Source organism: Chiroxiphia lanceolata, chromosome 5 (assembly GCF_009829145.1).
Source record: "Chiroxiphia lanceolata isolate bChiLan1 chromosome 5, bChiLan1.pri, whole genome shotgun sequence".
NCBI lineage: Eukaryota > Metazoa > Chordata > Aves > Passeriformes > Pipridae > Chiroxiphia > Chiroxiphia lanceolata.
This window is the reverse complement of record NC_045641.1, coordinates 61,567,997-61,633,306: the sequence shown is the minus strand read 5'-3', so window position 1 is coordinate 61,633,306 and position 65,310 is coordinate 61,567,997. Positions and strand designations below refer to the sequence as shown.

At 42.9% G+C, this 65,310-nt stretch overlaps 1 protein-coding gene across 1 annotated transcript; it reads left to right on the top strand.

The window, feature by feature from the left end:
* Window positions 1-17,082: 17,082 nt before the first annotated feature.
* NINJ2 (ninjurin 2) lies at window positions 17,083-64,945 on the top strand. The gene is made up of 4 exons (XM_032688754.1): window positions 17,083-17,194; window positions 61,238-61,469; window positions 62,856-63,039; window positions 63,911-64,945. The coding sequence occupies exons 1-3, from the start codon at window positions 17,168-17,170 to the stop codon at window positions 63,017-63,019; spliced, it is 423 nt and encodes a 140-aa protein (XP_032544645.1). The 5' UTR covers window positions 17,083-17,167; the 3' UTR covers window positions 63,020-63,039; window positions 63,911-64,945.
* The last annotated feature ends 365 nt before the right edge of the window (window positions 64,946-65,310 follow it).

Here is a 65,310-nt window from a genome sequence, read left to right as displayed (position 1 = left end):
AAAGAGCTGAGAAGTATGCTGTCAGGAAAATGTTTCCAGGCCTACCTTCCCTCCCACATCCAACTGTGATGAAATAATCAAACGCTATACCACTTGTACTTGGGAAGAGGATGACTAACAGCAGCTAATTACTGCTCAATCTGTTGCCCTCAGCAGCTGTTGGTCTGAATCACACCCCCTGGCACCAAGGGGCACGGTTTGTGGTGCAAGTGCTCTGGAGGGAGCTTAATTTTCAGGGTCTTCCTAGCGAGGCAGCAACTGGGACAAGAACTTCACGTATTAAGATCCTGTCACAGAAGCTGCTACCACCGTGCCTGACTCAGCAGGTGAGCCTCTCCAGGTCAGCCCTCTCCTGCTGAGGGCCCTGGACAAGCCCATGTCCCACCACACGGAAAGGAGAAGGTGGTTACTGATCTCTTCCTGCTCCGTCCTTCTGCAGCAGAGACTGAACCTAGCTCGTGGTACCAGATATAAGTTTCTGCTTTTTTCCCAGTTTGCTGCTGCAGTAGCACAGAGTTGGCAGAGGGCCTTCTGTATCATATTTGATCTGTTGACACTTGCAGCAGTGCTGGACTCTAACACTGTAGGAGTTTCCGTTTGGAGAAATATGGTAGCCCTTCCTGCCTCCTCATTCCACTCCCTACGGAAAACCTCCCTCTTGTTTTCCCAAATTCTGGGCCAAATAAAATATACCAAAATAACACTGGAGACAGAGAAGGAATCTCTTGCCTCAAACTTGGCCACAGAGCAATACACGCAACCATTACTCGTCTCACAAGTGAAGTCACGTGGGTGGAAGAATCCAGGCAGGGTTTCATCGGCAGGGACTGCAGGTTCAACCTGGCTGCTCTGCAAACCTTGTTTGTGGTGGCCAGAATGACCACTTCTTCTGTTTTTGTGGTGGAAGAATCCAGGCATTATACTCTTCAGCTGGCTAACTTAAAACTTTCTAGGAAAAAAAGGGACAGAAGTTCTTGAACTGTGGTGGTGTAGCTGCTGGCTGCCCAACACGCTGTGACATTTCAGCCTTGCATGGAGAAGAGGCAGGAAAGCAATATTTTTTATCAGAGTTGTTAGAGATCCTGCTTCACTCCTGAAGCTTTTTAGTATTTCAGGGATGTTCTCCTGAGTGATCATGTCATTTTGCTGCATTCATATAATGTATTCAATACCAGACACCTGAGCCAGAGGGTGACTTTCTATAACATAACCTGCCTCCCATGAAGCCACCAGTATCATCCTGTCCATGCAGAGCACAGCTCTCTTATAGGAAGCCTCTTACATGTGGGACAGCAAGGCCCTGCACAGACATTCTACAGGGCCTCCTTTCTTACTTACAGTTCCTCAGTGTCATTCCAGGCTTGAGCCATTTCACCACCAAAGAATCCGGAATTTGGCCTAGAACTGATGATATAGCACAGTACTGTTCTTTACTTAAAGTAAGATAAGCAGTATTATCAGGCTACTGTCTCACCTGGGGCATCTCTAGTGTGTCACACTCCAGCACAGTCAGGTTAATGGTGCAGTCCCTTTGAGACCAGGGACAGAGAGAGGGTTTCTCCAAAATGCAACTTCTCTGTTTTTGCTGAGATTTGTGTTTGAAAAGCCTATTACTGAGTAAAATCCTGTTCATTTTTCCCTATCTTATACAGGTTTTCATCCCTCTGTGCAATCACTGTCGAGAAAATATGTCTGGTGATAATGAATAGCTACATACTGTGTGCTGTAAACTTCAGTTCTTTTTATGGAGTTTTAATCTCTTCCCAATTCCATCTGCCTCCTGTTCCAACAAAGGCCATATGGCTCTTCAGAGCCACCTATGCGCCAGTTAGGTGGGGTGGGAGTGTTTGAAGTGGCACTCGTTCTTCTGAGGAAATTTCCATTTCAGGTGTAGGCTGAGAATGGGGTCACCAACTGGTTGTGGACATTTCTAAGACAAGTGGACTTAAAGACCAAAAGATATCGCCACAGAGTATCATCACCAGTCTGACTGGACACCCTATTTAACCTGAGCTGTAGAATGACACCTGTTCTCCTCTCACATATGGGATAAGCCTAACTGGCTGAACAACACTGGAATTGTAGAGGTATTCAGTATCTAAACAGGGTCGTGAGGATGCCCTTCTGCAACCTGTCTCCAAGCTTGCATGGTTATTGTCAAGTCATCTAGTACAGAGAGCAAGCTAATTTATACCAGGTAAAGTGCTCGGCCTCCATTTTCTCCTCCTTTCTCTTACATCCTTCTCATCTGGTACTGGTCCACTGTTTTCAGATGCAAATTGCTTGTAAAAATGTATATATCTGTATATCAAAATTATTGTTTTAGAAAAAAGTTTTCCCTAATGGTCTAGCAGATTCTCAGTGGCAGCATCACTTGACAGATGTGCAGGAAAGAACCTCATGTCTCTAGCTAGGATTTCACATTTGACTGCAATATGCTCTCACCTTTTTACAGAAGCACTTCAGTGTTGATGATGAGACCCTTACTCATGGATCTAGCAGTTACTGCAGCCACCTCTAGATCACAGCAATTCATCAAGTATGCTCTGGGTATCCAGAGAGACTTCAAGAAAGTTCATGGAATAATTGGTTAAGCAACAAGAAGAATAACATTTTAAAAAAATAATTGAATAATAAAATGTGTAGGGAATCCAGCATTAGTCCATCTTTCCTGCTACACGAGTCCTACTTCTCTTACCTAACTTCCTCTTGTGTGAACTCCAGGTTTCCTCAATTAATTCCTGACAAACCGCCTTGCTCTGGCTTTTGTATCCTATGCTCCACATTCTTCGGATTTTTCTTATATGTGTTATGGCTGAAATTTGTTCACTTTTTTTTCCTTCTTTTGATCACATTCCCTTGCTCTTGCACCAGCTCCTCCTGGTTAACTGGTTCTCCACCTCTGTCTGCCTTTCCATCTTGCCATCCCACCTTGGGTGTCATCACCACCTGCCCTCTCCTCTGAGCCTGCAAAGTCTCCGTCAGTGGAGACCTTTAAGAACAGGTTAGATACACATTTACCAGAAATAGCATAAGTACAGTTCATTCTGCCTTCGGGCAGGAAACCAATTAAAGGACTTACTGAGGCCCCTTCCAGCCCTGCATCCTTCTGATTCTATTATCCTTTGCATTAGTGGGAGAGCAGTAATGGAACCACACTTCTTGGCACAAATGTTTCCAAGCGATTGTTATCTTGGACTCTTGGGCTTGCAGCTGGAGCTCCCCTTTAGGTTGTCTGCAGGGTAGCACAGGCTGCAGCTAAAGCCAGGGCTCAGGCTTGCCATTTTGGCTTCAGTGATGACTTAAACATCTGAGCTTCTTCTTTCCATACAGTTATCAAATTACTTTCATTTTCAATTACTCTATGTTTTCCAAATACAACGGTCATAGATACTTCTTATTAAAATAAGGGTCTTTCCCCATTCTGATTATATTTGTATTTGTCTTTTTGGGTTATTCTGCAGATAACACAGGCAGCATACAACACTCCACATCCTGCAACCATTTTGAGTACAGCTACTCTTTCAATCAGTAGATGAATTTGCTGTCAGGGGTGCAGGTAGGATATCCCAGTCAAGGAATTCAGCCTTTTCAAAATTATTAATTTTCTCTTGTATTAAATTCCTTGGTAAGTAGGTTTATAATGAGTAAAAAAAATTGCTTTACCGCATGTAACAACATTATAGAATGAATACCCCATTATACCCATCCAGCTGCAATTGCTGTTATCTCTTCGGAACAATTAGCCTATTATACATCCTCTTAAAACCTGATACCAGCCCATCATCTTGGAGCCCGAAGTATAAAGCCATCCATTAACTTCCTTATACTTTGGATCAGCCCACAAAAACAGCTTAGTGTTCCAACATCCTTCGCCATAGGGTTGCTCATTATCAGCTATCAGCTTTTGTGCTAACAGTTCCACACCGAGTACAAAAAAGAAGCCAAAGGGTTCGCCTGTGGTTTTCTATTATTTTAAGTGCTCTGGACTGAACTTACATCAATATTGTTACTGGTGTACTTAAAATAATAGTCAAAAGAATAGATGACTGGAAAAAGGTGAGGTGGTTTGGGGAGGAGGAGGAAATACCAATGCTGCTGGAAAAACAATTTTTAAAAAAACCCCAGTGTTTCAGCGAGGCAGGTTTCACAACAAGCACCACTGAATTCTGTGGAGTTGCTTCTAAATTGTACTAAAAGAACTGAAGAGAGAGTAGAAATTTTATAGAGGTAGAAAACAGTTAAGGTATACAAAACATTTCAAACAAAATGGATCTTTGAAACAGTCAGGAAAAGGTTTCAGAACTCTGGTACAGACAGTCCAAAGGTCAAAAGCTTTCAGGCTTGTGTAACCCTCTGAAGTAAATCCACGCAGCCCACTGAGCAGAGAACTCAAAAAAGACATTTTAAAAAAAAAAAGGTCTGACTAATATACAGTTTCTTCAGAAAATTAGGTTGTCCCTGTGCAGTTGGCCAGTCTTTGGTCACCTTTTAAATTACACCATGATGTGTACTTGTGTGTCAGAGCAATTAATTTAATTTCTTTTTGCCTGTTCCTTGAGAGTAATCCTGGCTAGCCTTTAGTCTGAGAGGGAATTGGTAAGTGTAAAATACGATTTGTTTTCTTTAGTTGTGTTCTGTTTTGTTTCCTTACATTCCTTTTCTGTGGTTCAGTTTTCTCATTGCTTTTATTATCCCTTGGATCTCTGTTTTGCTAGAGTACAGGAGCACCTCAGACAGATACAGTTAGGCAGGGACAAAAAAACCCTGAAAATAAAATCTTGTGATGTGACTGGAATTCCTCTTTTTCTTCCCAGTGCTTCTAAGGAAAAGCTAATTGTTGTACACCCTGAGCTGCACATGAGACAGCACACCGTTCTTACCAACAAAGGTGCTCGTCTCCCAGTGCTACTGGTGACATTATCCCTCTCTGGGCACGAAATCCCCATCCCTGTCTAACTTTAGCGTTGTTGAAAAGTAAATTGCAGCTCTCTGGTTTAGGTGGGGGCTGGCAGAAGGACACACTGTCCTTTTTCCCTGGCTGCTGCTCTTAGAAAGGCATGCTGGCCCTCTAAGATGCCGGTAGAAGCAGCTGGTCCAGCTCTGTAATGAAAAGTGCACAGGTGTTGGGAATCTGCCCGAGGGCATGGGTCCCAGATGAGAGATGCAAATAGGGAAGAGGAGATGCAATGCTTCAGCAGGGGATGGACACAGAGACTGTCAACAGTCCTACACAAAGGCAGCCCTTCCCCTAGGGTATCCAACAGGGACTTGCTCCTGCCTGGGCAGAAGCACAACAGGGATTTTTCGTATTTGGTGGGTTGAATTGTTCTTTTGCTTTGATTCATTATGGAGGAAAAAAGCTTAAATTGAGATGCTCTCAGGCGAGTGCCTGTGGTGTTCATTATCATAAGCTGGCAGGAGGCAAGACTGTCCTGTGAGGGTAAAGAGCAGGAACTTTCCTCTATCAGCATCTTTCTATCCAAGCTGCTTGTAAAGCTATTCCACTTTTTTCCCCTCACTTTTCACCTTCCTGACTGAGAGATACTCGCTGCCAGCATCCCTCAGTGATGAGGGAAAACATCTGGTGGTGATGTTTCAAATCAGGGAACAGGTAGCGAAGGCTCAGAGCCACTGTCTGCAGGTGAGCAGGATAAAATACCGCTTTCCAAGGATGCTGTTTTCATTCAGATGGCAGGTGCTGCTTTCTTTCTAAACCAGTTTTCAAGGAAGAAGATCTGCTCTTTGAACAGTAATGCTACTATAATGAGACAAAAAAACCCCAAGTGAGTCAGGATGAAGTTTGATAGTTATAAATAGAGGATTTTGGAAGTCCCATTTCAGGCATCTATAAGCGAGATGGTTGCATTATCATGCTAACTCAAAATTCCCAATATGCTTTGCATTTGCTATGGGTCATGTACTGGGAAAGACTATGATTCTCCTCTGCCTGTTTAGATTGACGTAACCTTGTAACTCCTACACAATGGGCAGTCCAGATGCCTGATATAATCCGGTATCGTGGTCAGCATTTCCACAAGGCTGGTGAAGTTTGTGAGAAATGCTTTTGTTATCATATTTCTTGGCTTCCACAGCCAAGTGTCTTTTTGTAAAAACTATAACAAACCAAGCCACCCTTCACATTAGTTAATGGGCACAGAAAAAAATACCTCCTCTGGGAGCCATTTTTTTCCTAGTATAATGATAGATTTCACTAGGAAAAAATTCCGTTTATTCCAAAATAAACTGTTAGCATTCTAAGCCATTTCTGTGGGGTTTTATCTGTCATAATCTCATCAGAACTATTTTTAGAATACCACTGCATAATAATATTAGGCAGCACTGATCTCTGAGACAATTTGAGACTCCCAGTCGAGTTTCTGCTAGAGACTCCTACCATAAAAAGCCCCATCACAAATTTGCCCCTTTGTTCCAGAGGCTGCCAGACAGATCAAGGACTTAAAGGGCCTGCCATTTGAAGTCTCTTCAGTTTGAAGATGTACTGTCAGGGATCAGTATGGAGAAGGCTTTTGTTCTGCTGCTGGAGTAAGTGTTTGTAGATGAAAGGAGAACGCCTGCTCCTGGGCCATCAACCTGACACTTTTCAAGACATGAAATTCACTTAGAACTAAGCACGGGACGGGGGAATGAAAAATAACATATATTTATTCTACCTTTGCTTACTACCTTGAGGAGCATCCCAATCACTTTGTAAAGGAATACTGATACATAAATAACCTAGTAGAATGGAAAATTTACAGCATAAAGAGCAAACTTTTGAAATTGCACAAGCAGGGGAGTGAAGTTCTGCGGCTACATTACAGTCGTTGGAGATGTTTCCATTGCTTTCCATTACTTGATCAAGTCCATAACACTTCTGGAGCACAGGTATTTGGTCACTTGTCACTGAGATCTGTGTCACAGAAACATCAGTTTTTTTAAACGTGAACATAGGTATGATGTTGCCTCTTATTCCCTGAACAACTCCTTGAGGTCTCTTGTTCCTTGAACAACCCCTTCAGATCACAGGTGAAATACACTGGGTAAATGAAAACAGAAAGTATTTTTAAAGCCATGGAGATTACCTTAGTATTTTATTGGTTTTGACACCTTTTACTTATGGAAGTGTGTGTAGTAATGTACTTTCTTCTGTAACCCTGCAAAACTGAGCATGAAAAAAGGAGAAAGGGTGTGTCACTGTAAGTCTTTAGCTGATGTTGTTAGATTCACTCCTGGTTTTTTCATTTTACCTGTCATCCATGGCCCCCATATACTCCTACCAAGGAGTGCCTGACTTTATGCTGCATCCTCCCTTCAAAGATTTCCAAACACCTAATGGAGTTTACCACCTCATTATTTACTGTAGACACAAAGAGCATTTTGCCATGGTAATTCAGCCTCCTCTGGGATGAAAAACAGTGTTTTAAGCAGAGGGAGAGTACTCTTAACATGTTCTTAATAAAAGTAAGAAGGAATTTTAGACAGAAATAAATTAATTTCCCACTGAAGATGTTATCTGGATAAGAGAGGTTTACAAAGAAAATTATACAGAATTTTAATTGACACAATTATTTAAATCTCTGATTTTACTTCTGAGCTGAAAACATCACTATATAAAACACTGCCTGTTAAATAATGTTGGAGATTCCCTGGAGAACCTCAGGGAAAGGTTCTGCCAACAGTGTTTTCTATCATTTTTTAGGAGAAGAGGGGCTGACCCTGTCTGTATTTTAAGTACCTCGTAAGAAGAATTTGTGCCTGGAGGAACAGACATAATGGATGACTATACAGATGTAATCCCACCAGTTGGTGTCTGCCACAAGGTCTCTGCTTTCTGCCAGAGGATGAGTCAGTTATGGATCCCTGAGAAGCAAGGCTGGTATCAAGCATAGCACCTTTTCCTCCTCTCTTCTGCCTTGGCAGCCCTCGCTTCATGGCTTAACCAGGATGGACACACTTAGAAATACCGACACTTTTATTCATGCACATGCAGTGAAGGGTTTGATCTTGCTCCCCTTGCTAGACTTCCGTGTGATTTAGTGGGTGTAGTGGATATTCACTGGAGAAGATTCTGGCCTTACTTGTACCAGCATTAATTTGAGGTAAATTTCTGACATCGAGAGCCCTACTCCAAACATAGTGTGTTATAAATGAGAACAAAACATAACTCCGAAGTGCAAAATTTACAGTTGCTGCCTGCATGAGGAAACAACTCTCAGTAACTTTTGTAATCAGTGAAGATGCCTCAGCCCTTTGAAATAGGTGACTTTGCCAGTAACTTGTTATGGCCTGGCTACAGTTACCAAGTCTCATGTTCAAGCACAAAGTAAGGCAGGTGATTCCAGGCAGCCTCGGCTCCCCTGTTCCCACAGGGCTTGGCTGTGCAAGCTGAGGAGCAGATGGGTCTGTTGGTCACATTACTCATTCAGCTAAAGCTCAGCACTTTGTTTAATGCTTTGCTCTTTAAGATTGGAGCGGCCAGTGCTCGCAGATTTGAACCTGTTCTTCCCACCACATCAAAGGAATCTGGATACTGGGGCAGATTTGGATCTCCCACCAGTTTTAACTGGTATAAACTATGTGATAACTGGTATGAACCGTGTGTAATAACTATGTTACTTAAGGTCTCCAAGCACCTAATATGAGCACTGAGTGGTGAAAGAGTGACAAAGCCTGTAATACTTTGAAAACATCAAGTAATGTAGTGATTGAAATATTATAAAAATCATTGGAAATCCAGAATTTTCACAAAAGCTGTGGCCAGTGCCTCATATTAAGCATCAGTCATTGTGCAAGCTAATTCTGAGCATAGTGCAACTATCCTGTTAAGCACTTAGATTAGGAAGGATTTACAACTTCATTTCCCAATGGTAATCAGAAGCAGTCTTCTAGAAATAAATGCAACTATATTGGTGTAAAAGCCCAGAACTCAGACTACAGGGCAAAAGAAGATCATGTGTTGTTTAGTGAATCCCTGCAATCTATTTTTTTGCTGTATTCCCTCATCCCACAAGCACATCTGGTGTTTTAGGAACATTGTATTCAACACTGGTGAAAGGACACCAGGGCCAAGAATAACAAATGAAAAATGAAAACACTGGGGCCTAATGCTGATCTCATATGGGTGTAAATCAGAGGGATTCCAGCAAAGCCTTTGGAACCACCCCAGTGAAATACTTGTGTCTGATTCAGGATCAAAACTGTACAGACCAGTGATTTTTACTATCAGGCCTGAAATTCTCCCATTCCACTGGGAAATTTCACTGCAAAATATCTTTCAGAGGGCTTCTCACAAATATCACAAATGCTGAGAAAGTGACAAAGTAAATCAAAAAGGCTTTAGTAGCTCTTGTGTCTGCACCAACTAATGTAAAATACCTGTCAAACCAGATTAGGCACAAGTATTTGATTTGCAATTTGCAGCCCAAAAAGGGAGTTTGACTGCAAATAAATATATATTTTGCACTTAGTTACTGGATTAGTACATTTTCTCTTAAGCCCTCTAGAGACAGAGAAAGTCTTTCCACTGGCTGCAGGGTGGGTTGTCCTCAGTAACATAACCTTCCGAATAATATATATTATTGCACTTTGTATTTCTGGTCTTGACCTGAGGCATGGCCATAACCATAACACTTCTAACAGCTTGGCAATTTAACTAAATCGACTGTCTTTAAAATGTAAATAAATCCCAGCTGTTTGTCGACAAAATTGTTTGAAGACACTAGATATTAAAACTTCTCAGTCCCCATTTATTGTAGGGAGATCCTAGCAGGGATGAAAAATGTGTGCATAAATGTCATGTACAGAAACCATTTTTGAGCCTGAAAATTCTGTTTTCCCTTGGAGCCCTACAGCAAAAAAAACCAAAAGTACATTCAGGACCAAATCCAATAACTGCACTGAATTTTCTAATCTCACCTTCCACCATAAAAAAACATTAGAACCATTGTAAAAACACAGGTCTTCCTCTTCCTGGAGACATGATCCAAAACATCAATAAGTTTTCTGTGATTGTCAGGTGCTGCTGTTTTTATTTCACCCCATTGTACTTGTATTTTTACCTTGTTAAATAACTTCCCTCCTGTTTCAAATATTGGTGGAATCTCCCCCTCCCCTGCTGTCTCCCTTCAGGGCTGCTGTAAAGCTAACTGTAGTCAAGAGGGCTTTTTGTGGATTTAAAGGGGCTTTGTAGGAGGTACTGACTTTAGCTACCCTTTACATGCTTTTCTTCTAAAACACTTCTTTGCAAATTATGTCTTTCACTGTCTTGCAGCCATTGTTGCTTCAGTTGTCTGCAGTTTGTCAGTACTCGGGGACAAAGCAGCCCACTGAGAATGATGCTCTAGGTCCTGCTATACAAAATCTCTCCCTATTTTTCTCCACAGCCCTTTAGGTGAGGATACCCTTTTAAAGTTACTTTGCCAGAAGTCAGTAGCTTGCTTTGTAAACAGAGGAATAACCTGCTCAGGGTTGCCCCTTGTTTGACTTTGCATTCAATGAACATCAAGCCAAACAGCAGCCAGAATGCCTGACCTTAAAGACTGAAGTTCAGAAAGAAACACTAGAGATCTTGAGGCAAAGGGTTTCATATTACTGACTCCTGTGTCTTTCATTGATTAGACATTTTACAACTGATAGTGGCTTTCAAGGTTTATTTGGAAACTTTGTCAGGAGGGCAGAGATGGGGAAAGGGAGAGAGCAAGCAAGGCTGAGGCTTTCTTTTCTATTTAGTGTGTGGAATTAAGCTGGGAATAAACAAAGGTGGCAGAAGGGAATGCCATTAACATACCATTTTCAGATTTACCCCTCGGCTTATCATTGGGTCACTTCTCTCAAGCTGTAGGTGGAGAGACAGCGGTGAACACTGGAAGGAGGGAGAGTAGAAGAGAAGGAATCTGGGAGTTGTTCACTGTAGAGAATTTGTTCCCTTCCTGCAAAATACTTTCAACTCTAGCTGAAGCACATGGGAGGGATCCAAATACTCTGAATTAGTCTGTATGATTAAACCCCAATTTTGTTTGAGCTTCTAATTCCGGGTCTCTGGGAAAATGTCATACAGGTGAAATACCACATAGGGAACTGGGGAGCATTTGTTCACAGCATGCAAAACGTGCTCATGGCAAGATCTGCTGCCAGGGTCAGAGCCAGGGAAGACTATGTTCAAGCAGAGGAATGGCAGGACAGGTATCAATACAGAAAGGGGCAAGAGGGGAAGGAAAATCCTTATTTTACCTAGTGCCCAAGGGTCAGATTCAGAGTCTTTCAGAAGAAAAAAGGAGCTTATAAGGGGGAGTCTTATTTAGATGAGCTTTCCAAGATTTACCCTGGAAAATGGTTCTCAAAGCTGCCAGGCACAGCAAGGCTGGGAAATGCTGCCTAGGTCAAACAGATATGGACCAAGGCCATAAGCACTGAAGTCAGTAGAAATACCCACAAGGAAATTCAGATATCAGCAAGTTTTACATTCAGAAGTATCATGAAAGATGTTTTGGTAATCACTTGAGGACTCAGAAAAAAAGTATGTAGTATGGCTCACTAAAAAACCATGCAATGTTAACAACCATCATGTAATGGGGGGTGTGCCTCTGTGTGTGTGTGTGTGTGTGTGTGTGTGTGTGTGTGTGTGTGTGTGTGTGTGTAGGCACACACGTGTGTGCCTTCTGACCCACTGGTGTTGAAAAAGTTTCAAGTATGAGACTGTCTAGAGCTAAGAAGACGAAAAGAGAGCATGAAGCAACCTGTAATTTCTGTAGGCTGTGGCTGAGCTGCTAAAGGGAGGGGGTGTATGCTGGAATGCACATAACCCTTTTCTAACCTCTCACACCTTCCCGTGTCGAAGATAAGGACTGACATGGGAGTTATTTGTCCACTTGAGCTCTCAAAGAGCTCAAGGAACTACCAGTCAGGCTGTAGTCTGACTGAGCTCCCTGTTTCTTGTGTGATATCTTCTGCCAGTGTGAATTAATATTCTTAGTTTATATTTCTAGTGCAAATTTTTGGCTAAGGAAGACAAAATCTAGCAGTGAGAAAAAGCAAGTCTGGGCTGCTAGGATTTCTGGGAATTATCAATAGCCAGTTACGTGACCTTGGACTCCCTACAGCCTGACCCACCTTTACTATCTTCTCACTGACTGTGACTTACCACAACGTTTTAAAAAGTTGAGGAGTGCTAAAAGAATTTTTTTTTCTAGCATCTGTCCTGGCCTTCTGGAGGAAAATAGTGATTTTTTTCTCTCAAGGACAGACAGAAATCTTGTACTCAGTCAGATCCCACAGAAATTACAGTCTGTGCTCCAGACTCCCATTATCAATCCAAATACACAGAAGATTATTCCTCTATTATTTCTCTCACTTGCACCCCTATGACCATTTTCACCTGTGCAGACTGCAAACAGTGCAAAACTCTCCAATAATTCAGCAGGAAAGGGTTCAGAGAGGAACAACAGCACTCAGAGACCTATGAAATATAACCTATGAGAAGACAGCAAAGGAATTTTTGTTTTCTTAAATATAGAGAAAACTGAACAGAGACATGATAACAGTCCTCAAAAATGTAAACGACTGCAGCAAAGAGGAAGGAAATAATCTCTCCTCTCCCACGTGGAGAGGATAAGAATAACAGGCTAAAATTGCATCAGGGCCTTTTTTTTTTTTTATTAAATATTAGCAAAACCATTTGTAACTGTTAGGATGGCGTTACTGGGATTGGTTGCCTTGGAAATTGACCCCTCTGGAGCACTTTCAAAGCAGGCTGGATCTACCTCTGTGCTAATGGGACAGGTACCACTGACCTGCTGTACTCTTGGAGCAGGAGAAGGAGTTGGTGATTCCTCAAAATCCCTTCTAGCCTTGCTTTCATATAACCTAATCATTCATTGGATAAGTACATGTTCATTTATCACCCTCTAGGGAGAATTTTAGAAGAACTACTTGCATGTGTGTATTCTTTGTCTCTAGAGCTTTTCTTAAGATTATTACTCTTCCAAACACTGACCTATGCTCTGTGGTTCGCTCCCATAAAAGGTGAAGCTAGTCCTGACAACCAGGAGCTATAACCCTACCAATAACTGGAAGGACTAATATTCTTAAAGAAATTACAAAAAATGGGCCTTTGCCTGTCTAGTCCCTTGCCTTCATTTTGCAGTAGCATGCACTACAGCATTGCTGAGTTTTGCTCTTCCAAGTCAACCACCAGTGAAACACAGAAATAGGACCTGGGACAAGAATGGTTAGCAGGGTCAGTCCCTGGCTGTCACAGGCAGCCGTATCAGGCAATCTTTTTGGCAAACTCAGCAAACTCCATCTCCAGTCTGGTTGGGTTTCTTGTCCTTGCTGCTCTCACTGGCTGTCTTCTTCACCACATCAGCACCTAGGCAGCCAAGAACTTTCCTCTAGTTTGTAACCTAGCATTTTCTCTTGGCCAGTTTATTAATTAGTTGCAGTGCTAATGCTGCACTTCCGTCTCTCTAGACTTTTCCAGTTTAGTGGATTTACAGCTGGCATCAGTATCGCTCTTGGTTTTCATTTTGTAAGGATAAGCATGTCAAGCTGTATTCATATCCTCTCAGGGAGTCAGGTGAATGTATCCATAATTGATCAGTAGTGCACTTGTCTCCTGATATAGAGAGGAGTTTGCCCAAAATTGCAGGGTGGAGAGAGAGAGTGTCTTAAAACCAAAACCAAACCACTTTTGTAATACAAGATCAAGGCCTTGGAAGAGTTAAGAAGTGGAGTCGGCCTGCTAGAAGTGCAGTTGTCCTACAGAAATTCTTGTGATCTTGGATACTCTCTTAAGTTCTGCAACAAATCTGAGAGCGGAGGGGAAGAGCAGTTCTTAGATCAGTCTCCACACAGCATGCCCTGCTTTCTGCTGCCAGCTGTCTCTACTGGATAGAGCTGAAACCCAGGAACCTCAGCTCTTCTTCCCATGTCCCCTTTCAGAGGCCAGCCCTACTGGTGGCACCAGCACTGCAGCACCGAGCTTACACATCCAGCAGCAATGCTGCTTGAACCGGCTTGTCCCCACCCTCCTCCACTCCCAGCTGCTTTTTCCATTTCCCGCCGGACGCCCTCCCTCCAGCCAGTGGAAGTGTTTGTGCAGTTACGTGCAGAACCAGGTCAGGGATCTGATCCCAGCCAAAAAAACAGCCTGCAAATTTATTTATTTTTTTTTTCCAGCTGGAAGAAGCTCTTCTGTCTGGTTTCTTGGGTGGCTGCACAAGCACTTTGGCTGGCATAAGGGAGGGAAGAGGATAGAGGTGGAAATAAGCAGCTTTGCCATGCATGCTCCTCCCGAGTGAGTGTGGCTGATCCATGGAGCCTCCCCTCCACTCTCAGCCAGCGTGGGCTGATCTCGCAAGGAAAATCACACACTTGTTTTTCATCGTGCCCCAGATGCTCCCCACCCTCCTTTCAAGGAACACTGCTCTTTCCCCATCCATCTCTAGCAAGCATTAGCAGAAAGATTCTCCCTAATCAATCAACAGCCATTAGAACAACCAGGTTTTGAAGGTCTCCCACTTGTCTTATGTTATACAAAAGGCTGGAAGAGAGCTCAGGGGCTGTTTACTCTAAAACTGGTGAGTGCTACCACTCATGTGACACAAGCCCTTCTAGAAGCTGGGCTGCATTCTCTATGCCTGAATCTTTGGACCTTTACAATGGTGCATTCTTGCATCATAATTAACAGTTACTAGAAAGATAGTTTGAAAAATGTAGTTCTTTGTAGTCACATTTAGAAACAAGTATACCTAAATAAGTTCATTGAGGCACTCCTTTCCTTGGGCAGCTGTTATAATCCAGCTTAAAATAAACCCACTCCCTTCTCTTCTCCCATTTTTTGGCTCTGAGCTTTGCTATTAATGACGTAGACAAAAATCACTTCCAAGAGAAATTTTATTATTTGAAGTTTTCTCAATTTAATGTGTTTGGCTCCTGACACTTCAAGGAAGGCTGGTAAAGCTACTAATACGCTTTGCAGAAAGACTCCTTCATGTTGTCCTGAGAGAGGGCAATGAGAACTGAAATACCTACAAGGACACAAGAGTTACCATAAATTTTGGCTGGTTTCTCTAGTTATTCTGAGGACACAGTAAAAGATTACTACTCTTTGCAATACCTCTCTGGAGAGTATGTTTTAAAAAAAATAAAGTTCCTAGCATAGCATTTAGATATACTAAGAAGAAAAATAGTTTTTAAGAAGGCACATCAGTATCGCTCTTGGTTTTCATTTTGTAAGAATAAACATGTCAAGCTGTATTCAGTCCTGTCTGAAATTTGTGCACTGGTGATATTTATTTATCTGCTAAATAAAATCACGGATACTTCATTCCTGTCTGGTCGCTAGAAAATATTTTGTAGCTGTTTTCATACTTATGTCATATATAGAAACTCAAAAAACTTTGACCAGCCTTCATGGGTTGTTTGCTGGAAACCTGTTCACAAAAGACTTGCACAACATGAAGTCCTTTTAACTCCCAGGAGTGCCTCAACAAACACAGTGGGCACCCACCCAGTGTAAATAATCTATTAATAAACAATTTACAAATTGATCAACCATAACATCTTTTTATAGACTAAAAAAATGTAAATAGAAACAGGTAATTATCTACATTAACGTCTGTGCAATAGTATACTCACAGAGAGTTTTTAGTTAACATACAGGTTCCCATCAGGAGAGCAAGTCAACAAGAGCAGCAGATGGCTGCATTTTGGGTTAAATGCTCCTTAAAAAAAAAAAAAAAAAGTTAAAAGCCAACAGGTGCAGAAGAGCAGCAATGAATAGCCTCTTTCCGCTCACCTCCACTTCCCTGTAGAATTCAAACACTCACTTCAGTGATAGCAAGACACAGGGATCTTAATTTTCATTCAAAAGTAGGAACCTTGATGGTGGCTTTTGTTTGTAGAATCACCCTCATGGTCCCTGATTGGCTTTCAGCCTTAGGCCAAATCCTAAGGATGAAATGAGCTGTATCCTAGCCCTGTTTTCCTGCATACTGTTAGCCCAGTCCCTAAACATATCTCACTGCTTCATCTGTAAGTTAAAAAAAAAAAAAGCTGTTTAAGAGGAATGCAGAGAGGCAGAGAGGCTAAATTCATCAGTTCTTTGAAATGAACTTGTAGAACTAAGCACTGGTATTTTCACTGCAAAATGAGGTGTTTTGCTGGGAAGTATCAATGCAACAGGATTGTCTACTGACAGACTTGTCAGCACTTTTAGGCAGGCTGGAGTATAGGAACATGCATTTGGCTGAACTGTTTAAACAGAATATATTACTTACCATAAATTTTCTATGCTACTGTAATTACAGAAATTCTCCTTCAAAAGCCAGACATGGCCACCTGATCTGCAGATAGTATGGAATAGCAGTTTCTCTAAAATCTAGAGAATTGTTTCTGATTTTTCTGCCTGAGGAATCCACCTAATAATATTAGCAACATATTTTTCTACGCTGCGACTTGATTCTGGCTGCACACGTTTCCATTCCAGCGTCATTCGTAGTTGTTTTCAACTTCAGCAAAAAGCAAGATTCAGTTTCAGCTGAGACCAGACATATCAAATTCAACTAAAAAAAAAAGTGTTGGGGAGGGGAAAGGAAGGGCATTTTGGCTGGGGAGAAAAACGAGAAAAAGGCACTGTAAAAAAGGCGAAGTGCAAACTTTCTCTGAGATGTAACCGTGCCTTTGCTGCGGCAGCAGCCAAAAGCAGGCACAACTTTGTGGAGCTCATCTCTTCATCCCTTAGTTTTCCATCCGTACTCTCCGCTGTGCGCTGGCAGGAGACAGAGAGATTGGGATCGCTGCTGTGGCCGCAGAGCCCATGCCAGGAACCTCTTGGTACACTGGCTGCATCACCACGTCCCTGCCCAAGTGAGCTCATGGGGCTCAGCTGGGCTCGCCGAGGTAGCGCAGACGTGTAATGAACACAACTGTCATGGAAAGTCTAAGAGGGGCACTTGTTCCAGGGGCCGCCCGGACAATGAAGAATTGGCGTGCCACCCCCGCTCTCGCCCCCCAGCCGATGCCAAGGCGGGCGGCCGCCGGCAGATGAATAGCAGGTCTGTTCCAGCAGCTGCGCGTCCTGGTCCAGTGGGGAGAGAGTCTCCGGGAGCACGGAGTGCTCCGCTCCCTGCTCCGTCTGCAGAGGGAGAGACCTGGGGGCAAAAGGATGGCCTCGGAAGGGGAGAACATTCAAGTGAGTCCATCTGGGGGAAATACCCATGGGAGGGAGAAGCGGGAGGGAAGATCCCCAGTCTGGGGGGAATATCCACCGCTCCTGTCATTTGTTCCTCAGCTTTGACAGCCAATTTCCCTTGAAAACTCAGTTCTGCTTTTTTCCGCTGTTCCCCTTTGAAGAAAAAGTAGTGGCAGGACCTCTGTTGTGTTCTGCCAAGAGCAGTTACAAGTCTTTTTCAAAAAGAAATGAAGGTAAGAAGGGGGATATTACTAAAAAGAGATGTTTTTTGGGGAAGGAGGGGCAGCAGGGAAAGAAATTAACTTTCAGGTCTCAGAAGGAAGGCAGAACATACTCTACAAGCTGCAAAAATCTGATCTGCTCCGCATCTCACAAAGCCTTTCTCTGTTTGGCAGAAAGTGCTCTCAATCTGGAGAGGAGGAAAAGAAATAAATACAGCAAATACTGAGGGACTGCAGAGGCCAGGATTTCCTATGTAGGGTTTATAGAGAAACACAACTTCTTGGTGAAGCTCTTTCAGTTCTCTGTCTTCCTATTCTGAGTGTTTGTGTTTTTTAAGGAGGGTGTTTCTTGTGCTCAGCGTGTGTTCTCATAAAGGGCAACTACCCAAGGGTTTGGAAAAAAGAAACTGTTAGAGATGAAATGGAATCAAAAGCCCAGATCACAAACACCCATCAAACCTCAGAAGTTCAAGTCCAGATCTGCACTTCAGACAACTGTGGAGAAGGGGAGAATACAAAGCATTGCCTAGGGCACAGCTTCCAGCCCTGAATAGGCTGGCATCAGGGTCCAAATTTTGCAGCAAATTTTTCTGTCTGGAATGGTCTCAGCCATCCTTAGACTTGACAGTGGGCAATTCTGTCTGGGGTCATGATTTTTATTTCTTTGGCCCGTGTCAAAGCAATTAAAATGGAAAGATTTTTGTCCTTGGAAATAATCAGGATGATTGTCCTTAACCAGATAGAAGGACTGAGACTCCCCAGATCTGCAGAATGTATCTCCACTGAATGTGAGGTGCAGAGCAGTTTTTGAAGACTTGGGAAAACTATGCTCAATAAGAGACACGATAAGTGAGGAAGATACACAAGTAGCTGTGACAGTTGGTAAACATGTACTCTATTTAGGATTGAGAAAGAGAGAGTTTAGTCTTTCCTGGAACTAAATAATGAGGGGGAAAATATAGCAAACCAGGAACTGGGGACAAAGGCAAAGAGGTCAAGAAAATTATGCTAAATAAAAAGTCAAATTAACTCCTTGTATGTTAAATCATACACCCAATGGAAAGTTTCAGGTCTACTGTGGATTTGAAATCCAGGTTCCATAGATGAAAAAATCAGCTTCACTGATTAAAATTCTCCTAAACTTCTGAAAAATTCAGGGTTTTTGTCTTTCAACCTATCTTGAGGTTAAGCAAAGAGTCAAAAGTGATCCTCAGCGTCTTCAGTCTTTACAATACTCAAAAAAGTAAGTCCAGAAAGTCAAAGGTTCCTTGGGTTGCAAAACTGAAAGGAGCATACCTGTCTGTTTCTAGAACAGGAAGGTGTGAAGTATTTCCATCCACCTCTACTCAGGTTGCCACAAGAATAACCACTCTACAAAGAATCCTTTGTGACACCTTACAAGGAAGCCACCAGGCAGTACAAAATGTAGGTGAATGCACACAGATCCTCACATGCTTATAATACACAGTGCTAGCAGGGGAGGGAAAGAGTCTCACATACTGTGTCACATATGATGGATGCAACCCCTTAACCAAACTAGCAGCAGTTTGGTTCAGGCTCTGAAGGATGTGAAGGAATAAGCTCTAAATGGATGAAGGACTCATCTGGTTTCAATCTGCTTTCTGAAAACCCACAAAGAAGCAGAGTTGACCCAGTGAGCATCGATGCATATGATCTTGGAACACCAATCATGCGATTAACACATGAATAGCAGGTGGCTTTTCCAAGACTCATTTATCAAGGAACAAAGAAAGTTGTGGGTACAAGGAGTCTCGTGCATACCTTTACTATCACATGTAATTTGACTACAAGCCAGCCACTTTATTCCATAAATAAGACAGCCTGAGTGAGCCTTCTTTGAGCTGCTGGCTAAGCAGCCTGACTGCATGGCAGTGACCTCCCCTTGCACTCTCAAGTTTGCTCCTCAAAGCAGAGAAACCTTTTATCAGCAGCATATCTTTGGTAAGTGATTGATATTGCACATAATCTTGTAGTATGGTAAGCTTGATTTGTGCCTTGGTAACCTTGATTTTTTTCTTGGTAACTTCAACTTGTGCCTTGGTAGCTTTGAACCATTGTTCAAATGACTGTGCTGCACAGTAGCAGAGTGAACCTCGCCATCGAACTTTGCTAAGTCACACTTTTACAACATCATATTAAAACCACTTTCCCAAATATCTCTGATGGTGACTCGTTAAGGGATCTAAATCACCCATTCATGACAAACTGGCATAGTTGGCAGGGTCCGAATCAGGATTCGTGACACAGAGCTGAGACAAGCAGAGGGTCCTGGCAATGACGTGACTTGACCGGTGAGAGGTGAGGGGAGGAGTGATCAGTGGCAGAGAAAAAAAACGTTTTTCAGTTGAAAGTACATTTAAAAGCCTCTTTTGAGTCCCTGCTCTGAGCAGTGAATGCAGAGCAGGTGTCTTCTCGGAAGTTTCCAGCTGTGGGCTTATGAAGAGCTTGTGGGAATGTGCACTGCATGCTCTGGGGTGGTAAAGTATGACTCACTCCTCCTCAAAGAGCTCCTGGATGGAGTAGCAGAAACAGTCATGAAAGTTAACTATGACCCAATACAGAAGTAGGAATTTTTGTTTATAGGGAAAGGGTCCTGTGCCTGAAGTAGCTGCAGACTACCTACAAGCACTTCTTATACAACATTTACATGGCCCAGCTGGACAGGTAACTATAGAATTAAAACAATGTAAACCCCTGGCCTCATGCAGGAGAGAGCTAGAAAAGGCAATCAAGATTTAAGAGGGCTCTTAAGAGGACTGATCAGTCCCCAACAATTTTTGCTTATTCTGAAGCATGAGAACAGGAGCTCACTCAGCAAAATTGAAAGCCTCTGTAACAGGAGACACTCCCTCATCCAGCGTGACATCAGCCTGTGGAATTTGCCATCTCCTGGAGCAGGTTAGAAGGTCAAATATTGGAGCAAGCATTGAGAAGAGGTCAGGAGGTCCAGTAACAATATTTACAGTTATGCAAGCTAAAAAAGGTACCTTCAAATCCCATAAGCCAATAGCAGGATAAAAATAAATATGCTTTTCAGTTCCCTAAAGGCAATGGCACAATTGCTGACCAGACTGCAAGTGGTATTTACATTAGAGAAGTTATACACCAGGTCTCCATAAATGAGACCCAAGACTGCTTCTTAGCAGCAAGAGGTATCTCCCACTAATCCACTTTCTCCCTTACAAAAATTCTCTTGTTCTGTGTGTTTCAAAGAGGTCTTTTTTCCCATTCTGACTTCTAGGAAGACCAGTAAAACCTCGAAGTGTGCACAGAGAGACGCTAAAAGGAAATTGTGCTGAAATGGAAAAAAAGCCACAGGGCTGTAGAGCAGCCTCACCAGATCTGTGCCAGCCAGTCAAGTGCTAAGAAAATATGTAAACTGGAATGAAACTATTTTAATTAAAAATAGTAATTTACCTATTAAAAGATGAAACTTTGACATTAATTAGTTTGAATGATGCATTTTTCTCACCAGACATCTCTATCTGTGGCTTCTAAGTGAAACTTTCACCTTCCTCTATTAAACACCTGCCACTGATGAAAAGCCAGACAGAGACCAGCAGACGAGATACTACAGAGTACATCCTGAGATAGCTGGGATCAGAAAAATACTTTTGGGATAGAAACAAATAAAGCAACCCAACAAGATCCCATCACCACTTTCCTTTTACTTTGGGAAACAAAGGTTTATAAATTAGAAGTATGGCATTGATAGAAACACTCTGGCTGATTTATCTGCACTTCTTTATGCTACTATTCCCACTGACTCTTGCCTCCAGCCCATCCATGGAGATTTGCAGTGGGGGAGAGAGGAGGAGGGAGCCATAGAAGACGGTTCTTTTCAGCAGCAAAAGACCTGTTAAATCTGTTTAGCTGTGTACCTCAGCTGCTGCAGTTCACGATCTGGCATCTTAACACAACCCTGTTTCATTGGTGATTTAAACCAACGTGCCAGACTTTGAATGGGAGCGACTGAGACAACATCCGCTCCACCACTCCCACCACAGCAGCAGTAACCAGGGGAAAGTCTGTGGACAGCTGAACTCAGTAACACTCACACATATTGCCACAGCTAAGTCTGTCAGAGCCCCAGATGGATATTGCAGAACAGAGCAAAGATTGAGGCTGGTATTAAGTGGTTGTACAGTTTTATCAGGTTTATGTTTTTATGTTTTCCTATTCATGAATGGGTGTTATGTTCTGTACAAACGACCGTAAGGGATGTGCGCCGGACGAAATGTCATCCATATTTGTATTGCAAAAGAGGCTATATATTGTATGTTGTGTCTTTCTTTTTATAGTTTCTTACTCTCTGGATAAAAAAAAAATTTACAGTCCTCTGGGATAAGAAGCAGAAGTAATACCTCACCATTTAGGGAATCATTTGTACTTCAAAAGTAAAAAGAGTAAACAGCTAAAATAATCATTCTGGAAAACAGACCCTACACTGAAATTTTTTGGCAGAAGCTGCTTGGTGAATACCTTGAATGGGAAATACATCTGTGGAAATAAAGACAGGTTTACAAGCAACTTGCAAGGAAAAAAGATTTTAAATAATTGCATAGTTTACTTCCAGTGCTCAGTTTTTGACCAGATCTCCAGCAGGCAGATTTTAGACAGGCAGATAAATAGAGTTAGCTTCAGGCATAACAGTGCGGACTTTTCCAAAATGCCCATAAGACAGTTGGAAAGTTCCCCTTACCACTGTAAATTCCATCTCCCACATCCCACTTTCAGTGTAGACCTGATGAGGGGATACGAGGAGCGTGTTCACAACTGGATTAGACTTTCGGTTTTTCGGGGGTTTTTTTTGTGGCTTTAACTTGTGCCTCAAGGCTATGATGCACTGCACAAGTTCCTGATTTGGGCATGTATTTGCCTGTTTCTGCAGCAACAGCTAGCTCATACTTTCTAGTGCTCTAGGACCTCTACTGTCCTTCAGTAATTTCCTAGAATGGTGGCAGTCTCATATGACCAGCGAAGCAATGTCCCTGCCCCAGTGGGCTTCAACAGAGTTATTTGAGTTCTGTAGTTTGGGCTTGGATAGTCTGCACCAAGAGAGAGAAAGAGCCTTTCAGGAAAAAAGCCTAAAATGCTTCAGAAAAATCCATTCCTGTGACACCCCTGTATGATATGTAATACAACTCAGTCATCAAGAATCTGAGGAGCTTATCTCACTTTTTTTAGTTTGTTTTTAACTAAACTAACTCAGTTACTACAGCCCTTCCAACAGGATTCCACTTCCCACTCCCAGGGGTGCACTCCATCCCCTTTGCTATTCACTTGACCCTGATAAAGCTGGTTCAGAGACCTAAGCTCGAAGAAAACTAATCACTTTTTGGCAGAGTTAATGTTCTGGTTTGCTGTCCTGCAGTGGTTCCTGGGAATATCAGACCATGCCAATGACTGGGACTTCATGGCCATGAGAGCATGTAGAGGCAACAGAATCTCTGCTTTCAGTGGCAGCCACCCCTCACTTCAGAGCAGTAATCCTAAATCTGCGTGTAACCAACAGAAGCAGAGAAGGTCCTAACAGTAGCAATGATTTCAGGCTGCTACTTCAGAGTAAAGCCTTTACAGGGTTACCCAGAGGCTTGTGCCCTAGATGGTCAAAAGACAGGTGTGAAATAGGTTCTCACACTTAGGAGCAAGAGTGATCCTATGCTTTTCTCCCCCAGCTGCAGGGACTTGTAAGTCTGTGTAGCATTACCTGCGTTGCTCCCAGAAACCAGCAGCACTCAGAGTAGAAGACAGACAAGTGTGACCACAGCATGCTGAGAAGAAGCAGACTGTTTCTTACAGCCAATGCTAATCAGTCCTTTGTTATACAGTCAGATGTGGCATTTCTGCTGTCCCCTATAAGTTCCTTTCCCACTTAGGGTGAGTGTTTGCTCATACCCCTTTCCAAACATGGGGATAGTATTTTTCATCTTGAGGAACTGAACCCCAGGTTTTAAGGTATCTGGGTAAAGCGAGGCACATATGGAGTTAAATATACTCTTGGAGTTAGTCCATGGAAATCAGCATCCTTACACCAGCGGTTGAGCTGGTCCCTCACACTCCACCTCATTGAGGGGCGGTAAAAGACAAGTATCAATGTCTTTCTGAGGGAAGGAGCCTGGTCCTATGTTGTACACTGGACATGTCTGATAACCACAGCACAGCCAGAGTTCAGGTCACAGCTGGGAGCAAGGCCCAGGAGGTTTAGGGTCTCCCTAAGTGGGTAGGAAGGGGGTGACGTGGCACAGGACCAAGGTGATAAGATGGTGCCTGTGCAGCACAAGGGGTTGAGGGGTCGCTCGTGCCCCACTGAGAGTGACAGCAGGTCAGCATGGCTACACCCTGTTTGGAGGACAAGGTCAGCCAGTAGCCACACCAAACCATCCTGAGATAACCCTCCTGCTGCCCCTGTGCTGTACCACCACCTTGGCCTGGCCTGCTCATCGGCCACCAGTGGGACTTCCCTTGTTCCACCACCTCCTCCTCAGCCACAACCTTCAGGGGCACCATCTCTTGCCATGTACCCGTTTCACACATTGGGATACAGATACATCTCACTCACACTTGCACCTTGCAGATTTGAGAGCACAAGGAGTGGATTATAATAAGTGATCATAAACCTGGTTAGGTCGTGGCAACACACTGTTCTTCTGGCTGGCCAACAGTAAAACCTCCCACTGACACGTCTTTGTGAATGGGAGTCCTCTGCAACATGAAATACCTGTTAAACCACACCCAAATAAATTTTTACATCTTTTGACAAGCAGTCCCCCCCTCAGCTTCGTTCCAGCCTGTGACTGAGAGCTGAACCATGCACCTGCTTCTCTCGACCCTCAGCTGACGCACAGGTACAGCATCTCTGCTCATTTGGCTTCCACTAAAAATGGAAGTCTTCAGTCCAAGTCACCATTTCTCAGCTCTTCCTGTAAAATATGTAATAATTTGTTATGTTTCACACAGAAGTGTGAGCTTCTCCAAGTACAAGAGGGCAAATGGGCATTTTCACTGCCATTTCCCCATCCTTGGCTTGTAAGTCAAATGTTTATAAAACTGCCTCTGAGAAAAGGCAATACAAGAAATGAGCTCTACTACTGTAATCTAGACTGCCTCAGGTATGTAAACACACAAGAGACATTTGAATTGGACACCAGAATGAGGGAAGAGCCCATGTGCAGATGCTGCAAGATTCACATCACCAGTTACCATACACCTTGACACACTCCTTTGAACTAGGCAAGCTGTAATTCCTTGTCAAATTACATGAATCAGATATGTGACTCTGTAATTACAGCTGTGAAAACCATTATACTCAGGATCTTAGAACTTTCTAGCCAAAATAACCCTTGGGGAAGAAATTTCTCGTGAAGCTGCTTGGGTCAAGGTTCAGTGAGTGCTGGAAATTCTCGGGGAATCTTGCTGGCAGGTTTAGAGAAACGAGAACAAGAAAAAGAGATGATGTACTGTTTTGTGGATTGTTTGGGCTTTCTTTTTTTTTTCTTCTTTATTCCCCCCCCCCCCATATTTATTCTTATTTGCTGGAGTTTTCTCTTGTAGTCATTTATCTCCAAATAATATTTTGTGAGATTTAAAAAAAGACCCAGATTCACCACAGACCTTCATTCTGTGAGAAAAATAACTGCTCCTACCAATCTAAGAAGAGCCAAAGGGCAACCAAGCATTATTCTGCAACCTATGTTTCACTAAAGGAATGTTTCTGCAGAAAATAACAACACAACAATACTCTACTAGAACTTGTGTGAGAACCAAGTTCTGCTGCCCCTAATTTCCAAGCATGTTATAAATATCAGTGAATTTAATTTCACAATCTCTACGTGGAGCAAGAGGTGTTTTCCTGCCTATTTTACAGATATTAAATCAAGGCAGAGACAGATAAATGACCACTGACGTACCGCAGATAACACAGGTAGAAAGTGACAGAAGCAGGAAGGAAGGACTGAGCATCTCTGGATGGGTGGATTGATTCTTCATCCATTATATTTTGAAGAAACCATTAAAGATTGATTTAGTCATCAGAGACCACTCTGTTACTTCACAAAATGTAAAGAAGAGCATTAACTGAAGCTGTCAATAAGAGACCACACACAATTCCTTCCCTGCTGAATGTTAACTTCAGCATCAATTTGGGAACAAATTTTGACACACTTTGAAGAGCTTAGGCACACAGCTGTGTTTGCACCTCGTTCTTGGTGGAGCCAGAGTCATCCTCAACCACCTTGGTGCAGGACACAAACCCCAAAGCCAAAGTGAAACAAGCTAAGCCACGTTACACACAAATTCTGACTCAGAATGACCATAGAGGCTCTTGATGCAACTCTTCAACTTGAACTTTGCACCTCCTTCTGGTTGAATCAAGATGAAATGTTCCTGCATGTCCCTGTGTGATTTCAGGCTGTGGTCACACGTTTTTTGCTGACTGAAGCTGAAGCAGGGAGGTTTGTCCTCGTGACCACCATCAGTTATTATTACTGCCTCAATGCAACTGCTCGAAGTAATCACTCCATCAAGACCGTCTGGGCTAGGAAACCTCCATTACTGAGTGTCTAAGCTAACCCAGATCATTGTGAAAGAACTTGTTTAGGGAATATGTCTGGACAGAGACAGAAATAGCAGCTCCTTTAGACAGGCCTTCACCCATCTTATTGCAATGGGATAATTGTTTGGATCCTTGTATATTTCTTGGCTAGTTATGTTAGCTGAGGATCTAGTTATCCTGTGATTATCAGAAGACCATGAGATACACAATCTGGATTCTTCTTAGTTGCAAAAAATAAGGAGAACAACTATCAAATACAAATACAATAAAAACTATTCCTGCATAATGTAAGCATCCAATAGTTTTTTTTCATCTTTTGCCTATGGTGATGCTTTGACTGACAATCCACACTGATCAGAGAGACATCCAGCAAAGTAATAATACGCTACAAGAAAATATAATATGCTGCTGTTTTCTTTGAACAGAAACAGATTTGAACTCCATCTTCATCTTCATGTACTAGATTCTTGGGAGCTGACTCTGGAACAATTCCTTAGCCAGCTCCCATTTTTGGCATGTGGTTGTGAAAAGGTTGCCGAAGGGAGTTGTGTCAAAGGGCTTTTACTTTGCTCTTAATGGCTCCACATACAGTCTGAAGGAATCTGAAGCGCTCACAAAATGTGGTTTCCCCTCTGGTGTTTGCTGTTCAGCTGGCTCAGCAGCTCAACCATTTAAAACCATTGTGAGTGGATTTAGCACTTGTGAAATAATGTTGGCCTATTCACATCCAGAGAGGGATGGGCAAAGTCCACCAGTACAACAAAAGCCCCTCTTACCTCCTTCTCACATGAGGAGCCAGGGTGCAATGGACTTTGAGGGAGAAAACTACTCATACACAGGTGCAGCTACACAGATCTTGCAGGCAAGAGTTACGGGCCTATCGAAATAAAAAAAGTTAATGTACATTCAGAAGAAGCATGCCATAAGTAGGAAAAAAAGAAAAAAAGAAATAAGAAAAAATTGCAACAAAGAAGCACACCAAAACCAATTTATCTGAGTATAGGGAGCAAATCATGAAGGAGAGAAAAAAAAAAAAAGATGAGCACAGTACCAGAAGAGAACTCCGGTGGGTTGTGTTTCACAAAATCACAGACTATGCTAGTAAGTCAAATGGGGAGAACAGATGTAGAGAACTGAGAGTCCTGGAGGTCTCTGTCCCCAGAACCTAGAGAAGACGGAGCTCCTGACTTCACCCAGTCCAAGCTAAGTATAGCAAGAGGTGTCTTTCGTCTCTGAGCTGATTTAATGCTCAGCTATTCTGCTGAGACCACGGAAAAAAGGAGATAACTAAAGCCATCTCTGATGTGGACAGCGTTGCAGGCACGCTGTAGATCCGTATCTTTGAGCATAGATTTGAACTCGGGACCAAGTTCAGACAGGCAACTCAAGAGCAGATGGCAACAGGTGTTGGTGGCTACCAATTTAATTAGCTTTTGGTTAGTGATGTTGGGTTGAGTAGCCCTCTGATTCATTTCCAAACCCCTCTGCACTACCTTCAGCCACAAGCCTCCAGCCATCGCCCTGAGTTACCGAACCGGGTCAGTCTTATGGGGGTCACTTTTTTGGGCCACGGCAAAATGGCAGTTCTCTTACGGGTCCCCGGGAGGGGGAACGGGCTCAGGATTCAAATGCAGGCCAGTGTGGTGGCAAACTCAGGTGTTTACAGCCAGGGTGGAGCAGGGTCGTGCTAAAGCGCTTCCTCTTGCCTCACTCACACCACGTACAAACAGGGACGTTATATCTCCTGTGGGAGCAACTGGCTCAGATTCTTGGCCAGCTGCAGAGAAAGGTGTCCCTGTAGTCACCAACAGCAAAGAATAGCTAAAAAATAAAAAGATGAGTCGCTCTGTGGCTGCAGATGATAACAATACATTCCTCTTTGTTCTGTTCCAAAAGCAATTTTTTTCTTCCTCTGTTCCCCTCCCTGTTTTTTCCTATCTGATGAGAACTTGTTTCTCAACTAGGAGCCCAGTCAGTTGGTTATTGGTGTGCCTAACATAATTTTTGTATTCCTCCCTTTTTTTTGTTTTATATATTATTAAATGACTTACGAAAAGTAAAGTTCAGCCAACTGAACCTCAAAGGAGTTATGCAAGAGCGAGTAGCACTGAGCTTTACCACAAACCCTGTACATCAAACATGTGTGTCCATGGATTGATAAATCTGTTTATGAAGTACATGGTGGGTTTAAACTGATGCAAATATGACTGGAGGATGCTGTTCCCAGTGGCCATCCTTACATCAGAAGACACTGTCTCTGCTCATATTCTTGACCTCTATGAGAATTGAGGGACAGTATTTAGACAAGTAACTCCTCCAGCTCTATCAGTCAATTCCATACAGATGATACATTTGTACTCTGCACACTGACAAAGTACTTCTTCACTTGTTATCATCTGCTCAGTGGGTGTAACTGTAAGGCTGATTCAGCAGAAATGAGAGCAATTCTTGTGGGAAGTTTGTGTCAGGACCAGCAAAATACACAGGGTAAGAGAAGGCTGTGATTTACTGATCATAATCTTCATATGGAAAGATCTATGTCCTTTAAAGGCTCTCTTCTCCTTCTGGTGCACTGTGAAGGGCAGGCAGGACTCTGTGACTCCTCCTGGTTGGGCTGCAGATAATATTTTGTCGACCCAAAATTGTGAGAATATTGTATTTGTTACAAAGCAGCATTCAGTCTCCCTTTTGCCCAAGGCACACGTATTACATACACAATCAACCCTAACATGTTGATACATGTGAGCAGAGGGAAATTCACATTCTGTACTCAAGTGCTGCAGAAGCTGAGGTGCTGGATGATGCATGAAATTGAGGTAGGGAGGGCAGAAGATAGATTACAAGGTAAAAGGTCTTCAAAAGGCTCAAAGAAAACAAGATTGTTTGTTGTCAGGGTCAAGAAGTGAGTAAAACAGTTGCAATGATTACACTAAATATTTATCTCCCTGTCAGGTAGAAATAAACATATATTAAGAGTCACTGGTCATAATAATCATATTATTAGATGGAAAGATGTTTCTTTTGCCCACCTTCCCTGGTCATGTCAGCAGCAGCACTAAATAGAGTATCAGGGTGCCCAAATAGAATATGAGAAACTGTGAATAAGAAAAAAAAGCAGGCAAACTGGCATTTCTTTTTGCTGGGTTTTGTTTTGTTTTCAGGAAAAAAAAAAAAGGCTGTAGTGAGCACACAGAAAATTACCACAAACCCCCAGAACTACTGCACAACATGTAGTTGTGCAACAGTAAAGCTGAGCTGCTCCCACAGGGCTGAGCTGTGCTAGGGAAGGCAGAAACCAAGAAAGAAGTGTGATCAGAAGTGAGTAAGCTGTAGGGATAAACTCCTCTGTCACTTTGTGCTAGGTGTGTGTAAGTGTTTCAATGCACAACTAAAACTGGGAGCTAATATGACCTATTTCTCTGAGCCCATGCCAAGTAAAGACCATCTCAACTGCTCTCCAAACACAGGCATCCAGTGCCTACTCTACCCCTCATGGTTCAGGGTTTTTCTTCCCCCTTCCTAACTCTTTCATCCCTCCTCAAACATTCAGGAGTTTTTTTGGACACAGCTTTTTGGCAACCCCTTTATAAGAATCCAGCTCTGGTACACAACGTGTACTGAGTGAACTCCACTTGAAATCCAGGGAATTTGTTCTGCATCACTGGTTCCCACTTCTTTTGTCCCTTGGTCATCTTGAAGGGAGAAACTACAGGTTAAACTACAGTGACAAAGGAATCATAAAAAACTTCAGGTCCTGCAAGATTTTGTTTCCCACCACAGAAATTTACCACATTTGGCAGCTGAATGTGAACATCTTCTTCAGAACAAGACTATATTTGTAGAATCTGGGCATTCAATTGTCAGAGAAATGGTTATTCTGCTTTAACCTCCTCCCATTCCTATTCTGGCCCCAAGGTATTTGCTTCCCCAATAGAGTCTCCTAGGAAGGCCTCATTTGCTACATCCCTTCCCAAAGGTCTCTCAGGAGATCTCTGAAAAACACAACTGGGGATTTGGGCCTCCCTTTAATTTCTGCCATGCTGTACTATAGCTCCTTATTATAGAGTTAGGTCTTAAAGGTCCTTTGTCTCTGCAGGGTTGAAAGTTGCTGACTGAATGTCTGGGTCCAGTTTTCCACCAGTCTTCCTTTAACTGGCCATTCTCAGCTATGCAAAGTGCTTGCATAATGCTACAGGATCATTCAACCTTATTTTACATTTTGAACATGTTTTGCAAAGGAGTTAATGAGAAAACAAAACATAACCTGAATAATAAGTCACCAGAAAAAAAATACTACCCTAATCCTTTAATATAGAGCCTGAACAGCAGTTCTTTTCACAGAGGGAAGAGGGCTGACGTTTTTTCTAATCTGAGAATGTAATTCCCAGGGACAGTGTATGAGAAAACAGCAGTAATCTACAGAACACCCAGGAACAGTTGTTGAAAGATTCCCAGGGTGTTACTTTTGGCAGGACACCACGTTCCAATAAAACCCACTGAAAACACTAGCCTAACAACAATAATAATAATAATATTTCACACAGATGAAGTGTCTTTTATCTGAGGGTCACAAAAGGCTTCTGCAAGAGAGGAATAAGCTCCTTGAGGAGGGGTAAATGAAATCGATGATCTGTAGCTGTTGCCACTGGTTCACTGATTTAGAAGGTGGGTGATTGTGTATGGAGTGCGAGAGGGTACAGAGAAAAGAGTTCACATGTATTGACAAGTTTAGGAGCATTCCTTATAGTGAACTTACACAGCCATTGTAACGCATTTTTTAATGTTTTCAGTAAATCAACTGCTGACATTCCGCATACACAGTTAGAGCACCTGTACACAAACCAGGTAACCAGAGATTACGCTGTGCAAATACACAAAGTACTGGGTGAGTTCGTTCACAGATACTTGACTCTAATCTGAAATTCCATATACCATGCTTCAATTCCTTCTTGGCATGCTCTTGTATGTTTTCTGAGTCTAGTCTGGACTTCAAAAAATATATATATAACCATATATAAGTATATGAAAAATTATGGACTAGAAGTAAGAGACTGGCGTAGGCTGCTTGTGAATGACTGGAAGTTTTGGATCCAGACTTTCTCTTTGTGCTGTGAGTCCACTCCTGCAGGGGAACCATTCCACAGTGTGGCTACCTTTCACAAAACCTGAAGTTCTGCATCACTCTGGGCCACATACAAATCTCAGGCTATACTTCATATACCATACTGTGAAAATGTTGCTTGTGGTGTTGTAGTGGCAAAACTTGCAGTGGAAATACAGCTTCTACTGCATCATTAACAGCTTTTATGGTTGAATTGGTTTGCTTATGACTTTTTGGCACAAGTATATCATCAAATGTTGTTGCCTTGACCTTACCTAAGCGACCTTAAGAGGACAACATCTATTGAGATAAGTGGTCCCTTCCCTCGGGGTCTCTCAGTGTATACTTCACACAAGGATCACATCTTGCTCTTTGTACCCATTTCCAGAGTCATCATCTCTCTTATTTCCCAGCCCAGCAACCTCCTCAGACAGCAAAAGCTGTTGAGAAGTCATTGTCTATGTCTGGAGCACACAGACACATGAAACTCCTACTCACTGTTCACATGGAGGGAATTATGCGAAACAAGTCATGTTTCCTCTGTGTCATTAGGATAAAAACAATAGCAACGGAGGTTTAGTCAAGACACCCCTGGTCTAAGGCAATGACTAACAACCAGAAAGATTAGATATAACAATGGTCTAATAGCCTAATAGCCTGCTGTTCCCAAAAGGGGGAAGCCCTGCTCCACTTTAGCCTATGACCCTTTGCTCCCTCCTTATCTCCTGCTCCCAGAGACACATCCCACCTTGTCCTTGTGCTGGCATTTGCCAAACCCTTCTCACAGACAATTCAGCTCATTAAAGCCAGAGAAAATGGTCTTTTTTTTTTTTTTTTTTTTTTTTAATTTAGCTTAGCTTAATGAGCTGGACTGGCTCAGAACAGGGTCTCAGGGAAGCCAGAATACAAGGGAGCACAAGACTCATAGCAGGAGCAATTGGTCTGGACTCTTAGGTATAGCTAAGAGTCCAGAGCAAATGGCCACACCCATAGCTACAAGGTGTGACCCTCAGTCATGCAGAAGATACTCTATTGGTGGTAGTTTCACTTTTTCTTATGGGTGACCATAGCTACCTTCTGAGATAATTCAGTCAAGTCAGGAAGGGGATTAGCAGAATAATTGATGTAATTCAGAAGCTGTATTTGGCTACAAATGCAGAAGAGAGAATAATTCTGGCCTCTAAGAGCTGTACCATACAATACCACAGAAGAATGGAGAGGGGCAATTAGAACTGATGACACACAACTGGAATAGCCTTTATGGGTTGAACATACCATGACAGCAAGGCATCACAGCCACTAAGAGCTGCATAACGCTTTACTCACTATCAGATATACCCACATGGCTTCCCTCTGGCTTGAAACAGCAACTATCACTAGGCCAAAACATACAGAAGCTCACCAAGTATCATGAGTCACTGCAGCATTCAAGTCCATTTTCTCTGTCCAGTTTTGCTTACCCTAGGCCTGGAGGGTACCTTGTCAGAATCCTAAAAGAAGCTTCAGTGCCACCACTACTGAAGTGTCTTTGTCCCCCCCCCCCCAACAGCGTCTGCACTTGTTCCTTTTGGCACTCAGTTTCTGTCAGAGATGAGAGATGTGTAACTGCTGTTGTTAGACACAGGTTAAAAGCTTACAAACTGGTCTCAGCAGCTGTATTTGGAAGCCAACTCCTGAGAAACTGAACTGCTCCCATCTTTTCAGATTTTGGTTTTAAATGGCCCTGTAGTTACGGTCAGAGATTAGAGAGGTTTTCGTGGTGTTAAAAGAATGTTTTGGAATTGCTGGTCCAGCCATCTGCCCTCAAAACTTAGCAGATGACTCACTAGCACTCACCTCCATTTGTCACTGAGCTAAAACTTTTATCTCCTCGGCTTCTTGTGAAGTTCCACTCTGTATCCTTTCAGAAGCAGAGCCTGTTCTAATATGAAAGAACAAACAACGTGGGAAGCGCAACCCAGAGTTCAAGTTTTCCAGAGCTCTCGTGTTAAATTCCGGCTGAGCTAACGTGCACGTATTCATAGAGGCATTTGCACACATAAATCACAGCTTGCTTACATCTGGCACACGCAAAGAGCACACTGCTTGGCACACTGTTTAAATGTGCTGCAGCTACTGGACTGCATCAGGCCTGCAGATAATTTTAAAGAAGTTCCTTTGTAGTCAGAAGACACAAAACCTTGCTGAGTATTTTGCTGATATTCTTCACGTATCAGGCTCACTGTTGCCTACCATTTCCTAATGATTGTCAAAAAGGGGCTTTTCACTCTTGGGAAGTAGGAAAGGTATTTCCATATCCCAAATGTTATTTGTTTACCTTCCACAGGTTTGAAGCAGTACTTACAAGTGATCACAATTTGACTGAGGTTCAATGTCAAGTAAAGCAGCTTCTAAAGCAGCAAGTGCCATCTTACCCAGACTGAATAGTTTATTGCAGTCTTACAGAAGCAGCTCACTATTTTGCTTACATATTCAGCCCTAAATATAAGAGATATAGACAGGGAAATTCAAGCTAAAAATACCAATCTGGTGCCACACCCAGATTACTTTTACTACCTTGTACCAGAATAAGTGCATATCAAGTGAATTTTTCAGAGCGGTTTGTGAAAAATTCCTTAGTCAGTACAACATCGGCCATTGCTCTTTCAACTACAATTTTTTTTCCCCTGCAAGTGGGTCAAATTCCTTCTGGGTCCTAAATGATAGCTTCTGAGAAAGGAATATTTCTTTCATTCTTAACCTGTAAATTTCCAATCTGGTCACAACTGTTTTTGAGTTATGCAAGTCCAGATCTGTACTTCTTTCATAATTATCTACCATGGTAACGAAGAGGGCAGCACCATGTCTGGTCCCTCGAGCTCTGTACTTGTGCCAAAGATAACCAGTTATACTGGCATAATTAATTTTGATGCATTAATAGCACAACAGTTTTTGTATTCACCAGCCAGAATATTTGCCAGTAGGATTCAGCAAACGTAATTTAACAAAGTCCTTTCCTCTGTTAAGAAGAACCATCCCTGAGTTTAGAGAACAGGGGAGGAATGTTAATTTAGGGATTAATCATCACTTTTTAACTCCTGCAAAATTCACACTCCAGGCTCTGATTTAGTTATACATGATAACTGTGGCTTGCTAATTAAGAAAAACATAGGTATGAGCCGCCTTCTTTTAGGTTTTTAAACTGCTGATTTAAAACTTCTCTCAGTGTGAGAAGCATTTCTAAATATCCGAAGTGTGATGTAGCAAGGACATTTGCATCTCCAGCCAAACCCACAAAGGGTGGAAAGAAAGGTATGATTTACATTTAATACCTCCACCTATAACCTGGAGGACATCTGGAACTCTTCAACTCCAACCTCCACTCTATGAGAAAGGGACTTCTCCCTATGGTTACAAAGCAGATTCACATTTTGACTTTATTTGTTGTCACTGAGGGGGGCTTTAGCTTGAAATTATAAATTCCCTTCTCTGACTTGTATATGAGACAAAGCAAGAAGTATTCCAGAGACATATGAAGCTGACACTTACAAGGCCTTTCTGAACTCTTTTAAAATTTTGCCCTGGTCTTTCACTTGAGTTCCTAACAGGTACCCTGCCTTTCAGTTCACACAGGTTTTCTGCAAATACCGAGACACACTCTGCTTATTGTGAACTGAGATGAAAATGGTTTCTCCCTCTTACTTAAGATAGACAAAAAAAGTACTTCACTTTCTAACTCCAAAATAGATTTCAATGAGTCCTACTGAAAGAAGATAATTTACAAGGGTCAGTCTGCCACATCTGCTGGATACTAGTCTAGTCCACGAATGGTGCATGGCTAGGGCGATAGCTCATCTTAGCTTGATTAAGACAACATTTCTTCTAATAACTTGTTATTAAGAAATATGTCATTAACTTTGACTTCAGTATTCTGTAGAAATTTATTTTCCTGATTCTCTTCAGCCTGAACTGGATTTGATAGCAGTTCTGAATTATGAAATTTGATGCCAACTTTGACTTGGTTGCACCAATAGCCTTTTTCTTCCCCCAGAATTTTGTTCAATGCTTTATGCTACCAAGCCTTGCTAATCCCTTTGTACCTGCAGAATTTCCTTGTAAAAAAGAGAAGAAAAAAATTAAAAGCACACGTGATCGTAAAAAGCGCGCGTGGCTGTACCAAACCCAAAGCTTTCAAGAATACTTGGCAGCATGGAAAACATTCAGAGATGTTGAGTAAGAGGAGATGGATGATAAGCCTGGAGGCAGTGGCAGCATGGGCACAGGAGCACAGCACGAGCAGGGGCAGGCCTGGAGGCAGCCATTAGGCAAATAAGGTGCACGCAGCCGTGTCCCCATCCTGAGGGGTTCCACAGGGAGCCACGTGAGGCTTTTCCGATTGACTTTGATGAAGGGATGCTGAAAGTAGATAGTTAAATCATTTCAGCTGGGGCATCCTCAAGACACAGTAAACATTCACAGAGGAATGGTCGACTCCTTCTGTGTCCTCAGTGTCGAGACGCAACAACTCGCTGGCTGAAAACTCGTTCTAAAGATGATTGTGGTATGTAGGGGTGACTGGGAGGGGAAATGGTGGTGGGGCAGCAGCAACTTTACTACTCAGGAACTTTCAAACACATCTGTAAGACCTGCACATTGCATAATCTCCTGCCACGGTAGCAGAAACGGTTTGGGGGGGTCTTTGGAATGGAAAGAAGTGAATAGAATGAAAGCCATTTGTACTGGACGTTACTACTAGATTTCATTATGGTCTGTCTTTCTCTGGGATCCTGGATTCCCAAAGGAAAAGAATTGCCAGGAAGGTCCTTTATGTGCATTTCTCCAGGTAGCTGCAATAACTTCTTTCATATGGAGATGTCATTTCCGCAAGGCAGTGATTTCTCGGTCAATTCAAGGATATATCCCAGAGAGTACAGACTTGCAAGCTCTCCAGAAACACTAGGAAGTCCAAATGGGGCTGCTTGTTCATTTAACTGTCAAATATATAGCTGATGTAAGAAGTGCCTTCTCCATTTTCCTCTCCATTTCTAGGTGTACTCCAAGGGATTAAATGCAGTTTTAAAAGCACTTATTTAAAAGCATTGCTCTGCTTGCAGTAGTAGCCACCTCTTACCCTAGCTGTAGCTGGAAAAGCTGAGATCCACTGAAGTGATTTTGCTAACATTCCAGTGACCTGCCTATCCACAGGGACAGGGTATTTTTGATAGCAAGCCCTTAATTCTTCTTTCTGTAGATCCAGCTGGTCCACAGAGCCTGACATCATTTGACCACAAAATATAAGATGCTAACCACCAAATTTTTGCCAGAGCATAATTTTGTATCTGAACACATTAAAATTTCTTTTGGAATCAGAGTCCACTATATATGCTATTATTCATCAGTGGCATGCATTCAATGTCTCTATACAATCAGCCAGTAGGGTTTTTTTTTTCTGTGGATATATTTGCCAAGATGAAAACCCAGAAAAAATTTAAACCATTTCCAATGTGTTTCCAATTCCTGGACTATGTTTTCTGAACTACATTGTTGAGTTGTGATGTAAATTAATGAATATTCTCCTGAGCAGCTGCTATTCAAACAGTTATTCTCCATTTTCTTTTTTGATTATGATCTGTAAACCATTGCACATGAGCATGATTAAGTGGGACTACACATATAGACAGTCTGGGTTCATTACAAAGCAAGTCAAATGGGCAATTCTTTCTTTCTTTCTAGAATGATTTTATAGTCTTTTTCGGAATGAAGAGTATTCTTGAAACAAAAAAAGTCCATCTTTTCAAATATATGCTGGTGTTGCTATGGCCAATTTGACAACTGTGACATATGCATATTTCACAGGAAATCTGGGGGTTTTTTGATTTTGTATTTTTTTCCCCTGGGCAGCTCAGTGTTCTGAAAGAGCTGCTGATGAAATATTGAATAAGCATTGTTAACATTTACTTGCAGCAATATAACAGCTCAGCTATAATTTTTTGTCAGAATAAAATCTTGATATAGAACCATTTTCCGCTGGAAAAAGACAGTTCTGATAAATCTGTTTGAAACTGTGTTGAGAACACCAAAATTTGTGAAAGTTTTCCACCTAAATGTTTCAGAATGAAACACCTAATCTTTTCACTTTGAAATAGCTCTTTATTTTGTATTTGATTGTCCCGGTATTTTATGTTACAAAACATTTAAAATATTGCTGGAGTGGTTGAAACATTTTCTCTCAACATAATATAGATATTTTCCAGTTTAACTTTTCTTTCCCAGACAATTTTGAAGCACTTAGCACCATCCTTCCAGATCAGAACAAAATAAAGAGAATGTAACTAAATAATGAGTGCATATTACGCACTCTCCTCTGGATCCCAGCCACACAAGGTCTGGACCAGTTACAGCTTTCTGCTGAAAAGCTTGGCTCTTCACCTCAGGCTGCAGGGACTCAAATGCTCAGCTTTGGACATTCTGTAGTTAAGATTTCAGAGTAAAAGCATTGGCTATCACAACGCTATCTATCTATACTCACTGGATTCTGTAATTCTAGTACTGTAAAACCCACTGAGTGTGTGGTCTTAGTAAACACAGAGAAAATTCCAAACTCTGTAGCAAGATATCTTGAACAAACAATTTGCACCTACAATACACTGATTAATAAAATAGAAGAATTCAGATTTTATGAGGTTGTTGTGTGGAGGACTGAGATTTTCTGCATAAAATGTTTCCCTTTCTTGATCTTGGAAAGGCAGAGGAAGATCTAAAAGCAGTCATGCAATTATTAATTATATGTAACTATTGGTTGAGATGCCAGTTTTTTCCAGCTGAACAGTACAGTTTTAACTACACTACAAGAAATTCAGTGAAGGTTGCTAGGACATGTAATTGAGGTTGTTCCTTGTTGCTGGCAAGAGTTGGATATTTACCAGCCAAAACCAGCTACAGCTCACACTGTTCCAACATACACTAAGAATCAACCCCCTTCTAATCTGTTCTCAAAAGGTTTATGTCTTCATAGAATGATTAGTTAGGGTTGGAACCCTCCCTGCCATGCACAGGAACACCTTCCACTAGACCAGGTTATATCCAGCCTGGCCTTGAACACTTCCAGGGATGGGAAGTCCACAACTCCTCTGGGCAACTTTTCCAGTGCCTCACTGCCCTTATAGTAAAGAATTTCTTCCAAATATCTCATCTAAACCTACCATCCTTTACCTTAAGGCCATTCCCCCTTGCCCTATCACTGCATGCCCTTGTGAAATGTCCCTCTTCAGTTCTTTTGTGGCCCTCTTTAGGTACTGGAAGGTGCTCTGAGGCCTCCCCAGAGCCTGCTCTTCTCCAGGCTGAACAATCCCAACTCTCTCAGCCTGTCTCCATAGGAGAGGAGCTCCAGCCCTGTGATCAACTTAGTTGCCTCCTCTGGAGCCATCCAAACAGGTCAAGACCTTTCTTGTGTTGGGGACCCCGGAACTCCAGGTGGAGTCTCACAAGAGCATTGATGCACTGCTTCAGCTGGCTTCAGCAGAGAAAAGTGAAGCAGAGGACTGTTTAGGGTCAGGATTTGACTGATAGTGACCATATATCTGCTACTGTGTTTTTATGCAGATATCTCTGTAGATGTTTGTAATCTACAGTTTGGCAGGGCAGGCTCAGCTGCAGCACAGCAGCCAGATGGATTTTGCATGCTGAAGTCTGACCTCCAAAAGATGTCACTTGTACTGGTATGCAGTGGGCTCTCAAGTAGTTATTCAAATCTTCGTAATTCATCACTCTTTTCAATTTATGAAGAACTTATTATGTTCATGGAGCCACACTTATGACATTGCTCTGGTGTTCTTGGTTATTCACACACTTGAGAGATCCTACAGAAGGTCATGTAATGCCAAGGCCAAGAGCTGGACATAACACCTTCAGGTGCTGCTACACAGTTGTGTTCCCTTGTGGTAACCATGACAGGGAAAGACAAATCAAGGAGATCCTTCAGGTGGTTCAGTACCCATCCAGCCCGTCATGCAACTGCAATAGCATTAGTATAGTTCCACAGCCTTTTCAAGGGACATAAACCTATTTAGGCTTTGCATAATCCTGCTGACAAACCATTTACACCTTTGGGCTTTCATTATAGCCAGGTGAATCAATTCAACAAAAGAAACTTCTGATGTCAGGACATAACCAGATCTGAATGATGCACTGCCTTTGTTTAACTCCGCAATTTGTTGTCTTTTAAAGCCATGCTGGATTATTTATAGAGAGGAAACCAATAAAAGATACAGCTATGTGGGAGAGATTTTAGAATGTGTGCTGTTCTCTGGCAGGAAGCTAAGCAAAATCAGAGAAGTCACTTCAGGGAAAATACAGCTTCCTTAAAAAAAAAAAAAAATCCAGGAGTAAGAGAAATGTACTTTGTCATCATCACATGGCAAGGTCCTTATAAGCACCCTTGGTTTTGGAATCTCTTAAATTTACGCTTTTTGGCATCAATATCCTGATCCTACAGAGCTGTTTGTACAAAGATGTTACACAGGCTACTTGATTAAATTCAAGAATTGACTAAGTCTAACTTTACCTGCAGTGTCATGGGTTGATAGAATAACTGCTATATCAGCACCAAAGCTGACTCAAGTTTACCAGTGTACAGCAATACATTTGAAAAGTTTAGGAAGAGAAACAGACACTTATGAGTCCTTGGGGATCACTGAATTATTCAGTGTCACCTTCTGTGTAAGGCTGATGCTGTATCACTTCTCTGTTTCTATACTGAATGCAGTAACTGGTATATGACTAGAGCACATAAAGGTGTCACATCTCAACTAAAAGATTTCAAGAGATGGAGAATTTACCCCCTTTCTTGGCAAGTTATCTTGCTGTCTTCATTTTCAATTTAAACTTACCTCAATTCAGCTTCCTGTTACGGGGGGTTTATATACTTTCTCCAGCAATAATACAAAGTTGGTTTATTACCAGATAGACTCCATGCTCCTTATTAAATCTGAATAAGGCTTTCTTTTAAATAGGATAGCTGGATCTCTTTCATTCACATTGGAAGGTATTTTTTAGTATTTTCATATTTTGTATGGCTTTTTTCTGTGTACTCTCCAGATTTTATGGGTTTCTCAGCTGTGAGCAAGTTTCTCATCTTAATGTGATATTAAACAATCTTATGAACACAGCTCTGCTCCCACCATCGCTGTAGAACTGCCATGTCTCACAGCAAGCTCATGTTCGGCTCCATTTCCATTAGGATCCTTAAATCCATTTCTGAAACACTGCCTTCCAGTTGTATCATTCTTAGTGCTCATAAGCTGTATTTCACTTGTATTGTACTTAGCAATTAATAAAAAGACTAGCTATGAAAATGGTTACAGTAACCTTGATCTATTATTTCATGCCATATCAATGCAAACTGGCCTGGCAAAGTTCCCTGGCATGTGACCATGCTGATTAGAATTTAATTACTCATACTGCTTAAACTGAGGCTGGTTTCACTTTGTGACACACAAAGTTAAATGAACTCTTGCCTTCCCTGTCTCCACAAACAAATATGAATAAATTTTTGTTAAAAAGTATTAGTCTTAGTTGCTGCCTTAGCCATATTTGTAGCCTCATGGCCCCCATGCTGTCCCTCACGGGCTGCCTCTTACATATTCTATTCTCCAGGCCTACAAGGGTCTTTTGTAACACTTATTTTAAGCCTGCTTTGGGCTCAAGAAAAGGCACAGATAAAAATACCGAACTGCCTCAGCAGCAGTCAACAGGTCAATCCTAGTTTGGATGGTTCCAGCTCTAGCACTCAACATCTGTGCCAAATCCAGCTATAGCACCAACTAATTCTGGCCAACAGAGCACATCCCTGGGGCTGATAAAGAGCTGCAAAGGGCAACAAATCTGGCAGGGTATCATATATCACAATGAATATTTTCAAATAATATTTTCTGAAAGAAAAAAATAACGCCAAAGAATCCAAGCCTCACTTCACACAGGGCACAATATTGTCTAGTCCCTTTACTGCCCTGCTAGTTGAATCCATATTGAGCTTTCTCAATATTCACTCTCTGCTATCAAAGAAGCTGGGCCAGGATTATCCTGGTCATCTGGTTTTGCCTCTCTCTGAGTTAACTCTCCTCTAGACTCAAAAGTTTCCTTATTTCTCAAAGACTTATTACAAGTTAACAAGAGAAAGCTATGCACCTCATGCAGCTCTTCTGCTTATTTGGTGCTGTTTAGGCATGCTGGGGTTTAGTTTATAAGCCTTTATGGTTGTTGTTTTTCATCTTTCATAGCTACTTGGGAGACTTGGGAGGTACTTCTGCATTCCCATGACGCCTGATTACATCATCCTAATTCTTTCTAAACACAGAAGGGAACTATTGAGTATTTCTGCTGTTCCTGAATCATTAAGACTTTCACCATCTTCTGCTAAGCAAGTGAGACATACTATTGTTAGAAATGATTTTATTGCTGTCATCCTTCAAAACGCCTTACTGTCCTTAGGCTGCGAGGTAGAGGTTTCTTTTGCTCCCTTTCAAGTCTTTCCCCTCTTTATATTTCCACAGGCTCTAATTTACATAATTGCTGCCTCCTTCCTCTTTCTTCTCCTCTTCCCCATTTATCTGATATATTTTTAATAGCTGCCTTTACTTCCTCACTTATTAAGGAGGTGCCGCTAACCAAAGATGTCCTTATTCATGATTATGAAATTGTGGGTTTTAGTCATCTAGTAAACTTTCCTAGAACAATTTCCAGTTTTCATTCACATTTTCCCGTCTAAGTCTCACAACTTCTGTCTGAGTTTCTCGTCCCAACCACTTTCATTCATTGTTTTTCTGGTTCCTTTGCGAAATAAGCCAATGGGAGCATCAAACACAAGGCTAGACAGAGACGTAGAAAACAGACTAGAAAGAAAATCTTGTGTCTTTCCTTGGGCAAGTTAGAAGCAAGATGGAAAGCTCTTGGTTTAACATCCTAACAAGAAAAAAGGAGATTCTTTTCAATGTCTCTTCAGAATATGCTGGGCTATGGTTCAGTTCCTGTTCTCATTTAGTCTAATTACACAGTCATTACCAGGAGTTACTAAGCTTGCACTGGCAGTCTCTTTTCTAGGAATTAACCAGCTCTACTCAGTTCAAAAATTATTGGAAATATGTTTTAGACATCATTACCAAAGAAATGAGAGGCTACTGGGAAAATCAGATTAAAAAGACTAGAAGTTCAAAGAAGCTCAAAAATATTGAATACTTCCTCATTCCTATTAAACCTTTCAGAAGCTTTTGCTTTATGAACAGCAGTGATGGTTAAATGTGCTGTCAGTGAGCTGTGTTGGACTGGGGAGTGCTGGGGTGAAAACACCAAGGCAAGGTATTAGCTTGCCAGATATTTAGGAGTACCTCAGTGAAAGATGCAAAATGTGTAGTGTCCCTGAAAAAACTAAAGAAAGATGAATGAAGTTGGCTGGTTGATGGTCCTCCTTCCTGTTATATGCTGTAGTTTGGGAATTATAAGGAAACAAAGAGCAAGTGTTCCTGACGATACAGAAGTTTATTAGAACCGAAAGGGCTAATGATTATAAGATTAGTCTTGATTACAGTTGAGCACTGGTTGACCAAAAATGTGGTAGGAATACAAAGCTAATTCTTGGTAGACTTTTTTTTATTTGAGGGTAGGTATGATAACACATAACAAAAGGAGTATCTAACTATGTTTAAGCACAACTCCTAAAGAGTTTTTCTGGTTTTGTTTCTTTAGGTGGTGGGGGTTTTTTTTGTTGTTGTTTTTGGTTTTCCCCTCCTTTTTTTCCTCCTTAAATAAAATCTACTACAATAGCATGAGGGAAGAGGAGAAAACAGAAAAAAGTTTTGGGAATATAGTCTTCCTAATAAACATTATACAAACTTGGCTCCAACATTATAGCTGCTTACTTGATTATAGTACTGCTACTTGTGAGGAAATCAAATAGTTAGAGCAGAAAACAGGTAAAAATGTCTAGTAGCTGGGAAAAATTAAATCAGAGGGAATGAGGGATTTGGGGTATGCAGCAAACAGGGATCTATTGTGAGGAAAATGACAGTTGTCAACCTTAGGAAAAGATTTCTTCATTCTAGGCATGTTACTGTTACTTCAGGCCATATAACTGATGCAAGGGCTGAGATTTGTGTTTCACATATAATATTACAACAGAAGTAATTCCAGTGCAGGAATAAAAAAAGTCAATTTTTTTCCATCAAACCAGCCTCCTCTATTAGTTCATTTTAAAGTTTTAAATCTCTTTCCAAACTAAAATAAACCCCATACAGTTCTGTCTCCACTGGAGTTCAATTTAGTTACCCTGAAAACACGATGATGAAATGATATTGCAACTACTTCTCAGTTATAGTGAACCAAGAAAGTTTTTTGAAAAAAAAGTTGTTTAACTGGGGCAGAGAAGAGAAGCAGCTACTAAATATTTTACTACAGAAAAAGATCTGGAACATACACAATTTGGTGCAGCAGATTTGGTTTTCTGTGCTATTGGCAATTCTTTTTTAAAAATTAGGTCATTTCTTTTTTTTTTAAAAGAAACATTACTAAGTAGCATTTGTGGAGATTATGCTACTGTTAAAAAGTGCATTGCTTTCAAGCTGCAGCGTATTTCACATCCTACATGTATTGTTTTTTCAACATACAACAGATTTGTCAAACTGGAGTGGCTCTATTTAGTCTCATGTTTACAGTTCTCTGTCGTTGAATGTGAAATTAGAGCCATCACCTTGTCATAATTCTCTAAGACACTGTTGCTTGGCCTTTTTTTTTTTCTTCCCCACTTTCTGTTCCTTTACACATTCCTTCAAATCATGGAAAAATGTATCTAAACATAAGTATTTGACCTTTTTTTTCTGGGAAAGACTCTCTTCTACTTCAGAAATCTTATATCTTTATATTTCCATCTCTCTATATATATCTTCACAAGGTATATATATTGCTTATTATATACCAAAAACCCAAGAACAGGTACTGTGGGTGACTATACAACACTTGTTCTCTGTCCTGACTAATAGTGATTCATCCTTGCTTAGCCTTTGACATTCATCTTTAAAACACACCTTTGAGATCTCTAAGATAAAAATAAATCTCTGATGGTGGTCAAACATTGCAGCAGGTTGCTCAGAGGGGTCTTAGAGACTCCATTCAGTGATATGATCCCAAGGCACATCAGCTGTCTTCACAACTGGCCTAGTCTTGAGCAGAGGATTGGACCAGATGACCTCTAAAGACTTTCTACAACTTCATTCTCTCTTATGCGTGAAAATAAGCAAAATATGTTCCAAAGTATTCTCTTTTCCACTCTTAAGAATCGAGAGAGATATTTTTTAATGCTCTCCTGTTCAACATACACTCCCTGATATAATGTTCCTGTCAGGACCACTGGCTTCCCCAACCGTGCCAGGGAAAGGTGACTGTTTGCTTTAGTACCAGGAGCAACAACGCATCACAGCTGGGCTTGAGTTCCATTGGCAAACGGAAAGCCGTGCGCTCCCGTGCTGGGGTCGTGCACTCGGGGTCGACTGGCGCTGACATCTGGGGTGACTGTGGGGCCAGGCAAGGTGAGGACTAAGAGCAGACGTGCAATGAGAGCTCATGTGGAAGGCAGTGCTGATGGACCCCGGCGCTGAAAGCCTCAAATATGCATGCTGCTGCTTTGAGTGGAGGATTGCCCTTCCACGAGACTGGCCACAGAGGCATCCTCCCCTTGACAGAAATACCGTTCTTGAGTACGTGAAATAATTATGAGATGAATATGAATTGAAAGTGCACTTCCTCTTGACCTACTTCTCAGGCAGGGAATCACAGCTTGATACCCTCCTGTTTGGAGAGGTAAAATTATCTCTACATTCCCTGGGCTCCGCACAAGCCTCTATTGTTTGGTACCAACCACATGGCTAATTATCGTGCCTACGATGCAGTCTCTTATAATGATTTCCTTCCACCTCCTGTCAACACCCAGGCTGACTAACCAAACTGGTTTCTTGGGAGGGAAGTGTACCTGTTTATCCCATCAATAAATACACCTCTGTTTTGTTTGTACAGTGAAGGTAAACATGCAGAATGATAGTGTAAGCTGGCTTTGGGAAAGTGGCTGATCATTTCTGGGGTGCTCCAGGTCTGTGTGCATCATATTCCTTCCTTGTTAAGTGAGTAGACCTTTCTTTACTCACTAGGCTGTAGGATGCATCTTTTTATTTCACCACAAAAATCAATTACATGTTGCATTAATACCAGTGGAGTCTGGCTGGGTCCCAAGCCTTCATAAGTCCCACAGCAGCTCAAGGAACAGGAAAGTGATGCCACTTGTGTGACAATCTCCTTGCTTGAAGGATGTAAGCTCCAGAAATAGAGCTTTTGACATAGGGGCCTTCCTATCCCTTTAGAGAGGCCTGTGGCTCTTTTTCTGGTGTCTGTAAGAAAGTACAGAGGATGCCCCAGCACAGCTCTTGCTGGCATTTCAAAGCCACCAGCTGTGCTGGCATTCTGGGAACTTTACTGCAGGTCATTTCCTTCTCCTGAGGAATCAATCCACAGTTCTTCCCTCAAAAGTAACTGTTTGAAAAGGGAGAAGCTGCTGGGATTTTCTGCCCTAGATAAGCACCCCACCAAAAAAAAAAAAAAAAGAAAAAAAAAGAAAAAGTATAACAGAAAAATCTGTTTGCTGATACCTAAAAAAATCATGAACTGAGTGTAACTGTCGTAACTGATGACTTGCTGTTGTAGGGTATGAGCACAAGCACCAAACGTATAGAGAAAAGGAAGTTAAGCGAAACAGCAGACAGCAGGCTGTGGAAATCCCTCAATTAGCAAGTCAGTAAGTCTGTGTCAGTAAGTCTGGCATCATGCAGCTGTACCAAGTTGGACTAGAAACAGTAGAGAGCAGGGTGTCGCCAAATGATTGCTCAGTTAATCCATAACCTGAATAAACCACACAGAGATAAGTGATATGATGAGGCATAAATTGACAGAACAAAATCTCAATTCCAACTTCACAGGCAGAGGTCTGTAGGTCACAGCAAAGAAAATTTATGCCAGGAAAGAATCTGATCATGGGTTGCGTTGTTTTTTTCCCACGTGTATACAACACCAAAGATAATGGCTTTTGCTGCAGACTTCACCCAGGATGAATTGTGAATCAGTGCACATGAATCACCTGCCAAACCCTCCAGTGCGTCAGCGATAAGAGAATACAAATTCAAAAGTGCAGGTGCCATATCAGCAGCTGGAGTGGAGCTGACAGCACAGCCAGAGACAATGACCATTCCTGAATTCCTTCCTGGCCATGGTTTCAATGTTTCATCTCACTTTCCACACTAACATATGACACATCTGAGTGATGTGACCTCTGTAACAGATCCGAATGTCCATCTGAGCTCTCTTGGCTTGTCAGTGGCAATTTCATTCAGTTTGAACATCCACAGTTGCTGCTATAGTCTTAGACATCACTAACTAAACTGCTCACAACTACCAGGTGTGTCCAGTGACCAATTTATAGTTCCAGAGTTGTCTAATCTCAGAAGGGTTTGGGGGGGATTTTTTTTCCCCTCCCATGTACTGATTTAACACCCTCCCTCCAGAAGACAATTCTGTTATCAGCAAGGATACTGAACAGGGAAACTCCTTGACCGAGATTAGCTCACAGGAAACTGATTCAAAGGTATTGTTTTGGTTGTCAAAGCAAGCACAGCTTCAGCTGAACTGGGCTCCAAATCTCTTAATTTATTTTTGCAGCCTAATTAAATTCATCTTAATTAATTAATTAATTACACTAGAGAAGATTGCCTCTCAAATCCACACAAATGCTGAAAGCATGCCAAACCCAAAGCCAATAGGAGTTATCAATCAGCACCTCTGGCCAGACACCCACACCCCGGGGCTGCCCACTGACTGCCTGCTCCCTAGGGGTCAGTGGAAGCTTTCTTCCCCACAGCTTTCAGTAGGAACACAGCTGGCCTTCGAGTCAGGTACACGGCAAACAGGTCCCTGGCTGAAGCCAGTTCCAGGCAAAAGGCCATTCCAGAGCCATTTGCTTAAATGTTGCTTTGGCTCCCCTGATGCAAAACACTTCCTGTGACACTTTAGATATATCAGCATAATGAAGCTTGGGGTTTATTTCCACCCACCTCCTTTCAAGTGACTAAAAAGACCTCAGACAGTATAATTTTCAAAGGGCAGTATTTTCCTGCACTGTGGCCCAGAACAGCTGCCTACGTGAAGTATTGTGGCTGAGAAGTTCCCACTGGTTATGCTAGAAGTTCCAGCCCTGTTGGGCTCATTAAAAGGAACAACATTTAGCTTAATGGTTAGGAGAGACCGCTATTAATTTTGAAATGGGGGATTTATAAATCAGTTATTGCTTCCATGAGCGAGACAGAATATTGAACCGGATGGGTGACAGCCACAAGGTCTGATGTCCTGCTGCTGCGATCAGAGACAAACCCATACAGGACATCTTGGCTCCACTAGCCAGGCAGGAACCAGAAAACAGCCACCTGATCTTCCTCCCCACACATCTGCTGTCTGCAGAGCCTCCTCAGAAGCACAACTTCAGCCACATAAGCTTTCTTAGTAGCCCGTGAATGCTTCATAACTCATCTGCATTCAATAACCTAGAAAGGCCTCAATACTTTTGGAAGCATCAAGCCCCTTTCTCAGACTCACCTTAACAGTCTATTTTTGAGATGTAGTTCCCCAGGCTTTTTCATCTGTGCCTTGGGGTAGAAAGTGATGGTGTACATTCCTTCTCCCACCAGATCTCAGACAAGCAGACCTTCACCATTTAAGGCTATACAGGAAGACTCCTTTCACAGCACAATTTCTCTGAATCACTGTTTTAAAATCTGAAATAAGAGAATGAAGTCTATGCTTGCTTGCATTCTGTGTGCTATCAGCAAGTGAGGTTGCACAGAATTTAGGTTAAAGCCAATTCTACTTTTAAACACACTTTAATCTGATCTTTAGTGTTCCTTTTACAAAAAACTGAACAGCCGCAGCAACAGCTGTACGAGAAACTGAGCCCAAAACATAATACTTCTCCAAGCTCTACTGTGCTGCCCTCCTTGCAGCGCAGGGAAGAGAAATTTAAGACTTCAGGAGGCTAGTACTGACATTCAGGGCATGTAGTGTTAAAGCAGGAGAGACAGTTTTAACTGAAATTTTATGGGAAGAATGTGTGTCACGCGGTTTGTAGCCACTACTCAAAAGAACACAATCTAGGGCTACAACAACCATTAAAAAAATATATCAGATTTAATAAGGACCAGTTTTACATGCACGACCAACTTCTGAAGTAGTCCTTTTTACAGAGCTTCCCTCCCAAGCTTTGTTGCAAGCACTTCTCACTGTTATCTTCCAGTCACAACTCAGTTCAGGGTCACGTGTGTTATTTCAACACAACATAAAAGCATAAAACTAACTCTAAACCAGATGATTAGTAGGAGGAAATGGAGGAAGAGAGAGCTCTACAGTTACTGCATATTTCTTTTACTGAATGGATTCTTGCAACACTCTTCTTGAATGAGTTACATCAGCATCTTTGAAGACCAAAGAACTGTGCTTTCTGAACTCTTTGCCCTTAGACTTCAATCCCTGCTGTGTAGCTGGTCAGAGAAGTTTCCAAGTTATTCAATGCGCTTTTGCAATACCTCCTAACCCAGGACTATCTAGAAAGTGTATATAACCCCTTTTACTCATAGTTACATCTAAATTTATAATCCACTGGAAGAAAAATTGCCAGTGTATCAGCAGAGGCATAGGAGAAACAATTACACTGCAAAAAGTCTTGTAAGTGTCTTAATGATTTGCCTTTATGACTGAGAACCACCTGCAGATTATCTCATCCGATTTGGCCATTCCTCCTGTCCCCATCCCCCTGTAAATCCAGAGAGCAGATCCTAGAGTTTAGGAAGATGTCCTGATATGGACTTTACAACTGGGCGCTGCAACAGGGGACTCGAGATTCCAGAGCTGAGCTCCTGAACCCTGCAGGACAGGAAGGTGGCAGCAGCTGGAGCAGACACCAGGGGGAGACAAAACTCTGAAGCTCCCTAACACGGAGGGCAGGGGGCAACAGCACTCCCACTGCATCCGCTCACCACTCGGTCTCAGAGGCCAACACAAAGTAAAAAGCAAACCCAGCAGAGGTCCTTTCCTCTCCTGCTGAATTCCTATATGCCTCATCCTCCAAATTCGACTTCTCCTGAAACATATGATTTCACCTTATTCACACCAGCATCCCCTAGACAAAATGCAACTTGCTGATTTTCTCACACAGTTACCCTGTTGTGCCAGTGACTGATGATTTCAGTTTACCATTAACTACTTAATCCAGTTTGCCAGCAGGAACAGGCCAATTACCTACTATTATGAAAAAATTCTGTTCCAGGCTCTTCAGATCTGTCACTTTGATCTTATAAAGTATCTTAATGGTGATGTGTTCAGGGCCACAGTTTTAGAGTATAATTTAATTTAATGTTGTGAACTTTAAGTGGTGATGGCCAAAGATAAGTGTTTCCATTGTTTAACTTCCACTGAACTCAGTGGAAGTTGGACAGGGAAGCCCCAGTACCATTTTTCAGAAGTGGGAGATATTACTGTCCACCAGCTGTTTCATTTCTGATCTCTGCCCAACAGCAATTCACAATTTATGTTTAACATATCGATATACCAATGACCATTTTTATAACCCATTTTATAACCCTGAACTTGGCGTGACTAGCTCTTGCAGCACCATCAAGCTGCACTGAAGGATAGGAAGAAAAAGGAAAACAATCTCATCCGATGAATTCTTCTGTCAACATAGCAAGCTATAAATGCAAACAACAGAATGACCCCACCCTTGAAATTCCTCCAGGAAGACAAGGGGAAGCCAAACTTAATATTTTTAATTACTAAGGAAAACCTTCCATTCTTCTATAACCACCTTAAACCTCCTCCCTGAGCTTTACTGTACTGTATCCTAAGGCAGGGCCTTGGCCCAGCTTTCAATTAAATTATTAATAGAAAAAATAGAGTCAAAGTTTCCCAACTCAGATCCCTCAAGTTGTTAAACTCATATAAAGCAACACAACACTAGATCCACTGCTTTCAGGTTTTCCTCCCGTACCCGAGGTTTTGGGTGCACGTTGTGTTGGATCCTTCCTTCATTCTAAATGTAAGAAGGGTTCCCTTGGTGACCCAGTTAACTGTGTCCCTGGGCCCGAGTTGTTTCTAGTGATAACAAAAACCTTGCTTGGGAATGCCAGGTCCCGCTAAGCCTCTGCAGGGGCTTAATTTCAGACCTTGGACCCCCTGTGTGACAAGGAGATCTCACTGGGCCAGGGTGGGCTTGGAAAAATCAGCACCAAGGGGGGAAAAAAAAAAATAAAATCAAAGAACAGCTCCTCGCCATCTTTTTGCTGTCCCCAACTCATTCACTCTCTCCCACTGTCAGGGTCAGCCTTCTGAAGCAGCCACCTCCAGGGACTCACATGGGACATGGGAATACCCCACAGAGTCCAATGCTGCTGCCTTTCACAATGGGACTTCCCATGTGGGCTGGTATGTGAGCCTGGGTGGGGGCAGATGGGTCTCACCCAGGGCTAGTTTCTTGAAGAATAAAATTCAGCAAACAAGCAAATGGCACAACCGCTCAGCTTGGATGCTGCCAGTTTACTGTATAGAGACTGCAATTTGCACACTCCAGTAAGAAGGGCATGGCTGGGACACACTTCCCCACATCAAGGTGGTGTAGGAGGATGGTTGCCCATTTGTTCTCTGCCAGCTCTTGTTTCCTTGGCCATCAGAAGGTGCTAGAAGAGAGAAGAGTCCCAGAGCCCACACCACGGGGCAATGCAGGGGAAAGAGGGTGAGTAACTCAGCAAGCATCAGGGAGAAGGCTCTTTCGGGGACTTTAGGGAGACCAGCAGGTTTATACATAGAAGGTAGTCCATGGAAGTTGCTGAGAGGGACACCAAGATGGAAGGAATAGACTCGCTGTGAACAGACATTTATTTATTTTTTTAAGTTAATATCTCACCCAACCATTTCTCTAATTAAAAACTCCCCCCTTTTTTTTTTTTAGCTTAACAGACTGTTCTCATATCTCCAGTTTCACAAACTAGACACTTTTTTCTTTATTTGTGTGTGCCTTTTGATGTGAGGCAATTCCATCTCAAGGTTTCGTCTAATTTGAGTTTCTGTCACATATGGCCAAAAAAACAAGTTCTGGCACAAAACTCACCCTGACCCCATCTGGATTTTCCTGTTGGTTCAGATTCACATAGCTTTAGCTAACAGCAGCGAGACTGCAGAGAAGCCTGAACATTTCCTGGGCAATATCACCCCCAAAACACTGTCTGTGTCCCCCAGATAAAAGACATTAGATGTGCCAATGAAAGAGGAAAATGGGAAAGGAAGAGCCAAAGCGTGGAATTACTTGATTCCGACAGTGAGCAAGGACTCAGCAAGGTGCAGTTTGAAGGAAGGGAGGTAATGCTGCATCTATCAGAAAACTAGATCAGATTCTGGCTTACTTCTGTTGCAGCTGCCTGTGTGCTCCTAAGCAAGTTCATGCCTGTCATAACAGGGTGCCCATGATGTGATGAGGTGCCTGAGTGTCACTTGAATCTGAAAATAGAAGCATCCCCTCCTTATGGGACATCCCCCTTGCCTCTGCAATTGAGGTAACTCCTTCTTGACTTGAACTACAGTGACAACTTTTCCTGAAAGATGAGAGGAGTAAAGAGCCATTGTGCTCAACACCTTACCTGCTTACAGGGTTCAGAGGGGCAAAAGCTCAATCTCAGCTGCTCAGAAGGGACCTCTAAGCCTCTAAGGCATTTCCCTGAGTGTATTCCATTGCTTTATAGCTCTGAACTTGTAAATGGTTCCCACCAGATAGGTCTAAGAAGGTCTGCCAATCACTTATGTGTTCAAGAGCTGTCTTGCACAGCTGAGCTCACTCTTCTTCATTACCTTTGGAGAATGCCTAAGGAGACATCCCCAATGGTCCCTGGGATACAGGTGAAAACCAGCTGCATTCCCTAGCAGGAATTTTTTTTGAGTATCTTCTTGATTCAGTCTTGCTTCATGCTGAAGCAATGCAGGCCCAAACTGCTCAGTGCTTTGTCTCTCGAAGAAGGATTGAAACTTAATCCAGTGCATATGCGTGGCATGTGCTTGAGTGTGGGAGAGACCAAAACCCCTGAGTTCCACTGTTTATGGATGCAATGTCATCAGCTCTGCCTCTGTTGAAACCCTTGGTCATGTTCTTCCTTTTTTCCACTTGGATTCCCACAGCTTTTTTTCCATGGAGAGCCCCGAGCGCTCTGAGGGTGGCCAGGGGCACATAAATGCCCAAATCTGCAGATGAACCTGAACTCCAGTGCCTTGGAGAGAGGTTTACCTGGGAAATACTGCGAGATGTAAACCATCCTGGGAAGAAAAACAAACCCAACCCTACCTAGTTTCATCAGCTTCAGTGACTTTACCTGCATGATGAATTCGGTCCATGTGTATTCTGTACACAACACAGGCACATATTGCACTTCTGCAGTAGATTTTGGCCCTCTCTCCCTACACATCACCCATATGAACATTCTTATTAATTTACAGATGGGGAAAACTATAATCCAGGGAGAGCAAGTAGGATGCCCTGAGCCACACAGCAAATGACAAATTAACCTTGGACTTCCTCATATGAAAAGCAACATCAGGCCAGGGCTGGGTCAGTTTTGAATACAGAGTTACAGGTCACCGGTTTACAGGACACAAGGGACCATTGCTATATGCTTGCCCCATTCTAAGACTTCTCTCTCCCCCCCTCCTCCAAACATCTGCTACAAACCACAGTCAGAGGGGAATTGGACCTTTGGTCTGATCCAGTACAGCTGTTACCATGTTCCCTCAGTTTTAGAAATCAACCTGACCCCTCAGCATTGGACACAAACACCCTTAGACTTGGTAGAAGTTCAATTTTAGGACCTTGCTTTATGAATGTTTTGTATTAAAATGATTTATATGAACACATTTGCTCTTTGGATCTGGCAGCAGCCTGCGATCAAGCCCAGCTTTTCTTAATATTTTGGGCCATAAGCCATCCAGCTTGGGGATTTATTCATCTTAACGTGTTTAGCTTTGTAAGCACAATGCAGTAGTTACTGTTGTGCCTCCCGGCTGCTCTTCCATTTTTTATAAACTCATTTTCTCTGCTAACCTACTTTGAATTTTTTCTTGTAAAGCTGTTTTTAGTCTTCCTCTGATTCCCTTCCTCCCCCTTTTTTTCTTCCCTCCCCCAAAACACTGGGATAAAACTGCTCTGGGCACTAAACACTAGTGACTTGAATAGGCTCCAGCTTCTATAGCCTGACTTTGGAAATAATTGTTCCCACTAATCCTTTTGAGTGCACTCCCAGTTCCATATATTCAAAGAGCTGTCCCCCCACCACCACAAATACACACCCAATTGCTTCTGTTCAACAATCAGAGATCATGCATCAGCACCTTGTAGTTGCTGGTGCCAAGCAGCTCTTGAGCCCCAAACCCACTAACTGCTTCTGAGCTACAGATGGAGGCTCCTCCACCACTGTCACTGCCTTTCCCACCTTGTCCTCATCCCAACTACCTGGAAAAGAAAAATCATCTTCTATTCCAGCTCAGCCCTGCAGCCTGCCAGTTGATTCCTGGATCCCTTCAATTCAGTATCATAAATACACTTAACGAGGGAGTTTAATATAGATTTGGTAAGACAGTTATTTGAGCGATACATAATTTATGTTGCCCTGTAGCATAGGAAGCCTTGAGTGGCGTATGAGAGTGAACAGATTCAAGAAACTCGCCAGACAGCAGAGTGCTAAAGGGGGAAAAGAGCAGGGGAGAAAAAGGAGACAGCAACCCAGGGAAGGAGGTGCATGAAGTAGGAGAAGAGCTCGATAGCAGAAAGAAGTGTGAAAGACAGACAAGGTGAAAGGCACAGGGTGAGAAAAGAATGGAGAAGGAGAGAATAGAAGAAGATGAAAAGAGAAAGGAGAAGCTGAACAGAAGATGCAGACGGGGGCAGAGAGTCTGCAGGATGAATAAGAGATGAGAAGCAGCATGGAAAGGGAGAAATAAAGAGCAGAGCATGCACACTCGATGCGACAAGCAGGTCTCTGCAGGCTGCGAGTGCCGCAGCCAGCCGGGAAGCAGAGCCGACTGCTGTGTCAGCTGGAGGGCAAGGGCAAGGAGAGGTGCCCCAGCTCTCATGGGGCTCTGCTACCTCGTGACTCACCCCTGCTCCCCCTGCCAGCCACAGCCAGGGGACTGCCTGGCTTCCCTACCCACTTCCATCCCCTCAGCTCCACGTGGTGTTAGGTTTTGCTGTTAGCCTCCTGCTCTCGTGTGGCCTCATTTCAGGAGCTGTAGGGAGAATATGATGCCAGCCTTTCAGCTGGATAAATTGGAGAGGCTCTGCTGGCACTCTCACCCAACCACACATTCATCCTTGAGCAGCTGTAGTGTCCTACTTTGGCACCCCTTGGCTCAAGGATGAGCTTAAATGCTGCACTATGGTGACACCTCTGCCAGAGGGACTTCACCACGTTTTCTTGCAGCTATGAGGTGAGACGCAGGAGGCAGACAAAGCAAATGGAGAGAGGGAGTTTGGTAGACCAGAGAACACAAACAGCGCTCGTCAAGCACACAGGATCTGTGCCTGCCATTTGCCTAGGCTCCCACTTTGGAAAAGGCACTGCCCCTCAGCTCCTGGAAGTCACATTTTGGTTGGAGAGCTTTCATCCAAAGAGTTAGTGTCAATTAGCTCTCCATTAAACTCAGCAGTGACCTGTCACAGAAGTATGGGAACACCTCAGAGACAGATCTCCATCAGGACCAGCCTGGTACATGGAAAGATACTAGAAAAGCACCCCTGATGTATTTTCTGGAATTTATGCAATATGAAGGCAATGAATTGAAGGCAACACAACCATTTGGCTCCAAACAGGACCCCTAGTGAGCAGAACAGATGGCTATATTAAAAGGAAAAAACCCTAAGCACAACTGGACTAGTCAATAGCCTCCACAGAGGCTGAAGAGGGGGCCTGACCCTGAACACTCAGTTTTCCTTTTGCCTGCAGTATCCATGACGAGGTTTACTATTACTTCTGTTCGTGGAACGCAGCCAAGATACTTGCTGTTGTGCCAAAATGGAGAAAAATAGCCTTTGCCTCACAAAGTTTACAATATAGCTGGTATTGACCTAAGTGCTCCCTGTGTATCCCTTCTCTTGCACACGTGTGGCTGTGCATGGACCTGCTTCCCTGCCTGCAGGCTGGCACATACAGCTCTGTAAGGGAATTCCAACCCTGTGGGTGAGCAGGCATCTGGCCATCGCTGCTCTTCCCGGTGCTGCCGCTCTCTGTGCCCAGGGACAAAGGCCAAAAATAGTTAAATTCGCTCCCTTCATCCCAAGTGAAGTGGTCAGGTGCTGCAGGGAGTCAGCTTCCCTGGTAAAGAAGAATAACTAATAACTGTGCCCTTAAAAGCAGACACACTGATGGAGAGCTGGGTCTTTAACCTCTCTACTTGCGGCCCACAGAAAGGTGACTGTGCTTCTCTCCTACCTTGCAAGGTGATGACGACATTCAACGTGCTTTAACCTTCATCAACTGATGTTTACAAAGTATTTCTAAAGCTGATGAGTGGCCAACACTGTGGAAACACCTCCCGGGTTTTCCCTGGTGCTGTGTGTGCTCCCTGTGAGCAGTTGGCTGTTTATCAGGCGGGATCCCCGTGGCGGGAGTCCCCACACTCACCCCTCCGAGTGCACAGCCTACATCCATGTCTCTGTTTTCTTTGGCATTCTCCAGCATTCCCCTTGGAACAAATGGCCAGTAATACAGCTTCTACTCAGACATCCCCCTCTGACAGAGTGCTCCTACGAAGAGGATTATCATTCTCATACTTGTGAGCCCCATGCTGTCCCACTGTCTCTTTCAGGCTGTTCTCCCCTGGGGATAGGGTCACAAAACCCACAAAGTACACACAGATTGGCAATTAAATCTGCTCTCTGATTTGTTTTTTTTTCCTTTTTTTTTTTTTTTTCTGCCCTGAAAAACACAACCAGCAAAACTGCAGGTTCTGTAGAAATTGTCCAAGAAAGTTTAAGAAAGCTCTGTGCTCCCCTCGGCCCAAAATCTGCCAGCTTTAAAAGAAATATTTAGATGAACCTCCTCCAAAAGTTTACAGAAGAAAGGTAGCTATTTCTTGTAAGAATAAATGCATAATAAACCCCAAAGAATTTCTCCCGAAAACAAATTTTAGTGGAAATTTTTCAGGTAGTTTCAGTGAGCTGTGGAGCTCAGCATGCCCTCTGGTGCCAGAACCAGGTTTCACAGGCCCTGAAACCTGCCAGCTCCCTACAGCAAAAAGAGAGATCAAGTTCAAAAAAGAATTAAAAAAAAAAAAATAAATCCCACACTCGTAGTGATATTCATGCTGCTTTGTCCAAGAATTCCTCCAAAAATCAAAAATAACAATAGAAGTGAAATTGGAATATTTGTGTTTGTGCATGCTTTGAGTAAGAATTAAGCCTCTGACTTATAAAACGTAGACGGGTGCCTCACTCAGTCTCTTTAGGGATCTGTATTGCTGCGCCACGTTTACACAAAAGCAAATGGAAAGGGGATTTGCCTGAGGTCAGACTGAAGCCAGCAGAGTCTTTGCAGGGAAAGAGGTTGTTTCACATGGAAAGCCAAAACATCCAGAAATGGGGCACAGGAGATCAGCCCCAGCACCAGTTCATCCAGCACTGTTGCATGACTGGGATGGAATTTTTCAAGTCCCAGTTTCCCTACTCTTAAAGAGTGGGCAATAGTGACAGATCCCCATCTTGGGAAAGTGCTGCTTACTGGTAGGTGCTCTTTTCCAGCAGACATGCTGGCTCTGCAACAACGCTTTCAAGATGAACTTGGTGTCTGACTACCAGATCCAGGTTTCCTTTCTTTGACACATTATAGAGAAAAGGCAGTGATCTCCACTTTCTCAAGGGGAACACTTCCAAAGCGACTAGAAAGACACCAGCTCTAGCCTGATGACATAAATCACTTTGATGAGCCTTCAGGTATGTCCCGTGACTTGACTTAGGGTTCTGCTTGCCAAAAGGGAATCATAGTCTCCTCAGTGATCCCACACAACCTCCCACAGCTGTCTGGCCAATCCTGCTACAGGGAAACCCAAGTTGCTTGTGAATCAGCTCCTGAGCTGCAGCAGTTTACAGGACCGAACTTTTAAACAAAGCAAAAGCAGAAGTGGTCTTCAGAAAGCTATGCAAGCATTCTGACAGCTAAAAAAAAGGTCACAACCACACATTCAAACCCCACAGACACAGTAGTTCACTGGTGACAGCTACGGCACAGGCATCCCAAGCAAATCCATCCCCCTGCATTAATCCAAATGCCAGGTCTCTGAAGGCTCCTGGTTTGTTTAAGCCTCTCCTTATTTGAGATGTCAGGCTTCCATTTCTAGCTGCTGGACTAGACAGAACACTGAGGGCCAAAGCCATAAAACACCTGGATTTCTCTAACTTTTCCTTGCATCTTAAGTGTGTCGTGCTGGAGTGTGTTAACAGAAAGGCAATGAAGCTGGTGAAAGAACTAGAGCACAGGTCCTATGAGGAGCAGCTGAGGGAGCTGGGGTTGTTCAGCCTGGAGAAAAGGAGGCTCAGGGGAGACCTCATCACTCTCTACAACTACCCAAAAGGAGGTTGTAGCCAGGGGGGTGCTGGGGGGCCACCCATCACAAATCTTAAGCTACTCAAGTTTAGTGTCCAGCTTTCATCAGCCTTTGTCCTTTTGGCACTCTTTCTGGATCTGTCTGGACTGAGAGAGCTTTGAATCTGGAGTCACACCTTTTCCATTGCAAAGGTTTCCCAGTTCCAGTTACTCCACATAGGAGAGCAGTACCTGCCTGTGTTTTCATGTCCCAAACAGGAACATGCTGTCACGCTTGTCCATGCAAGAGAAGCCCACAGGAAAGCTCTCTTTTTTCATTGCCTGATCATCTGGGTCACAGAGCTCAGTACATTGCAACTCTGTCCCATTCCACACTCCAGGTAAAGGAGCATGGGGGCAGCTCAAAAGGAGGACGTGTTTTCATTCAACAAGCTCCTGACTTGCTTTATTTTTCTCCACGTAAGCAACTAGAAACAGATGTCTCAGCCTCCTTGTACCAGTCACTCATTTAACAAAAGCTCTGTCCTGTTTGTACAGCGTCCTTGTTCTCGCACCCTTAACTCATCATTACACAGAGATAAATTATCAATGCTCAGCCTTGTGATGCTGCAAGGAACAGGGTTGATTCCTCAGGAATAAGGAAAACAGCACATGAGAGGGATCAAATCACAAACCTTGCACCATTTCGTATTAGTTCCTCTCTGTTTCAACAGGATTGTGTGCTTTTAGGCCAACTGAGAGGGAGTAGTACCTCAGCAAATATTTTTAAAATGTGTTCACAGGATCTGGCCTTTTGCTGGCCTCCTTTCCTCAAGATGCAAGTTTCCTCTATGCTACCCCTGACACCACACTGTAATGTTTAAGTCTTGAACACCTACACACTGCCTTGGATTTCTTTGCCTGCTTACAGTATCTTTTAACTTCTATCTTCCACAGCAAGAAATACAAGCTTTGCAAAAGAACCACTTAACCACAGTAATATCACTGTCAGAAACTGCAAGAATTATGTTTTAAGCTGTCATATTAAAAAAAAAAAAAAAAAAAGAAGATCACCCAAAGCCCTTTCCTACCCCTAGCTAGCCACTTCTCAGGGATCACAGCTCACCAATAGGTCAGAACAGACACAGTCTTTCCTGCTCACTTTTTTGTATGTGGCTTTGTCACATGAAGGTGACCACTAGAACGGGGCCACAACTCCCTTTCAAAATTGAACTCCAACTTCAGCATTGGACACACGACCATATACAGTGCTCTCCCAGGATCACTGGTTTTGCTCACACTCTCCTGGCACAGAGAAAGGCACTCTGGCACAGGGATGCACAGAGACCCAAGACCACAGCATAAAGCACTAGTTGTGACACTTCCCTAGTGTCCTGCCTAGAGCATGGAGGAAAGACTACATTTTCTACTTTACCTAATACAAAGAGATGAAAAAAAGCACTTACCATTTGATGTAGGCATTTCCAGTATGCACCTCAGGAAATCTCTCTCACCACTTTGAGCAAAAGAAGGCTCCCTCAGGCCCAGCCTAGCCTTTACCTCTGGTTTTAAAGGGTTCCCATCAGACAGTGCTGAGGGCAAGGCTGTTGGTCTTTACTGCAGCTGACAGGAGGCTGATTACCCAGAACCAAAGTCTGTCTGGCATATCTAAGTGTTGGGGTGTTTTTCTTTTTAAGGTAAGAAGAGCATAGCTTACTGCAGATAGATCCAAATCTTCTGTAACTGTTGCCTTTGCTGGCGGTTTATTACCAGCCTATGATGATGAATTGAAAATTATCATCCACTTTTCTGACTTTTTGTTTTTTTTCATCACTTGGGTCAAGACAGCTAACAGGTGAACTCACTAAGAGAAACACAGAGAAAAGGTGGATGGCTCAGCCAAATTACCTACATCTTACAATTAGATTAAAGGCAACCAGGTGATTTGGCTCTTACAAACAGCTGTTTCTTTCCCCTGACAAAAAAATGTGTCTGAATGATTAGTTAAAGTCAGGTGTGATGGATCCCACCCCTTGTCTTGTTGCATTTCGGTGCCTGATGCTCTGAAGAAATACTGCCCTTGGTTTCAAAAACAAGAAAGTGGATCATCCCATCTGCTCTAGCACCTTGTCTAAGACAGAAGCCAGCAAAAAATGTTCAGAGAATCATAGAACTCCTTAGGCTGGAAATGATCTTTAAGATCATCAAGTCCAGCCATTAACCTAGTACTGCCAAGACCACCAGTAAACCATGTCCCCAAGTGCCACATCTACATGTCTTTTAAATACCTCCAGGCATGGTGACCCAACCACTTCCCTGGGCAGTCTGTTCCAGTGCCTGACAAGCCTTTTGTTAAAGAAATCTTTTCCTAATATCCAATCTAAACCTCTCCTGGTGCAACTTGAGGCCATTTCTTCTTGACCTATTGCTTGTCAATAGGACAACTTGTCTTGAGAGAAGAGACTGGCCCCCGCTTGGCTGCAATCTCCTTTCAGGGAGTTGTAGAGAGTGAAGAGGTCTTCCCTGAGCCTCCTTTTCTCCAGGCTAACCCCCCCAGCTCCCTCAGCTGCTCATAGGACTTACTCTCTAGAACCTTCACCAGCTTCGTTGCCCTTCTCAGGACTCGCTCCAGCACATCAATGTTCTTCTTGTAGTGAGGGGCCCAAAACTAAACCCAGCATTCAAGATATGGCCTCCCCAGTGCCCAGTGCAGGGGGATGATCTCTTTTCTGGTTGTGCTGGCCACACTATTTTTGATACAGGCCAGGATGCCATTGGCCTTTTTGGCCACCTGGACACACTGACAGCTCATGTTCAGCCAGCAGCCCCAGGCCCTTTTCCATCAGGGAGCTTTCCAGCCTCTCTTACCCAAGTGTGTAGTGTTGCATGAAGTTGTTGTGACACAGGTGCAAGACCCAGCTCTCATTTTGTTGAACGTCATGAAAGGGGTCTCAGCTCATTGATCCAGCCTGTCCAGATCCCTCTACAGAGCCTTCATATCCTCCAGCAGAGCAACACTCCTGCCCAGTGTGGTGTGGCCTGCAAACTCGATCCTCTCATCCAGATCACTGATAATGACATTAAACACAACACCCGACCCAAAGAGAAGATCTCTCTCTAACCCCCTGTAAGTTTGAGGCTTGTCTGTGCCCTGAAGGAGGAGAATTTAATATTCTTTGCAAAACCCGTGGCTTTGGGTAATCTACATTTTTGTAACTCTGGACAAGCTTGTTTTCCACAAAAATACCCGGTATTTTTTTAACCTTGCTCAGCTCTTGATCACTGCAAGTATCTTGCCCCTATTAATACCACAAGGTGACTCTGAGGGGAAACTGGGTGCTCTCGACACGTTTAAAACACCCAACTTTGACTCCTTCCCAGGCTTTCTAGACAAACCCCAAGGAGGAGGCAGCACCCTGTGTGGCACAGATGTGTCTGCTGGTTTAGCAGTATCACCAGTTCATGGGATTTCTCCTGTGCCCCCAGGGTGTGAATCCTCATCTCCGGATCAACGGGCCGATGAACATCAACCACTATGCGACGAAGAAGAGCGTGGCCGAGAGCATGCTGGACGTGGCGCTGTTCATGGCCAACGTCACGCAGCTCAAAGCCGTGCTGGAGCAAGGGACGTCCTTCCAGTACTACGCCACCCTCATCGTGCTCATCAGCATCTCCCTCTTCTTCCAGGTGATGATCGGGATTCTCCTCATCATCACTGGTAAGGTGGCCACTGAAGGCTGTGCACCCTCGCAGGGTGCTGCAGGGGCAGAGAACCCCATGGCTTGGCTGGTGTGGGGGTGGAAGGGAGAAGCCTCTTCTCCCAAATCATTCCCTTCTGGCTCCAACCAGAGCTGCAGAAGGGTTGAAGGCAGCTTGATGTGGGTGGTAGGGAGGTCTGTGTCACCGCTTTTCGAAGTGGTGAGTGGGTTGTTTTTCACTTGCACAACATCTCTGAGCACAACTCTTCCTTCACTTTCTCACTGCTGACCCTCTGTCACAGTGAAAGACCTGGGTTTTGGCCAAGGTGGGCCATTTGCTGCCCTTGCTGTTATATGCTCTTTCATGTAGCTCCTGCAGACACTACATTTTAGCCTTGAGCTTTTAGGTTCACTTGAGCTATGACTTAACAGAACAATTTAGGCAGAGGTATTTCCTATATTAACCCCACTTTAACCAATTCCACAGTTCTCCTAGTGCCCTACAGACAGTATATTAACATCAGCATTTCAGACAGGCTCCCCCAGTGCTCCATCTGATACAGGAGTTGCTATATTTCCATCTCCAACACTACTCAGTATTAAAAGCCTGCAGAACACTGCGTTTTCCTGTATATCCTATGTGGGCTTTTATGTGGGACAGAGGATTGAAGGCTACGGGAAATCCTGTGATGTGTTCCTTCCCCTGCCCCACATGCCACAGCCTTTCCTGGTGGCAGCTGTGGTGGATGGAGCCAGCTGTGAGGAGAAAGGGGACAGGGGACAACAGCTGAGAGCAGGGAGCTACAAGGATGCTGCTTACATGGCTTATTGGCCAGACAGCCCCTGTAAACCTGAATTCCTGTTGTCTGAACACGTCAGTGTCCATCAGCTAGGGATGATCCCATTTATGTACCCAGATACCTTCTGGTCTGTGGGTGAGGAGGGGGTTGATAGCTGTGTCAGATCACATATATGAGATCTGGGTGTCAAAGAGGAACCGGCCTCCCAACCCAAGTACAACATTGCTGACCTTGTCTCTCATGTCACACAGCCTTCCCTCGCCATGTCCCATGGCCATGCAGTACAGGGGGCATGGCACACGTCTGGCTTGTGTGCAGCAGTAACCTGGCTATTTATGGTTGACCCACTGCAGGGCCACGGCACCTCCACGGCAAAACAAATACATGACATTAAAAAAAAAAAAGTGTTTTTCTCTGCTCCATTCTTCTACATCATCTTAGAGCAAGTTGTGGCTCCTGTTAAATTCCTGGGACTATTCCCCCCACTCTGTGGCCTCAGTGCCCAGGGGCACCATGGACATTCACCAGGCAGGGAAAGCTTGCAGGGGCTGGGGGACTTGGAGTCAATCTGCAAACCTCCCTCTCTTTTTGCACTGTATCGCACAGCTCGTTTGAACCTGAATGACATTGCAAAGCAACCCCGCCTGAATATTCTCAACAACGCTGCCACAGCTCTCATCTTCATCACAGTCATCCTCAACATCTTCATCACAGCCTTTGGGGTACAGAAGACTGGCCTCTACCCTAACAGGAATTTTCGACCTTATTAAGTCATGGGGCACAGAGTCAGGTAAGAAAGGGGTGAGCTCCCACCACTGCCAGCCCCTGGGAAGGCTCTCAATTTCAGAAAATATCACTGTAAGGTGGAGAAGGCAAAGATGCACAAATTAACAAAGCCTGTCTAGAGGCATGTTGCTGTCCCACAAGAATCTGGGGCCACTGAAAAAATTCCCTCAGAGAAGCAGGATTTCTCCTTTAAAGCAAGACCACCAAACATCTCAGTTGCTGGGATTTATCAGCAGCAAGGGGTTTTTGGAAGGCTGCAGACTTCATGCTAGATACAAATTGCAGTTGTGGATGGGAGCTAAACTTGGGAAAGAAAATGCATTCTGGGAGGTATCCAGAGATGGCAGCGCTATTAGCAGAAGAAAAGGAACGTGCTGGTTAGGCCAGGGTAAAAGAGCCCTTCTCAACAGCCAGTGTGGTTTGGCAGGGACTCTTTTAAGAATCCAGTGCTCATTTTCAACAGTCTTGTTAATAAGAGTCCAACCAAATACCTGGGTTCCCATGTCAGGTCAGTGAGGGAATGACACGTTCTTAGATCAAAAGAACTTTAGGTCAAGAAGTAAAGGTCACAGCTCTTTGCTAACATGGCCTGCAACATGTGAACACAGTTTAAATGCAATATACTGGGGCAACAGCCAACAGGAAAGCTCAACAGACACCTGATATGATGAGGAAGGATGCAAAGGTCAAAAGCCTCTATAAAAACACTGCTTGCTTGGGATCCAGAAGGGTGCAAGCGCTGAAGAGCAGCAGCCCATATGTGTAGGGGTGGTCATGGTGTCGAGTGACTCAGTGTGCTGTGACTGCTCCTCTCTGGCTACACAGCACAGAGGAGCCTGCTCTGACCTTACTGGCACTTCTTATCTTCCCTGCAGGATCTGAGGAGTGCAGTTGGATGGAAAAGCTCTCCTCCTCTACGTCTTCGCTGACCTCAGCAGGAGCCCATCGACAAATCCAGAAAACTGGGTTAAACTTTCAAAACTCTGTGTGTGTCATGGTATACTGGCCCCCTCCTGTAATGCTTTTGCTGTTCTGAAGGGGTGGAAACATCACCTTTCCAAACTAGAGCAAACTTTGCAAGGGAATAGCAGCAGGTACATGGTTTCAAAGCACAGTTCTGTAAATCTCATCTCTTACTGCTTCACATATTCAATATTGGCTCATTCAGTAGAGAAGACTGAATGATTTACTTTGTAGGCTAAATAAATAAGAAGAGTCCAGCTTTTTTTTTTGTCTCAAATGTAAGTCTCTCTCCTTAAAGCAATTCTATCTAATAGTTTACATCCCAAGTGTTGGAATGGGTTTCTCACACTAAAGAAAGTTCTCATGGGAGGACAGAAAAGTGTGTGCACGTCAACATAGTTAAACCAGTTCAAATGTTTTCCTACTTGTTTAAAATTAAATGCAACACAGTTAAGAAAACAATCAGGTACTTCCAGCATTGGAATATTAACAATGACAAAAAATACTTATTATGGTCTGATGTCATCATCAGGGACCTATCAGGAATGATGTCAGAATGGCCTGACAGTATTTAGTAGAAAATGAAGAAACATTATACATAAGGAAACAGTCTGGGCTTATTGCCACAATGAGAAATGACAGTTACATAGTGTATTACTTCATTAAATAATCACCATTATAGTTTATGGTCTTATCAGTAATACAAATGTTTTAAAATATATTGATTTTATATTGATAATGCTGGAAATTCCCTTGTATTAGAACAATTTGTTTCCTTAAAAAAAAGAGCCTTTGAATTAACAAGTTTCCAGATTTTTTTGAAGGAGTAAAAATTTTTGATTCTAAATTTAACTTTGTAGTCATGCTAAGAAATGGATATTTTAATAGCCTTGTGTAAACCTGTTAAAACAATTACATGCTCTTCTGATTATTAAATGATTTTTTCATTGTACTGCAAAATCAGAGCTCAATATGGGTTTTTAATTTTGCATATCCTTGCTACCACTGAGACAGAAATGCCATGAAGATGTCCTCATAGTGGTCTTCAGGAGCTAGTGGAAGTGTCTGACACTTAGAAATAGATACAGACAGACTTCATTTGTATTCTGTATTTGGCTTTACAGACCTAAATTTCACTGTAAGTCACAGGTGGTGCTTTTTTCTGGAGACGGTGTGAATCATTTTGCTTAGAAGGTGGTGGGTAAGGCCATGGGCCAGCATCAGCTGGTACCTGCAAATGACTTTTTGGGAGCTGAAGGAAAGTTGCATAAAAAGAGGAGGGCGGAAAATACCAGTTATGTATTTACCAGAA

Excerpts from the sequence above, each read along its gene's own strand:
- NINJ2 (XM_032688754.1), top strand. The coding sequence starts at position 17,168 with ATGGCCTCGGAAGGGGAGAACATTCAA. Across the intron at positions 17,195-61,237 it reads CGGAAGGGGAGAACATTCAA|GGTGTGAATCCTCATCTCCG; the intron begins GTGAGTCCATCT and ends CTGTGCCCCCAG. Across the intron at positions 61,470-62,855 it reads GATTCTCCTCATCATCACTG|CTCGTTTGAACCTGAATGAC; the intron begins GTAAGGTGGCCA and ends TGTATCGCACAG.